The sequence below is a fragment of the Silene latifolia genome, chromosome Y (assembly GCF_048544455.1).
Source record: "Silene latifolia isolate original U9 population chromosome Y, ASM4854445v1, whole genome shotgun sequence".
Lineage (NCBI taxonomy): Eukaryota > Viridiplantae > Streptophyta > Magnoliopsida > Caryophyllales > Caryophyllaceae > Silene > Silene latifolia.
This window is the reverse complement of record NC_133538.1, coordinates 172943038-173015126: the sequence shown is the minus strand read 5'-3', so window position 1 is coordinate 173015126 and position 72089 is coordinate 172943038. Positions and strand designations below refer to the sequence as shown.

Genomic DNA, 72089 nt, shown 5'->3' with positions numbered 1-72089 from the left:
ATTCGGCTCTATTATTCGATTGATTATTCTCAGCTCCATTCAGATTGATTCGATTCGGCTCGGCTCCATTGATTCGATTCGGCTCGGCTCAACTCCATTGATTGATTCGGCTCGATTCAGTTCAACTCAGCTTCATTCAGTTCAGCTCAGTTCGGTTCAACTCTAAAGAGCCAGAAAGAACAGGGCCTTAGACGAGAATCCGAACTTGTAATGAAAAGATTATAAAAACATCATAATTCATGCATTCATGCGTATCACGTCTTTCCTTAAAACTCCGGTTTAACATAAAATGGATTATTTTATGATTGTGATTAGTTAGCTAAAATGAGCATGAAATTAATTAATTTGATATAGTTGAGTAAGGCCCTGTTCTTTCTGGCTTTTTTTTAGAGTGAATCAATCGAATGGAGCTGAACTGAATGAAACTGAGCTGAAATGAATCGAATGGAGAGAATGATGAATCGAACTCGAATGAATGGAGCTGAGCAATGAACTAAGCGATTGAGTGAATTGAACTGAAATAATATTAATACTAAAAATAATAATAATAATAATAATAATAATAATAATAATAATAATAATATTATTATTAATATTATTTATAAATAATATAAAAAGACAAACTAAAGCATATTACATGGCAAAATTTATTACTATACAAATCCTAGGTTGTGACACCCTCATTTATTGCGGAAAAGTAAACACATAATTCTAGATAAAAACTGCATGGATATGTTTGTAATAGGTTCATTTGGGTAAAAACCTGTAATTTTTAAAACCTGAACCTGTTATAAAAATATCCAAATGGGAAGGTGTTAAACATGCAAGGTCTAAATAAATCTCATAAATAAAACATCGCTAAAGTCGCGAAACAAAGTTATACAACCCAAATATGAAAAAGGGAGACATATGTCCCTAAAAAAAGTATATGACATAAAAAGTGTTTAAGGGTCACAATAAAATAAAGCCAATCTAGGTCCCAAGGTTACTTTGCTCGCTAGCTCGTCCATGTACCCCATATATGCATCACCTACCTGTCAATCGCATTTTATACAAATACGAAAGCCACAGTCAGTGGGGAGTAACTCCGAGTTCTCCCAGCCACGAAATGTCATGATTAATATAACATGTAAACATAAGAATATGAATATGAATAACACATAACCTTAGCATATAGATGCTAGACAATCATGCTTATCATGTGAACAACAATATAACAACACTGTGGACAAGGCCCTCGGGAACTGCGTCCGCGGGATCCACACTAGGCATAATCGACTCGAGGTTCTTTCGAATCGAATTAAGATAGATTAGAGTCGCCACCAAGTTTTTTGGGAACTTGGAACCGTTCAAGTCAACTTTACACCTTTCATCGAAAAGCATAAAGCCAATCGACTACGAGTGATTAAAGATAAAGACTTGTACCCTATATCACTCGATTAGAATGACTCTCGTAATCCAATGGTATTTAGACGGATCCACAAACCATAGATCTTGAGTAAGGGGTGAGGGTACGTGTTAGGAAGCCCATAAGGACACCTAACCCCGCCCGTCAATAACGGCCTCTACTAAGTCAAGTGTCGGATTTCAAACAAGGTCATAGCTACTACGATATATGAAATGCAAACATCGTTTTAACCCTAACATGTGAAGTTTCTATGTCGATTTAGATGCAACTAAACTAACTTTGTCAAAGTTGTAATTTAGCATGTGGGTTGATTGATCTAAGCAACATATAAACGAAAGCAAACAAGGCTTAGGGGGAATGGGGGAGCCGTTGGGATCTACCTATTATAAACCAGGCATTTCATGCCGACGCAACAATAAATTAAAGATACAACTCGATCTAAATACAATTGCTACATACAGAACCGTACACGACACATTACACGGCCAATCGGCCTAGGAAACCACGCACAAGAGGGGTGGCCCACGGCTTACATGACTCACGGCCTTGGGTTACTCCTCGTGATGTGTGCTTTCACTTAATCTCATCGAATTAGACATAGGGCTACGCACCACAGCATGCATTAGCATAAACCGGTCCATGTTGCTTTAAACAACATGCGATTTACTACGCTCTTACATGCATTGGGACACAACCATCTAACCAAACAAAACTAAGGTTTTTGAAAGAGGTTTTGACTCGATAAAGGGAAACTAACTTGAAAATTACAACTCGATGAACAAACGATAAATTACAAGTTATAAAGCGATAAAGAACAAGCGATTCATAAAACGGACGAAACTAAAAGGACCAAAAGACACGGCCAAATCACGACCAAACCAAACACGGCTACCCTAGGTCCTAGGTCAGGTTCATTAGTTAGATCAAATAATTGCGAAACGAACTCGAAACAAATTAGAAAACAAGTTGAAAACGACGTTGATCGGTTGAGATGATGTCGCGCAAATGGGCATTCTACACGGCCTAAAAGGGGTCAAGTTAGGTCAAATTCGCTAATTAATTTAACTCATCGAGTGGCAATAAGAAGGTTCTAATCACGCACTCTCATACTAGCGAGAAATTATGTGAAAGAGAGATGCATTCGATTGAATTACAGAATTGTTAGTTGATTTTAAAGCTTATGTCGAAGCCACCTATCGTGTCTAATTAGGTTATTAAATTGATCTAATGTCATCTAAATAAGTTATATGTTAACAATCAGAAGTCATACTAACATGCAACGGGTCCTAAGGTGGGTCGAATTGGCCGAGACAAACAAAGGGTCAAAAACGAGGAGCGAAGTTAGAAATTCGTTTTATTTATGCCCTACCTTGAACACGAGGATATGTAAATGAGACGGGGGTGTACGACTGACTGATGTAGCGGTTTCTTTTCCCATCTCAAGTCAACGTGGGTGTTCATGGTGGTACTTTAACTCATACTCGGACTAAACTAGTTTCATAGTTAATTTACGATAAATAAAAAGCGATAAACAAACAAAACAAACTATAAGAAAAACAAACATAAAAACGAAATAAAAAAGGAGAAAGAGGAGGATTTGATGCACCCTCAACCTACATGTATCGTTGACACCGTCTTGGGTCGTAATCGATGGTAGATTTTATCTCGAGAGGCCGTCGTCGACGAAGAAACATAGCAAACACGCGTTTTTATCGAATCTGGACAGCAACTTTCAAACAGCGATTTCTCCCTCGTTTCACGATGAAAATTCGATTTAAAAGATGTTTTGAAAACTAGAAAGAGAGGAGAATAGAGATCTTAAAGCAATCCCTGCTCGTTTTGAGTTATTGGGCACGAAAAACGAGCACAACAGAACTGGACAGACAGGAATAAACCGCGAAAACAGAGTGTATAACACTCTGTATTTCGAGGGATTTCGTGTACTCTCAAGGGCAATTTGGCTCATAAATCTTTGTCTAATGTGTAGATGGATGTTATATGGTTAATTTGGAACAAGAAACTCGAATTTTGATGGAGGTTTGAAGGAGGAACGAATTGTTTTTCGAAGAGGACACACAAACTGTTTCAGTTTGGATGTCGGTTTTGTGGAAGGTTTTTGAGAGGCAATTAGGGTTTGTTTCTGAGGTTTAAAGCTTGTGAGTGAAGGTAGGATGTATGTAGAACTTAGAGGAATGAATGTATGGTGAAGGGTGGGTATTTATAAGGAGTTAAAGTAGGGTAAAAGAGAGGAGAGGCAGACGGGCTCGGCTGAACATGGCTGTTGTCCAGCAGCTTTTGGGGGGGTTTTCTAGGGTTCGTATGGGGGGTTTTCTTGGTGTTTAAGGTAAGGTAATATGGGTAGGATATTAGGGTATGGGTTAGGGTTAATGGGTACGGGTTTTGGTGGTGTTTGGAGCGGGTTTTGGGCTCGGGATTGAGCTGCAAAACAGGGGGGCTGCTTTGTGTATGCGGGCTGGTTGGGGTGATTTGGGGCATGATTTGGGCCGTGGTTATGGGGTTCGAACTGGGGTTGGATGGGTAGTGGTCTAGGTTGGTTAGTGTACTCGATATTCGTGCCAACTCGTAAAGAAAACGGGCTCAAAAACCGAGCTAAAATCGAGCTCAAAAACGTGTGTTTAAAAACGAGTTTTCGATTTTTAAATCGATTTTTCAAATCGATTAACACATTAAAATAAATGACTTTTCAAATCAAATATACTCATAAAATGATTTTTCAAATCAATTATTTATTTTATTTTCAATAAAATAAACTTGAAAAAATAAATTCTAAAAAAGCTTTAATTTAAATATCATTTAAATTAATAAAATGAAATCACTAAAAAAACATTAATTTAAATATCATTTAAATTAATAAAATACTTCATCGACGACGCCCATTCTACATCGTAAAACGAGCTCCAAATAATGACAATGACAACTAAAGAAATACATGTGTCCTATCATCATCGGGTGTTTGTCGGGTTCTCTACAAATTCCAATATCGACGGATACGGGTATCTACAGAGCCCCCACTTTGACTGAGGCTTGGACAAGGCGAAAGTCAAAGTATACCCCAGGTCCCTCTCGACCTGAGGATTATTCGGGTCGTTTATAGTCCATTAGACTTGCGTATATAAGCTCGCCAGCCATAAGAAGAGATCATACCTGAAACTTCGCTGGGGACTGACTCTTGCTTCTGTTGCGTCGAACTGTCATCATTGGTCGTCGACCCATAGATTGCATATATGGTGGATTGAGCCTTATCCTTAGGCGCCTATGTATCCGTTTCTGACGGAATCAAACCCGCGTCGTAGTTAAGAATCACGACACATGCCCAAAGTTTATCATCTGCTAGCATTTGTCCAAAATTCATCATCTGTTGACACTTGCCCAAAACTTATCATCTGCTGGCACTTGTCCGAATGGGACAGGACTTTCCAAGGAGGTTGTCGCCGCTTTCATCATTTGCTTTCAGCTACGGAATTCTTCCATTTCATACTCTTGTATTGAATTGAATTCTGAGTGGATGTCATCCTTTTCATCTTGATAATGGTCTCTGAAGCCAACGGCTTCAGAGCCCCCAGTTTGCAATGGCTCTAAAGTCGGAGACTTTAGAGCCCCCAGTTGAAGCATATCCTACTATATTTGAAACATAGAAAATGTACTACCAATAATCATCACATAAGCACATTTGGATCATCGATCTTGAAATTGGATTATTTGAAATACTGGGTCATCGACCCGAGAATTGAATTTGAAAATTTTGAATAATTGGGCCATCGACCCGAAGTTTAAATTTGACATCACTTGGTATGTTGGGCCATCGACCCTTCAAAAATTGCATTGGAAAATTTTTAATGATTGGGCCATCGACCCGCAAAGATTCCACTACTTGGATCATCTATCCATAATTCGCAAAAAGTTTTTGAAATTTTGAAATTTTGAAATTTTTTTTTTTGAAATCGAACCTTGATGGGTGAGCATGAAATACGACACAGACACTCTGTATGACTCGTAAACAACATGGGCGTAGCCCGCTACCGTAAAACAAAAAAAGAAAATAAAACCCTAAGTGTGCACGGGCTTTAATTCAAATATGGACTCGTTGGGGGTAGAAATGTAAATTGGCCATTCTGGCGCACCAAAATGGCAAATGGGAATCACAAGGTCGTCGACTTGGGATGTAGATATCGTATGTCATGGGCGTGCTCCCCAGCAGAGTCGCCAAACTGTGGACAAGGCCCTCGGGAACTGCGTCCGCGGGATCCACACTAGGCATAATCGACTCGAGGTTCTTTCGAATCGAATTAAGACATATTAGGAAATGAAATTGCAACCTTTTATTGGAATGGCAAAAGCTTAACAGACTCGAAAGAACGATTCCTAGGACACACCCTAGGTCATCGAAGAACAAACGACTCAACTACAAGAAAAGAAAGTCCTAGACTCGACTCGACTAAGATAAGAAAACAGATCCCGACTCATAATTTTCAAATCTGGTCTTGAGCTTTCCCTTGTTCAGCTGTCAGCTTAGATGCTCGGTTCTAGTCCTTGATCCCTTTGATGGTCTGCCTCCATCCTGAGGTAGTCCTCTGAGGATCTACGCCAGTGATGAAGGTTGGTGAATCGAATTGTCCTTTATTAACTTCGTTAACGAGAGGAGTACATTCTAGAGCAAGACTCCCGACTTGAATTTCATTCTTCGGGTTTGTCAAGAATTCAAAGCAATCCAAAAATATTTTCCCGATAAACACCCCTTTCAAGTGACATGGGCGGATAAGATGGGAATAATCGACATTGTCTTCGACAGAAACAAAGTTGGCGTGATCGCCAAATGGATTGGTGATGTTATTGGGTTTAACAGTTGGGATTGGGAGTGTTCCATTCTCAATCATGTCTTGAATTTCGTGCTTTAGTCTATAACACCTTTCAGTATCATGGCCTTTCCCTTGATGAAAGGCACAATAGGCATTTGGTTTATACCATTTACCTTGTTGATCAGCGGGAGGGTCCGGAGTTGGACCAATAGGCTTCAGCTTTCCTTGGGCTATGAGCCTTTGGAGAGCGTATGTATAAGTGCATCCGATATCGGTGAATGCCCTAGGTGTTTGGCGCTGCGACTTCTTCGATTGCCCTTCTAAGAGATTGATGCCTTCCTCTAAATGGGTCGTTGCTGGGGCCTTGCCCTTAGAAGATGAGGCCCCTTGGTACCCTTTCGGCCTTTCAGCCTCTGCCCTTATGACATCATCTTCTACCTTTATCCCGATTCTTATCAATTCTTTGAAAGAGCCAAAATTCAGTATTTGAGCATTGCGGTAAATAGGTCGTAGATTCTTTACGAACTTATCTACCATTTCAACTTCATCAGGCTTCTTGGCTAATTTCACGCTTTTAGCGCGCCATCTTGCAAGGAATTCAGTAAAGCCTTCTTTTTCCTTCTGTGTCATTACTTCCAAAGTCCTTATGTTGGTTTGAATCTCGACATTGTCAGCATAGTGCTTACAGAACTCCACCGTAATATCTTGAAAGTGGGGAAGTTCTTAAGGTCAAGATTATAGAACCACGCCTTCGGGTGTTCATCCAGAGATTGGGCAAAAATTTCGAGAGCATGTCGGCAGGTACTCCCTTCAATGCTAAGTACCCTTTATAGGCCTTAACATGGTGGGTGGATCTTGGTGCCCTTGAACTTTCGGATGTCGGTGAGTACCATGTTCGTGGGCAACTTATCCCGAATCTGGGGCATAGGCCCTAGCATTCTCATAGTGAATGTTCTTCCCCTGGGAGAGTTTCAAACGGTCTTTGATGAACTTGAACCGTTTCTCCGGATCGATCGAGGTGGGGTAGGTGGGGGAATCTTCACCCGGCTTAGATTCGATTGCATCCATTCGGGTCATCATGAGGTTCACGGCCTCGGTGAGCTTGTTGATAGCATCTTCCATTGCTTGACGTCGGGTTTTTGGCGGCCTTTCTACAAGAAAACCCCCGTCTTGAGTCAATATTTAAAGTAAGAGCCCCCGCACACTTAAGGACACGACCCCAACTTGACTCAAACAAAGACTCGACTTGAGACTGACTAACCAAAGGTTCGACTCACGGTTAGATTTAGACCTTGGTTCATTTTAGACTCGGCAAAACGACATGACTCAAACTGTCATATCACGATTCTAAACCGGACTCGGTGTGACTAAACCCGTGATTGGACCAACATAGTCCTTAGGTTCGGGTGAAACGTCCTAAAGGGCCTAGCTTGGACGTGTCTGTGGACTATCCTAGACCAAATGGTCGACCAACATGACTCAAAGCCCAAGAGGTGAGCTTGGGTGACCCAACAGGGTCATGTTCTAGACTCTTAGAACGAAACACACCCGGCCTAACACGGCCATGACCCGGACACGACTTGACGCATTTCATGCTTGGTTGAGGTTCGAGAGGCACTTTGGATTGATTTTGAAAAACGAAAGATTGATTCGAAAATGAGATTTGAAATGGGCAGCATGCCGGCTATAAAAGCTCATTTTGGGCCGAAAATTCAAGTCCTATTTGGGCAGCATTCCGCGTTTTTAAAACCATGCTATTTTGAAAGTAAGTTGTTCAAAAGTTCGATTTAAAAAAGGACATGGAAAATTTCGAAAAGACTCGGGAAAACAATTTGCACATTGTCATTCTCATGTTATAAGGATGTATGCTCCTAGACATCTCTAAGTCTCGGCAAGTCTTCTACAAGAAGGTCTATGCCCTCCATCCTTTTGCGGTCTTATAGAGCAAGGTGTCTTAAGGTAGAGTACCTAGAAGATCGTCCCCACCATCAAGAACCACGCGAGGTGAAGTGGAAGCGAGTAATGTGCAGCTTCCTAGCATAGTGGGACGTCGCCCCCCACGCATCACAAAGAAACGCTGGGACGGCCCGGGAAAATCCTTAAGGGTTTATGCATGAATCGTAGCACTATGAGTAATGTTTTACTTTCCAACACTTTCTTTTCAAGTTTCACCTCGGAGGAAAAGACCCTAGAAACAAAGTGTAACTAGTCCTCTTTTCCCCAGCAGAGTCGCCAAACTGTGGACAAGGCCCTCGGGAAATGCGTCCGCGGGATCCACACTAGGCATAATCGACTCGAGGTTCTTTCAAATTGAATTAAGACAGATTAGAGTCGCCACCAAGTTTTTTGGGAACTTGGAACCGTTCAAGTCAACTTTACACCTTTCATCGAAAAGCATAAAGCCAATCGACTACGAGTGATTAAAGATAAAGACTTGTACCCTATATCACTCGATTAGAATGACTCTCGTAATCCAATGGTATTTAGACGGATCCACAAACCATAGATCTTGAGTAAGGGGTGAGGGTACGTGTTAGGAAGCCCATAAGGACACCTAACCCCGCCCGTCAATAACGGCCTCTACTAAGTCAAGTGTCGGATTTCAAACAAGGTCATAGCTACTACGATATATGAAATGCAAACATCGTTTTAACCCTAACATGTGAAGTTTCTATGTCGATTTAGATGCAACTAAACTAACTTTGTCAAAGTTGTAATTTAGCATGTGGGTTGATTGATCTAAGCAACATATAAACGAAAGCAAACAAGGCTTAGGGGAATGGGGAGCCGTTGGGATCTACCTATTACAAACCAGGCATTTCATGCCGACGCAACAATAAATTAAAGATACAACTCGATCTAAATACAATTGCTACATACATAACCGTACACGACACATTACACGGCCAATCGGCCTAGGAAATCTAACGCACAAGAGGGGTGGCCCACGGCTTACATGACTCACGGCCTTGGGTCACTCCTCGTGATGTGTGATTTCACTTAATCTCATCGAATTAGACATAGGGCTACGCACCAAAGCATGCATTAGCATAAACCGGGCCATGTTGCTTTAAACAACATGCGATTTACTACGCTCTTACATGCATTGGGACACAACCATCTAACCAAACAAAACTAAGGTTTTTGAAAGAGGTTTTGACTCGATAAAGGGAAACTAACTTGAAAATTACAACTCGATGAACAAACGATAAATTACAAGTTATAAAGCGATAAAGAACAAGCGATTCATAAAACGGACGAAACTAAAAGGACCAAAAGACACGGCCAAATCACGGCCAAACCAAACACGGCTACCCTAGGTCCTAGGTCAGGTTCATTAGTTAGATCAAATGATTGCGAAACGAACTCGAAACAAATTAGAAAACAAGTTGAAAACGACGTTGATCGGTTGAGATGATGTCGCGCAAAGGGGCATTCTACACGGCCTAAAAGGGGTCAAGTTAGGTCAAATTCACTAATTAATTTAACTCATAGAGTGGCAATAAGAAGGTTCTAATCACGCACTCTCATACTAGCGAGAAATTATGTGAAAGAGAGATGCATTCGATTGAATTACAGAATTGTTAGTTGATTTTAAAGCTTATGTCGAAGCCACCTATCGTGTCTAATTAGGTTATTAAATTGATCTAATGTCATCTAAATAAGTTATATGTTAACAATCAGAAGTCATAATAACATGCAAAGGGTCCTAAGGTGGGTCGAATTGGCCGAGACAAACAAAGGGTCAAAAACGAGGAGCGAAGTTAGAAATTCGTTTTATTTATGCCCTACCTTGAACACGAGGATATGTAAATGAGACGGGGGTGTACGACCGACTGATGTAGCGGTTTCTTTTCCCATCTCAAGTCAACGCGGGTGTTCATGGTGGTACTTTAACTCATACTCGGACTAAACTAGTTTCATAGTTAATTTACGATAAATAAAAAGCGATAAACAAACAAAACAAACTATAAGAAAAACAAACATAAAAACGAAATAAAAAAGGAGAAAGAGGAGGATTTGATGCACCCTCAACCTACATGTATCGTTGACACCGTCTTGGGTCATAATCGATGGTAGATTTTATCTCGAGAGGCCGTCGTCGACGAAGAAACAAAGCAAACACGCGTTTTTATCGAATCTGGACAGCAACTTTCAAACAGCGATTTCTCCCTCGTTTCACGATGAAAATTCGATTTAAAAAATGTTTTGAAAACTAGAAAGAGAGGAGAACAGAGATATTAAAGAAAACCCTGCTCGTTTTGAGTTATTGGGCACGAAAAATGAGCACAAACAGAACTGGACAGACAGGAATAAACCGCGAAAACAGAGTGTATAACACTCTGTATTTCGAGGGATTTCGTGTACTCTCAAGGGCAATTTGGCTCGTAAATCTTTGTCTAATGTGTATAATGGATGTTATATGGTTAATTTGGAACAAGAAACTCGAATTTTGATGGAGGTTTGAAGGAAGAACGAATTGTTTTTCGAAGAGGACACACAAACTGTTTCAGTTTGGATGTCGGTATTGTGGAAGGTTTTTGAGAGGCAATTAGGGTTTGTTTCTGAGGTTTAAAGCTTGTGAGTGAAGGTAGGATGTATGGAGAACTTAGAGGAATGAATGTATGGTGAAGGGTGGGTATTTATAAGGAGTTAAAGTAGGGTAAAAGAGAGGAGAGGCAGACGGGCTCGGCTGAACATGGCTGCTGTCCAGCAGCTTTTGGGGGGGTTTTCTAGGGTTCGTATGGGGGGTTTTCTTGGTGTTTAAGGTAAGGTAATATGGGTAGGATATTAGGGTATGGGTTAGGGTTAATGGGTACGGGTTTTGGTGGTGTTTGGAGCGGGTTTTGGGCTCGGGATTGAGCTGCAAAACAATGGGGCTGCTTTGTGTATGCGGGCTGGTTGGGGGTGATTTGGGACATGATTTGGGCCGTGGTTATGGGGTTCGAACTGGGGTTGGATGGGTAGTGGTCTAGGTTGGTTAGTGTACTCGATATTCATGCCAACTCGTAAAGAAAACGGGCTCAAAAACCGAGCTAAAATCGAGCTCAAAAACGTGTGTTTAAAAACGAGTTTTCGATTTTTAAATCGATTTTTCAAATCGATTAACACATTAAAATAAATGACTTTTCAAATCAAATATACTCATAAAATGATTTTTCAAATCAATTATTTATTTTATTTTCAATAAAATAAACTTGAAAAAATAAATTCTAAAAAAGCTTTAATTTAAATATCATTTAAATTAATAAAATGAAATCACTAAAAAAACATTAATTTAAATATCATTTAAATTAATAAAATACTTCATCGACGACGCCCATTCTACATCGTAAAACGAGCTCCAAATAATGACAATGACAACTAAAGAAATACATGTGTCCTATCATCATCGGGTGTTTGTCGGGTTCTCTACAAATTCCAATATCGACGGATACGGGTATCTACAAACACATAGTCCTAGCATGTGAATACTAGACCGACTCATACTACACTATCATGTGAATCACATAACATCCAGGAATCCAAACTCTATCAACCATAGCCGGCTTGCATCTCACCTTCTATGATTCATAGAATTATCAAACAAGAAAGGACAATATATCTAGAGACAGGCATAAGTTCCTAGTACAGTCAATAGTCACTCTGTAACTCGAGTCTATACCACGAGGTAAGGTAAACACCCTAGCCCTAAACCTGCGCAGACCTAGCGACATGCGGAAAATACCGCATCCAAGACCCATGATCACACACATGAGTACCCCTAAGGAGTCCACCAAAGGGTTGGCTAGTACTTAAGCTGACCACATACTTCTACGAGTACGTCATGAGGTCATGCCCTAACTTGGATATAAACCCACCAAGCTAAGACACTAAGGCTATTAAGCCGCAAACATACACTCGTCAAAGACTATAATGACCTATCTATGATGAAGGCCGAAATACTCACCTAGGACCTAGTCCCAGCTTGAATACTTTAGCCCACACCACACAAGACAAGTAGGACACCCAATTAATCAAAAAAAAAGGGGCAAAGAGTCCAAACTTGCACACACAAATGATCATACACACCCTAGCATATGAAAGGCTTCGCAAGAGCATATATTTAGTCGACAATCCAACAATATCTCCAATATCAATAATAATTCAAATTCCAGCTAACCACTAGTACCATAATCCATGAGAACAAGCTAAAATGGCAAAGAGGCAACAAGACTCAAGCATAAGGCATCCAAAGCATCCAACAACCAACATGTGAAATGATAATTACAAATATCAAGGAATCAACATAAAACATCCAATGACAACCAATATCACCTCAAAGACAAACCCTCGACCCAAGTCCCGCGACGGGTCATTGGTCAAATCGAGGTCGATAGGTTGAAACCTAGTTTGACCAAACTCATTTGGTCAAACTGGCCCACTTCAGTCTTGGCCCATTTTGGCCCAATTCATCATAATATCATTCTCATGCTAAATCCCAATTCTTGTCATGTGACTACTATTGACATAATTATAAACATCCAACTTATAAAATGATTATCTCAACAATATTCTATCATAATGAAATTGCCCATTTTGGTCTAACTCAACCAATTATCATAATATCATTCTCATGCTAAACTCCAATTCCTAACATGTGAACGCTATCAAACTAAAGACTTTATTTTAATTTACAAAATGGCTAATTCAACATAATTTTAGCATAATAAAACTAATCCCATGCTCAAAGTACTACCATGCTTAAATACATACTCCAAAGAACTCAAAACATTAAGCATTAAACCCCAAAACCCGACCCCAAAGTCACGGACCAACCCCGGGCCTGCCGTGGGCTGTTTCGGGCCTGTAAAGAGCACCTGTCACGTTTTTTTTTTTTTTTTCCCAAAACTCATTCTAACAATGCTACAACACTTATCAAGCATCATTCAACAATACTTAATCCATCTCAAGCCTTAAACATATGAAAATCAACATGAATACCAAACATTAACATCAACCATAAACATGATAAACCACAATAACAACAAACAACAACTAACAAACAACTAAAGCTACTAACAACTACTTATGTGACATTAATTCGTCGAGTAACTCGGAATAGTTACCTTAAGCTAGCAAAGAGACAAGTAATAACTTGAGAAAACTTCTAAAACCCAAAATTACTCTTCATCTTCAACAACATATGAGTCACTTAACTCATCTTCAAATTCTTCACCTATAAGAATAACAAAAACACAATTATTAAGCTTAAATTCGAAACCCTAAAAAAAAGTGTCTTAAACAAAAATTGGGGGAAATGAAAATAAAGCTTACTAGTAGATGAGGATTGAAGAGAGGATTCCAAATATATAATTTTTATGAGATTTGGTAGAGAAATGAATGATTTATAGTGGATTTAGGGATTGTAAGGAGGATTTTTAGTGGGTTTTTGGTGTTTGAGAGAAGGATGAGATAGATTGAGTTATGGAAGAAATGAAAATTGGAAGAGGGGACAAATGGAGAGTAGGTGGCCAGCCAAAGGCATGGGGAGATGGGTCATTTGTTTACGTTTTGGTTCGTTTCGATGGAAATTAGAAATATTCGTCGAACGCGATTTCCGAGAAAATTAAAGTTCTTAAACACGATTTTACTAAAAGATTAAGTACTCATATGCCCAATATCCAAACTCGTTTACCCAACGACTGTAAGAAATGGGAAAATCCCAATTTTACGACTTTTATCCGAAATCTATTTTATCAAAGGAAAAGGTTTAAATATAGTTTAAATCACTTTTAAACATTTCTAAACTATCAAAAATGATTACATTTATTCAAAATAAAATAAGGTTATATTTTATCAAATAAATTTTATTTCAAATAAATTAATATTAAATTAAAATAGATTAAAATATTACTATTAAAATATAATAAAGGTCTTCAAATTTACGGGGTGTTACAATCATCCCTCCTTTTAAGAAGTTTCGTCCCCGAAACTTAGATGAAGGAACATTGTATATATGTAGGTCTATCTCTTTAAAATCAAGTAAACAAAATCTTCAAAATATGAACGTATGAAATATAAGTGTCTTTTCAATGGAACGGAATATCCTCGTTACCGCCCAAGAACATCAACATTCCAAATCAAAGACATAAAAATATATATTTTTACACCAACAAATGAGAAAACCAATTATCGGACGTCTCCAATAACGAGCTTTACCACTCATTGACGTTAAAACCAGTGGAAAACATTAAAACATTTCCAAAAATCTTTAGTTCGAAACTCTATAAAAAGGATAATAACTCCACTAGCTATGACCAAACTCTAACTACGACTTTTAAAAAACTAAGCAAGGACTACTAACGCGGAGGGTATTTAAGAGAAGGAGAGGAACACTCGAAAGGATAGCTAAAACTCACAAGAATTATATAAAGGAAAGAGGATTACCTCACGAGAAAAGTTCGGGATATTTAGCTAACATAGAGGATTATTCAGGCTCCCAAGTTTCTTCTTCGACATTTCCACAACGCCAAAGTATACGAACTAGGGGCACCACTTTGTTTCTAAGTTGCTTGTTTGCCCTTTCGAGGATTCGGATCGGCCTTTCTTCCAAAGCCAAGTTGGGTTCCAAATCTGGGATTTCTTCTTGAATAACATGGCTCGGATCACTAATTACTTCCTCAACTGAGATACATGGAAGACATTATGAACCTTGCTCAAATTCGGGGGCAACTCCAAACGGTAAGCAACGGGGCCAATCTTCTCAAGCACACGGAAAGGTCCAATGTATTTGGGACTTAGCTTTCCTTTCACACCAAACCGTTTCACCCCTTTCATAGGTGATACCTTAAGGAACACTCGATCATCAACCTCAAAGGTAAGTGGTCGACGACGGACATCGGCATAAGATTTGGCGTCGGTCTTGAGCGGTTTTTCATACGCTCTCGAATGATCTCGAACTCGATTGATGGTCTCAGTCACCAAATCGGGTCCCAACACATGAGCATCTTGGACTTGATCCCAACAAACAGGACTACGACACTTCCTACCGTACAAAGCTTCATAAGGTGACATCTTGATAGAAGTATGATAGCTATTGTTGTAGGAGAATTCAACAAGAGGTAAGCACTTCTCCCAAGAAGTGTGGAAGTCTAAAGCACAAGCACGGAGGAGGTCCTCTAAAGTCTGGATAGTCCTTTCGGTCTGTCCATCCGTAGCGGCATGAAAAGCGGTACTCATCGCAGCTTACTACCCATGGCTTCTTGCAGCGACCCGAAACGGAACGAGAATCTCGGGTCACGATCTGAAACTATATGCTTAGGCACTCCATGGTAACGTACTATCTCCTTCACGTAGGCACCAGCTAGGACATCTAAGTTCCATGTCTCCTTGATAGGTATAAATATAGCACACTTGGTCAATCGATCTACAACTACCCAAACAGCATCTTTTCCGCTAGCATTTTTAGGTAAAGCTATCACAAAATCCATGGAAATGGACTCCCCCTTCCAAAGGGGAACATCCAAAGGTTATAGCAAACCTCCGGGTTTCTGATGCTCAATCTTCACTTTCTGACAGGTAAGACACTTGCTAACATACTCTAGGACATCAATCTTCATCCTAGGCCACCCAGTAATCGTAATCTCAAGTCTTTATACATCTTGTCACCACCAGGATGAATAGAGTAAGGAGAAAGGTGAGCTTCATCAAGGATCTTCTTCCTCAACTCGGCTACTCTCGGAACATACATCCTACCTTGGTAACGAAGGTATCCATCACTATCCACCACACAATCCTTAGCTTGCCCAAGTTGGATTTTTGCTTGAATGGACCTGAAAGTAGCATCCTCAGGTAGGCAAGTACGGATCTCACGGTAAAAGTCGGGTTCTGCACTCAAGGCACTAAGATAGTCAAAGCCCTTCCCAACAAGGCTTATCCCTAACTTTTGAAATTCCGTGGTAAGTTCATCAGGTAACACACGGATAGTGCTCAAAGAGTGACTAGTCTTCCTACTCAAAGCATCGTCCACCACAATTGCTTTCCCTTCATGATAAATCAACACGGCATCATAATCATTCACCAACTCTAGCCATCTTCTTTGCCTCATATTCAATTCTTTCTGGGTAAAGATACACCTCAAACTCTTATGATCGGTATAAATGCGGCAATGAACTCCAATAAGGTAATGCCTCCATGTCTTCAAGACATGTACCACGGCGGCTAATTCAAGATCATGAGCAAGATAAAGCGAGGAAAGGAGGTATGAACGGTAACGCTTATGGTCAAAGAAGAAAGGAAATTAGACAACAAGGAAACGCCAGGTACTCAAATCTCACACAACAACATCAACCTAAGCGGTTCCGAAAACTTCTTAGCAACAAAACTTATAACCACATCACTCCCAAGGATTTCCTCAAAACGCTCATGTTACTTCATCCTAATCTATTCCCTGAAACAGGGTACTCCACTATAAGTGTGATTTCACCACTCCAAATCCTCAAACATCCACAAACAACTTCCACAAGATCAAGCTCAAAGTTCCAACAAAGCTATACTCATATCCAACTAGTGTCAACCATGGATTTCTCAAAATGATAAAATCTTCAATCAAGGGTCCTAATTCCAATCTCTAAATTCCCACATTCTAACACCATAAATTAAAACTATGTCCTTCAACTTAACAATTGGCGTCAACCATACCATTATCCTTTCTAGTTACTAAAACAAGTGCTAAGATTTCCCAACAATGTAGCTTAGTCTCACTCTCATTTCATACCTCAAGTAGTAATTAAGATCACTCACTTAGACCAACTAATAATCCCAAAATTAGTATTTCTCATATGGTAACATATACCATATAAAACCCTCATATCCAAAGTGATTACGAAAGCCAATCGTAAATTCAACTTACTTACTCTCTCAATCTTACACCTTCGATTCCACCCCTCAATTCCACCTAAGTCTTTCCAACATCACAACCTCTTAAAACCAGGGTTATGGGTTAACCACAAACAATCTCCTCAAAAGTCGAATTTTCCAACTAAGATCAACATTCCTCAAAAGAAAGAGTACTATCAAAAAGGCGTTAAGGTAGGATAAGCAAGGAACAAAGGACAAGTTAGGAGTACAAGAGTAGATTTCAAAGTAAGACAGAAGAGAGTTTAGAAGGAGGATAAGCACCAAGAGATAAAGAATAAGGCGAGATACACAAAGAATAAGAAACATCTTCGAGGAAGTAGGAGCATTCTTCAAAGGTTGAACAAATCTTCAATCCTCAGCAATAGGCACCAAATCTTGATCTTCATGTAGGTAAGCTCACGGTCATTGATCCAAGGACACAACACTCATTAAATGACAATCAACAAACATGTTAGAACCTAACAAAGAGCAATCAAAAAGAGACTACAACATAAGGTCCTAAGTCTACCCATCTCTCAAGTTTATTATTTTAAGGTCAAGTTATTTATATTGGGGGTGCACAAACGTGCGTCGGGAGCAAATATGCTCTGATACCAACTGTGACACCCTCATTTATTGCGGAAAAGTAAACACATAATTCTAGATAAAAACTGCATGGATATGTTTGTAATAGGTTCATTTGGGTAAAAACCTGTAATTTTTAAAACCCGAACTCGTTATAAAAATATCCAAATGGGAAGGTGTCAAACATGCAAGGTCTAAATAAATCTCATAAATAAAACATCGCTAAAGTCGCGAAAAAAAGTTATACAACCCAAATATGAAAAAGGGAGACATATGTCCCTAAAAAAAGTATATGACATAAAAAGTGTTTAAGGGTCACAATAAAATAAAGCCAATCTAGGTCCCAAGGTTACTTTGCTCGCTAGCTCGTCCATGTACCCCATATATGCATCACCTACCTGTCAATCGCATTTTATACAAATACGAAAGCCACGATCAGTGGGGAGTAACTCGAGTTCTCCGACCCACGAAATGTCATGATTAATATAACATGTAAACATAAGAATATGAATATGAATAACACATAACCTTAGCATATAGATGCTAGACAATCATGCTTATCATGTGAACAACAATATAACAACACATAGTCCTAGCATGTGAATACTAGACCGACTCATACTACACTATCATGTGAATCACATAACATCCAGGAATCCAAACTCTATCAACCATAGCATGCTTGCATCTCACCTTCTATGATTCATAGAATCATCAAACAAGAAAGGACAATATATCTAGAGACGGGCATAAGTTCCTAGTACAATCAATAGTCACTCAGAACTCGAGTCTATACCACGAGGTAAGGTAAACACCCTAGTCCTAAACCTGCGGACCTAGCGACATGCGGAAAATACCGCATCCAAGACCCATGATCACACACATGAGTACCCCTAAGGAGTCCACCAAAGGGTTGGCTAGTACTTAAGCTGACCACATACTTCTACGAGTACGTCATGAGGTCATGCCCTAACTTGGATATAAACCCACCAAGCTAAGACACAAAGGCTATTAAGCCGCAAACATACACTCGTCAAAGACTATAATGGCCTATCTATGATGAAGGCCGAAATACTCACCTAGGACCTAGTCCCAGCTTGAATACTTTAGCCCACACCACACAAGACAAGTAGGACACCCAATTAATCAAAAAAAAGGGGCAAAGAGTCCAAACTTGCACACACAAATGATCATACACACCCTAGCATATGAAAGGCTTCGCAAGAGCATATTTAGCTGACAATCCAACAATATCTCCAATATCAATAATAATCCAAATTCCAGCTAACCACTAGTACCATAATCCATGAGAACAAGCTAAAATGGCAAAGAGGCAACAAGACTCAAGCATAAGGCATCCAAAGCATCCAACAACCAACATGTGAAATGATAATTACAAATATCAAGGAATCAACATAAAACATCCAATGACAACCAATATCACCTCAAAGACAAACCCTCGACCCAAGTCCCGCGACGGGTCATTGGTCAAATCGTGGTCGATAGGGTTTAAACCTAGTTTGAGCAAACTCATTTGGTCAAACTGCCTGACTCGTAGTCTTGGCCCATTTTGGCCCAATTCATCATAATATCATTCTCATGCTAAATCCCAATTCTTGTCATGTGACTACTATTGACATAATTATAAACATCCAACTTATAAAATGATTATCTCAACAATATTCTATCATAATGAAATTGCCCATTTTGGTCTAACTCAACCAATTATTATAATATCATTCTCATGCTAAATTCCAATTCCTAACATGTGAACGCTATCAAACTAAAGACTTTATTTTAATTTACAAAATGGCTAATTCAACATAATTTTAGGATAATAAAACTAATCCCATGCTCAAAGTACTACCATGCTTAAATACATACTCCAAAGAACTCAAAACATTAAGCATTAAACCCCAAAACCCGACCCCAAAGTCACAGACCAACCCCGGGCCTGCCGTGGGCTGTTTCGGGCCTGTGAAGAGCACCTGTCACGTTTTTTTTTTTTTTTTTTCCAAAACCCATTCTAACAATGCTACAACACTTATCAAGCATCATTCAACAATACTTAATCCATCTCAAGCCTTAAACATATGAAAATCAACATGAATACCAAACATTAACATCAACCATAAACATGATAAACCATAATAACAACAAACAACAACTAACAAACAACTAAAGCTACTAACAACTACTTATGTGACATTAATTCGTCGAGTAACTCGGAATAGTTACCTTAAGCTAGCAAAGAGACAAGTAATAACTTGAGAAAACTTCTAAAACCCAAAATTACTCTTCATCTTCAACAACATATGAGTCACCTAACTCATCTTCAAATTCTTCACCTATAAGAACAACAAAAACACAATTATTAAGCTTAAATTCGAAACCCAAAAAAAAGTGTCTTAAACAAAAATTGGGGGAAATGAAAATAAAGCTTACTAGTAAATAAGGATTGAAGAGAGGATTCCAAATATATAATTTTTATGAGATTTGGTGGAGAAATGAATGATTTATAGTGGATTTAGGGATTGTAAGGAGGATTTTTAGTGGGTTTTGGTGTTTGACAGAAGGAGGAGATAGATTGAGTTATGGAGGAAATGAAAATTGGAAGAGGGGACAAATGGAGGGTAGGTGGCCAGCCAAAGGCATGGGGAGATGGGTCAGTTGTTTACGTTTTGGTTCGTTTCGACGGAAATTAGAAATATTCGTCGAACGCGATTTCCGAGAAAATTAAAGTTCTCAAACACGATTTTACTAAAAGATTAAGTACTCATATGCCCAATATCCAAACTCGTTTACCCAACGACCGTAAGAAATGGGAAAATCCCAATTTTACGACTTTTATCCGAAATCTATTTTATCAAAGGAAAAGTTTTAAATATAGTTTAAATCACTTTTAAACATTTCTAAACTATCAAAAATGATTACATTTCTTCAAAATAAAATAAGGTTATATTTTATCAAATAAATTTTATTTCAAATAAATTAATATTAAATTAAAATAGATTAAAATATTACTCTTAAAATATAATAAAGGTCTTCAAATTTACGGGGTGTTACATAGGTGGCATCACTAGAAATAGGTTAACATAGGCCCTGTTCTTTCTTGCTTTTTAGAGTCGAATCAACTGAAATAATCAAATGGAGTCGAATCGAATCGAATCGAGCTGAATTGAATGAATGAAGTTTGATGAATCGAATCGAATGAATCGAATCGAGTGAATCGAACTAAATGGAGTGAATGAGTGAATCGAATGAATGGAGTTGAGCTAAACTAAACTAAGCTGATTGGAGCTGAATTGAACTGAAATAATATTAATATTAATATTAATACTAAATAATAATAATAATAATAATAATAATAATAATAATAATAATCAACAAATATGGAGAGAGAAAGTTCTCCCTTCTCTCTAATTTTTTAGGGTTCTTCCTGGCAAATGGCAAGGAAGAAATTACCTAAAAAATCTCATAAATCTCATAATAAAATTCGAAAACCTAGAGCAAAAATACGATTATCGTTTAGCAATTGTCCTGACCTAAATTTAGATATGGATATACCAGAATCATCGGCTTCTGTGAATTTGGATGGTCCTCAATCTGAAGATTCGCGAGCTACGAAGACACTAGGGGAAATTGTTGGTATCCTTGTTCTTAATTTGGAGACTATAGTGGAAGACGCCCAAACTGAATCTGACGAGGAAGAAGAGATTGCTGCTGAGGATGAAGGGTGGACGAAGGTCTCCGGTAAGTCTCGTGCTTCGTCTTCTACTCCTCGTACTACTGAGTCAAGTGTGTTACAACTAACTCCTGAGGATGTTCAACCTGAGATTAACTATTGGTCTACTGCAGTAGTATGTTATGTGCTAGGGGGAAATCCTCCTTGGGAACTTCTGTCTGGGTTTGTTAGTCGTTTATGGGGGAAATACAAATTTGATAAAATCTCTTTTCTTCCTAATGGCGCCTTTTTAGTTCACTTCCCTACTCTAGAGTGCCAAAATTTGGTGCTTAAACAAGGATTTCCAATGTTTGATAATAAGCCTCTTATTATCAAAGCTTGGTCTGAGGATTGTAGTTTGGCTAAGGAGAAGGTTAACAAGGTTCCTATCTGGAGTAAGCTGTGTGGACTTCCTCTAAAATTCTGGGGTTCTTCTAGTCTGGAGAAAATTTCATCTTTGATTGGAAAGTTCGTGAGATGTGATGAGCTGACTATGGATAAAACTAGACTAGGATGTGCCAGAGTTATGGTGGAAGTGGATGTGGGACAATCATTCCCTGAAAAAATTTATTTTAAGGATGAGAAAGGCAAAGATATTTGTGTGCTTGTTGAATATGATTGGAAACCAGATTTGTGTACCTTGTGTAAGGGCATTGGCCATATCACTGGGGCTTGCAAAAAGAAAATTGAGACTAAATCTAAGCCTCAATTGAGACAGGAATGGAGACCTGTGCAGAGGGGTCAAACTATTGTGCCTACTGCAGCTGCTCATGTTGCTGTGCCTAGGGCTCAATCTGTGACTAAACCAATGGGTGATCCTGTATCTGGTGTCAGGATTTCTAGGCCAGGTTCACCTATTCTATCCCCTGTCACAGTTATCTCAAGTATGATAAGACAGAAATACCAATCACCTCCTTCTGTTGGTGAGCCTGGTTCACCTACATATGCTGAAGTGCTCATTAGTCCTAAGAAGCACGTGAATGGGGGACCGGAGAATCCACCAGGAGACAATTTAAATGGATAACATAGGTAGTTGGAACGTGATGGGTATGAATAAAAGTAGCAAGCAAGCTGAAATAAAACATTTTCTTTTTCAGAATAAAGTAGGTCTTTATGGGTTAGTTGAGACTAAAGTTAAAGATCTGGACTGTACTGGTATATTATCTGTCTTTGGTCTCCATTGGAGAGGGGTGAATAACAATCAGTATCATCCTGGGGGCAGAGTCTGGCTTGTTTGGGTTGATCAGGTATTTGATGTGCAAGTTCTGACTATGTCTGATCAACATATTACGGCTAAAGTCACTGAGATTGCTTCTTCTGATGTGTTTCTTTTCACTGTGGTGTATGGGTCTAATGATGATAAAGAAAGGTTGAACTAGATATGCTGATGTGGAAAATGCAGTGGAGGTGGCTAAGATAAAACTTTCTGATCTGCAAACTCTGATGCACAAGGATCCTTCCAATCTTGCTGTGTTGGAGGAGGAATCTGCAGCTGCAGTGGAATATAGAACCCTGAGCAAAGCACATTGTAGTTTTCTCAGTCAGAAGGCAAAGATTGGATGGCTGTGTGAAGGAGATGAGAATACTAAGTATTTTCATAACCAAATTAAGGCCAAACAAATGCATAATAAAATTCTTCAAATTAAGGATAAAAATGGTCAGCACCATACAAATCCTCTTAGCATAGAGAAAGCCTTTCTGGATTATTATGTGGAGTTGCTGGGGGACAATAAAGATACTTCGGATGTCCATGTGCCTACTGTCAGAATTGGGAGTTTAATTTCTGATCAGCATAGGAGTATTCTGTTGAAGCCAGTCTCATCTCAGGAAGTAAAGGATTGTATCTTTAGCATTCCTTCCACTAAATCCCCGGGACCAGATGGGTTCTCTAGTCAATTTTATAGAGATTCATGGGACATTATTGGGAAGGATATTACTGGAGCTGTTCTGGATTTCTTTGCTACTGGTAATTTGCCGAGACAGGTTAATTCTACTTCCTCACTCTAATCCCTAAAGTTAAAAAGCCTGGGAGTGTGCTTGAATACAGACCCATTGCTTGTTGCAATGTATTGTATAAGTGCATTACTAAAATTATTTGCTCTAGGTTGAGTGAGGTTCTACTTGACATTGTGCATAGTAGTTAAGGAGGGTTTATTAAGGGAAGGAATATAGTGGACAATGTTTTGATTTGTCAAGACTTGGTAAGGATGTACAATAGGAAGGTTACTTCTCCTAGAACTCTTATCAAAATTGACCTTAGAAAAGCCTATGATAATGTGAAATGGAAATTTATTCATCAAATGCTACATGAAATTCCCTCCCAAATTCATTCATCTTGTCATGATTTGTATCACTTCTCCTACTTATTCCCTTAATGTCAATGGGAACACCTTTGGTTTTTTTCCTAGCAAGAGAGGACTGAGGCAAGGGGATCCTATGTCCCCCTTGATATTTACTCTGTGTATGGATTATCTCTCGAGGATTCTTGTTACTGTTGGCCAGCAAGAGGGGTTTAGGTTCCATCCTATGTGTGGACACATCAGACTCAATCATCTGCTTTTTGCAGATGATCTATTATTATTTTGCAAGGGCAATGCAGTGTCTATTATGTGGCTCTTGAGAGGGTTCTTTACTTTTTCTGCTACTTCTTGGCTTGCTCTGAATAATGATAAGACTGACATCTATTTTAATGGAGTCAGTAAGGATATTATGGTAGACATTGTCAAAGTTTTTGGTTTTAGAATAGGTACTCTGCCTTTTAAGTATTTAGGTGTCCCAATTTCTTCAAAGAAACTCTCTAAATTTGAGGGACATAAGCTGATTGAGAGGATTGTCCAAAGAATTAGAAGCTTGGGGGCAAGGAAATTGTCTTATGCTGGCAGGCTTGTGCTAGTTAAGACAGTGCTATCTACCTTACATTCTTATTGGGCTTCCATGTTTTTAATACCTTCTGGCATCATGGATAAGGTGGACTCTATTTGTAGGAACTTCTTATGCGGAGGAAGGGATTCATACTTAAAAACTCCTAATATAAATTGGAATACCTGTTGTAAACCTAAAGATGAAGGGGGATTGGGTCTTAAGAATGCTAAGGTGTGGAACAAAGCTCTTATTGGAAAATATACAAGTTGGCTTGCCTAAAAAAAAATCACTTGTGGGTTAAATGGGTTAATCATGTGTATATGAAAGGGTGTGATTGGAAAGATTATACATCTCCTCCTGATTGTAGTTGGTCCTGGAGGAAAATTATTCAAGTGAAGGATATTTTTAAGATAGGCTATTCTAACAACCAATGGATTGCCAAGCCGTCTGGATATTCAGTAGCTGATGGATATAACTGGCTAAGAGACACTTCTACTCGGGTTCCTTGGAGGCATTTGTCTTTGGAATAACTGAATGTGCCAAGAACTTCCTTTATTTTTGGGCCTCTCAAAGATGGTAAACTTCTTACTCTTAACAGATTGCATAAGATGGGGATTGTTCAGTCTACTGTGTGTTTTATTTGTGGTTCTGAGACAGAGAGTCATGAACATCTTTTCTATAAATGTGAATATAGTAAAAGATGTATGCGGTGATGCAAATGTGAAACTCCACATCCAGTTTCATGGAGAGCATATGGTGAAATGGTACTCTTTGAGTCGATCTAGAAGTGGTTTACAAAGAGTGGTTACTGGTGCTTGTTTTGTTGGACTGATTTATGGTATTTGGCATGTAAAAAATTGTGCTAGACTGCAGCAGCAGGTGCAACTTCCAAGTATGTTGGTGAATCAAGTTTGGAAGGAAGTCAAAGACAGATGGTTACATAGGAACAAACGTCCTCTCAGGAATTATGATCAACTTTGGCTTGATTCGATTGCTTAAAGTTTTGATAGATAGAAGATAGTAGTTTGCTTGGCTTGTATACTCATAAACTTTGTGATTCCTTTGATATTATATATATACTTACCTTTCACCAAAATAATAATAATAATAATAATAATAATAATAATAATAATAATAATAATAATAATAATAATAATAATAATAATAATAATAACTATTATTATTATAGTTATTATAGTTATTAATATTAATATTAATAATATTATTATTATTATTGTTATTGTAACTATTATTATTATAATAATAATAATAATAATAATAATAATAATAATAATAAGAAGAAGAAGAAGAACATTAATAATAATAATAATAATAAAATAATAATAATAATAATAATAATAATAATAATAAATAAAAATAAAAATAAAAATAAAAATAAAAATAATAATAGTAATTATACTAATTTGAGTGATTAACTAGGTAGCCACCATAAACCACGGTTCACCATCAATCTAATTAGGTGAAATAATGGAGCACCAATTTGCTAGATTGATGTTTAATCTCTAGCCGTTTATCATCCTAATTTGACTGATTAGGTAGCCACCACGAACCACCAACAACCCTAATTTAATTAATTAGATAAATAAAAATCGACAGACCCTAATTTCATCTTTAACAAATAAATAAAATTTGGTTGATTATTTAAAATTCAACAAATAATATTAATAATTGATAACAAGTAAATTAATTTATTATTTGATAAATTAGAATCCATCTTGTAAGTTTTAAGTCATTTGAGCAATTAAATTAAGTTTTAGGGGAAAATATTGATTTAAGAGTTCGCTTGGTTCAGTTTTAGGTGAAAAGGGTACAAAATAGAGCGTTGTGAAAAAGTGTATGTGAAAGAGTAAAATTTGTATATGAAAAATTAATTAGGTATTAATAATAGTAATATTAAAATTAACAATGTTATTAATAATATTATTATTAATTAATATTCATATTCACATTAATAATAATAATAATAATAGTATTAATTATATTAATATGAATATTATTGATTTTAATAACCATAATATTCATAATAATAACAATAATGAGGATGATTAATTAAATAAATTAATGATGATGATGATGATGATAATAATAATAGTAATAATAATAATAATAATAATAATAATAATAATAATAATAAATATATAATATTAATAATTTTAATAAAAACTATGAAGTTTAAGATTCGCAAAATTGAAATCGGCTAAATTTAGTGGAGCTGAACTAAAGTGAGCTGAACTGAACTGAATGGAGCTGAGCTAAATTGAACTGAACTGAATAGAGGTAAGCTAAATTGAACTAAACTGAACTGAACTAAACTGAATAAAGCTGAGCTGAACTGAAATAGGCTGAAAATAAGCCACAAAGAACAGGCCTAAGTCGAGCGTATGCCTCTTTCTCACTTACTAATCATCCAGAGATCTTGTACTTACATCACAATCATCTGCAATCTCCCCTCATTTTTGCGCATTATTGATTTCCCGCAAATATGATTTCTTCGAGCAAGCTCAAATCCGTTGATTTCTATCGGTTAGATCCTTCATTCCTCTCTTCTCTTTTCAATTTCATCAATTTATTCGCAGATTTCAGTTTGTTTTTGAATGATTATGTTTATCGATGATAATTCATTGTTTTTGTTGTTGTTTTTGGATTCAATGGTAAGTAATTAGTGTAATTAGATTGCCGCATGTTCATGATTGTTGTTAATTTATGTGCGTTTTATGATTTCTGATGATAATTGTTATAATGTGAGTACTTGATCGATTTTTTAGTTTGATTTTTAGCTTGAGGTTGACATACTTGAGTTTAGGCCGAAAAAAATGATGAAAAATCCTTGAGATTTGCTGAAGGTTGATTGAATTGAAGTTCTTTTTTTGGTTGGCTGTTGTCGTCAATGTAGGATGTACACTGATTGTATAAGAATTTGTTGCTTGTGTTTTGGTTAATATAGTGATTTTTGTTGGGTGAATGTCGGCATCCGTAGTGAGGAGTGGAGGCTCAAGCCTGATTAAGGAGCTGTCTATTGCAGTTTGGAATATTATTCTAGATTTCTAGGCATAGTAGTTTCGAGCAAATATAGTGCTATCGAAACTGTGTTTTAACCTTTAAACACTCAATAATTCATATACATTGTTGATGTTTCTTGTAAGGAGATTTGATTGTTAAAGAATTAGAAGGGATGCATTGCTTGTAATTACCAGGATAGATAAAGTCGAATTAAGCTTAATCGCAATTGGGATTACTAGAGGTCTTTTCGGAGTTGATTGTTCAAGTGTGTGATTCTGAAATTTTTAGTTACTGAGTAATAAAGCAAAAGGGGTCTGGAAGATTTCATATTAGCAGAAAGTTTGTCTTAACTAACTGCGATCCCCTTGTTATCTTAGTGAAATGTCTGTATTTTGCTTCAGGATTTCAGTAGTTTGCTATTTGGACAAGCTTAACCCCTAACCCTCTGCATGCCTGTTTTTCAATTTTGGAATATGAATCTGATGTTAATGTCTATAGATTAGAAATTAGACTCCTCTGCCAAATGAAATCTTCTTAGAAAAAAAATGTCATCTGGGAAATAGAGTCTCTGCTTGGTTGCGTTTTAGTAGTTTACTAGCTTGCCATAATCTTATAGAATGAAGCACTTATAGATTACAGTACATCAAGTTTGTGAAAGATTCAATATGTCAATTCTAGACATAAATAAAGAAAATTTAAAACTTTGCTTAGCAGTTGTTATACAATCTGTTTGTGGGTTTGGTTCGAATGGTTTACCATGACAAAAAAAAAAAAAAAGCAATAACAGTTAAATTATAATCCCGAAATAATTTGGGGTTGGCTGGCATGAATCGCCATAAGTAGTTATAGTAACATAATTCGTTATCTAATTGATCTTCTCCCTATCTGCATGCAGTAAAATTCCCAGAGATTTAACAGAAGCATCATTATCAGGTGCAGGCTTGTCCATCATAGCTGCATTGGCCATGGTCTTTTTATTTGGAATGGTAGGTAGCTCGTGCCTAATTTTTAGGTTTTCAGCTATTTATTCAATATGAAACTAATTTGCTCATTATCACTAATCGTAAAGAATATATATATATATATATATATATATATATATATATATATATATATATATATATATATATATATATATATATATATATATATATATATATATATATATATATATATAGATAGAGAGAGAGAGAGAGAGAGAGAGAGAGAGAGAGAGAGAGAGAGAGAGAGAGAGAGAGAGAGAGAGAGAGAGAGAGAGAGAGAGAGAGAGAGAGAGAGAGAGAGAGAGAGAGAGAGAGAGAGAGAGAGAGAGTTTCTTAGATAGAGAGAGTTGAGAGAGAGAGAGAGTTTTGAGAAGAGAGAGAGAGAGAGAGAGAGAGAGAGAGAGAGAGAGAGGTTTCTTATGGTGAGTTGTGAGTTTGCGTTTTGAAATCTCAGCTACTAGATTATATTAGAGATGAATGGCCAAAATCTAATCTTACCTATCATATATAACCACTATCATTTATTTATTTTCTCTTTCTGCTAGTGTTACTCTTTTTTTTTTTTTTTTCTTACTTTCATTTTTTTTCTCTCTTTTTATTTAGCTCGTGTTATTATGCTGTTATTGTAACACCGGCCCAAACCGGGTCGGGAGCGGTTACTTATGATAGCTCACCAGGCTGTGTACATGGCCGACAGATCAACACGGGTCCTTTATAGCGCATTTTGTCCTCACTCATGCGCATCCTGGAAACCTTCCCAAGAGGTCACCCATCCTAAGACTACTCTGAGTCAAGCACGCTTAACTTTGGAGATCTTTCGCATGGATGACCATAAAAGAAAGTGCACTTTGTTAATATGAGTAGTACTTCCAATCTCTTTAAACACTAGTCATTTAAGCCTATCACTGGACCTCTTCAATTACCGTGGGGTGTTACAGTCACCCCCACTTGAAGAACGCAACGAGGACGTTGCGCCAGAATCCTCCCCCGCTAGGTGTGTGATCACAATGGAGCGTATAACCACTGCCTCCAATCACCACACGGTCGCAGGGTTGCTCTGATACCACTTGTAACACCCCGGCCCAAACCGGGTCGGGAGCGGTTACTTATGATAGCTCACCAGGCTGTGTACATGGCTCACAGATCAACACGGGTCTTTTATAGCGCATTTTGTCCTCACTCATGCGCATCCTGAAAACCTTCCCAGGAGGTCACCCATCCTAAGACTACTCTGAGTCAAGCACGCTTAACTTTGGAGATCTTTCGCATGGATGACCATAAAAGAAAGTGCACTTTGATTATATGAGTAGTACTTCCAATCCCTTTAAGCACTAATTATTTAAGCCTATCACTGGACCTTTTCAATTACCGTGGGGTGTTACAGTTATTATACTTTTTTTTACGACTTTGATTTTTTTTTCTCTTTATGTTTTTCTCTAATTTTTTCATTATGTTACATTTTTTTCTTTTTCTTTTTTGTACCAAATTTTTTTTTACTTTAATTTTTTTTACTCTAATTTTTTTTACCTCGTGTTATTATGCTGTTATTGTGTTTTTTTACTTTGATTTTTTTTACGACTTTGATTTTTTTTTTTCTCTTTTATTTTATCACGTGTTATTGTGATGTTATTGTTACTCCGCTGTTATTGTGATGTTATTCTGCTGTCACTTTGATTTTTTTTACGACTTTGATTTTTTTTTACCACGTGTTATTGTGATGTTATTGTTATTCCGCTGTTATTGTGATGTTATTCTGCTATCACTTTGATTTTTTTTACGACTATGATTTTTTTTCCTTTTTAACCACGTGTTGGTTGTGCTGTTATTCTACTGTTATTCTGTTGTTATTGTGATGTTATTTCGGTGTCACTTTGATTTTTTTTACTACTTTGATTTTTTCTCTTTTTTTTATCGCATGTTATTGTGCTGTTATTCTGGTGTTATTTTGATGTTATTTCGGTGTCACTTTGATTTTTTTACTATTGATTTTTTTTACTTTTTTCTACCGCATGTTATTGTGCTGTTATTCTGATGTTATTATTATTCTGGTGTTATTGTGATGTTATTCCGGTGTCACTTAGATTTTTTTTTTTTACTTTGATTTTTTCACTCTTTTTTGTTTACCACATGTTATTGTGTTGTTATTCTGGTGTTATTGTTATTCAGGTGTTATTGTGATGTTATTCCGGTGATACTTTGATTTTTTTTACTACTTTAATTTTTTTCCTCTTTTTTTGTTGGTGTTACTGTACTGTTATTTTGGTGTTATTGTAGTGTTATTCTTGTATTATTGTGGTGTTACTCTGACGTTATTGTAGTGTTACTTTGACGTTATTGTAGTGTTACTCTGGCGTTATTCTAGTGTTATTCCATTATTAGTTTATTACTCTACATTTCTCATTGTTATTATGTGTGACTCATATGTTATCCGTGAAGTAATTTGGATCTTAACATTGATGTTGGAAGCTTCTACTCGTTTTAAACGTATCATTTATCAACAAAAGATCGTGTACAATATATTTCTGTACATAAATCCTAAAATACCAATATCTAAGATGGAGCTTTGAAACTATAAAATGAGATTACGTTTACCATTTCTCCTCTTAATTTTACTACATTGTTCAATGTACCAAATTGTTTGTCACTAGCGATCCACATGTACCCGAATCCGAGTCAGGGCCAAAATATCATTTTCTCCCAAAAAAAATAATGAAATGAGCATGAATGTTGACCCTGACTTTGTCAAAACAGATGTCCAACTCCTTCATCCTCCTTCACTCAACTCGACCATCAACAATGAGCAATTCCCTTTTCCATCGTCGCCTATCACAAGCAGGCAATACTCTCCATCATCAACACGTATCAATCAATATGCACCAGCCGCTATTGAGCCACCATGGTTCGAGCCGAACAGCAACCCAACACCACCTCGGAACTGAGTCCACCATTTCCATCATCAAATTCAATCACATTCACCCTCCAATCAAATTATGATCCGTCAATCACCACAGATGCAACAATTCATCACTCGTTATTCGATCATCAGATGCAATAGATTCTACACAGTCTCTCAATAGCGTCCTTAAATCCGCAGCTTGACCAGGTGTTTGCCCGACCCTTCCGCGGTGGTGATATCGCAGCGCCGGAGTCAGGTGGACGGTGGTGATATCGCAGCGCCGGAGTCAGGTGGACGGTGGTGTCGTGGTGGTTGACGGTGAGTGGTCGCGGTTGAAAGAGAGAGATGGAGGTTGCCGGTTGGCCCATGATTTTTTTTTGTTTTGATTCTAACTAATATTGTTGGGCTTATTCCATTGTATACGCTGAAGGTGATGGAGATGGTCGAACGACAATGGTGATGGAGAAAGGAGCGACCATAGGAATAAGATTGGAGGACACAGATGACGTTGAATGATTGATGTGTAGATTTAATTTTGGGCTTTTTTCTGTTATGGAGAGAGGAGCGAGGGTTTTCATTTTTTAAGTCAATTAATCTTAGCCGCTGACACTCTATCTAATGGTCCAGATTTTCCAAACTCACAACTCACCGTAAGAACCAAACTCACGAGATCCCGCCTCTCTTTCTCTCTCTCTCTCTCTCTCTCTATATATATATATATATATATATAGAATTAGGATCACATGAGTCCACCCTATCTTTTTGAGTCCGTGAGTCCATGATACAATATCACACGTTATACTATACTACACAATATCACAGCTTACAGTTTCACACGTTATACTAAACAATATCACAACTGAAAAAAAAAAGTTTTTGAAAAAAAAAATCGTGATATTGTTTTGTAATACAATATCACACGTTATACTAAACAATATCACAGCATACATTAAATTTTTTTTTTTTTAAAAAAAAAGAAAAAAAAAAAACTTTTTCGAAAAAAAAAAATCGTGATATTATTTTGTAATACAATATCACACGTTATACTAAACAATATCACAGTTAAAAAAAAAATAATAATAAAAAAATAAAAAAAAAAAAAAAAATTGAAAAATTAAATTTCGAAAAAAAAAATCGAAAAAAAAAATTGAAAAAAAAATTCGTGATATTGTTTTGTATAGTGCGTGATATTGTTTTATGGACTCATGGACTCAAATATATAGGTGGACTCACCGGATCTTGTATATATATATATATATATATAGAGAGAGAGAGAGAGAGAGAGAGAGAGAGAGAGAGAGAGAGAGAGAGAGAGAGAAGAGATCAACTAAGACCAATATTTATATTGAGTCCATAAGTTCTATTATGAGCCATTGGATAGAGGGAGATGGAGGGATGAGATCAACCCCAAAAAAGTGTGTTTATAAGCTAATCTCACCATCTCTCTCCTCCTTCACTAATCCACTCTAATTAATCACTAATTTACTATATATTTGTTTTCCACTCATCCATTTCTCTTTCATCTTACACATTTCATTTCTCTCTTCTCTCAAACTCTAAAAAAAAAACCCAAATAAATAAAAAACCCAAAAAATCCAAATAAATCAAAAAACTCAAATAAATCATTCATTCCTCTCTTCCTCATTCACCACCACCCACCACCACCCCACCCGACACCAAATAACCACCCACCACCCCCGCCGCCCCACCCCCCGCCGACTTTTTTTTTTTTTTTTTTTTTTTTTTTTTTTTTTTTTTTTTTTTTTTTTTTTTTTTTTTTCCGTTTTGTGTTAATTTGTATGTTTTGAGTTGTTTTTTCCATTCATCATTTTTTTTGTCTTTTATTTTATTTTAGTTGTCTTTTATTTTGTTAGTTCTCATTTTTTATTCATTTTCTTAAATCTCTTCTTGTTATACGTTTTTTAAATCTCGTTTTTTTTAAGATTTCGTGTTTTAAATCTCGTTTTTCTTTGTGAGATACTTTTTTTTCATCTAAGACAAAAATGGCCTAAAGTTATACAAAAATGAACCAAAGTTATACAAAAATAGACAAAAGTTATACAAAAAAAGACTAAAGTTATACAAAAATTGGACTAAAGTTATACAAAAAATTGGACTAAAGTTATACAAAAATGAACCAAAGTTATAAAAAAATGAACCAAAGTTATACAAATATGAACTAAAGTTATACAAAAATGGACTAAAGTTATACAAATATGGATTAAAGTTATACAAATATGGGCTAAAGTTATACAAATAAGGACTAAAGTTATACGAAAATGAACCAAAGTTATACAAAAATGAACCAAAGTTATACAAAAATAAACCAAAGTTATACAAAAATGAACCAAAGTTATACAGAAATGCACCAAAGTTATACAAATATGAGCTAAAGTTATACAAATAAGGACTAAAGTTATACAAAAATGGACCATTTATACAAAAAATTGGACTAAAGTTATACAAAAATGAACCAAAGTTAGACAAAAATGAACCAAAGTTAGACAAAAATGAACCAAAGTTATACAAAAATGGACCAAAGTTATACAAATATGGATTAAAGTTATACAAATATGGACTAACTTTAGTCCATTTTTGTATAACTTTGGTTCATTTTTGTATAACTTTAGTCCAATTTTTGTATAACTTTAGTCCATTTTTTGTATAACTTTGGTGCATTTTTGTATAACTCTGGTCTATTTTTGTATAACTTTGGTTCATTTTTGTATAACTTTGGTTCATTTTTGTATAACTTTAGTCCAATTTTTTTGTATAACTTTGGTTCATTTTTTGTATAACTTTGGTTCATTTTTGTATAACTTTAGTCCATTGTTGTATGACTTTAGTACAATCTTTGTATAACTTTAGTCTTTTTTCGAACGGATGTTGGGTCAACATATTATGCTATATCATTAACTCAGGATCTTTGACTAATTCCTATCTGCATGACCAAAAAGTAGGAGACAGTGTATCCCAAATTTGGGTTGTTTACTCTAATTAATGATACATGTAGGACCATTATTCAAAGGCAAAAAAAAAAAAAAAAAATGAAAAAAAGAACGAAAAAAAGAGAAAAAGAAGAGCAGGAGGGAGAATAACACCCACAGAAAAATAATACCACCACACCACCTTCTTCCTTTTTCCTTTCTCGCACAACCACCGCCACCCCCACCATAACCACCATGACTGACCCACTCACCTCACCTTTCTCCCCAAACCGCAACAACCACCACCACCACGAGCAACAACAACGGCCGACGAGCAATGGAGGAAAGGCGGGATTTTCAAATTTCGAATTTTGAAACTACGCGGGCGCTTTTTTGTTTAGATCTGAAGAAAAAAAGGACGAAGTTGGCAGAGGGTTGTTGCGGTGTTGTTGTTGGCAGGTGTGGGCGGGTGTGGTGGTGGTAAGGAGGGTTGTTGTTGTTGTTGTTGTTGTTGTTGTTGTTGTTGTTGTTGTTGTTGTTGTTGTTGTTGTCGTGGAGTTGTTGCTGTGGTAGAGGGAGGAGGGAGTCGTGGAGTTGTTGTTGTTGTCGTGGTGTTGTTGTTGCTGGTTGTTGACGTTGTTGTTGTTGGTTCGCTGGTGGTGGCGGTTCAATGGAGGGAGACGAAGGATCTGGTGGTGTTGGGTGGTGTTGGTTCTCGGTGGTGGTGGTGGTTCTGTTGAGGTGGAGGTGGCGGCATGGTGGTGTACGGCGGCCGAGAAGGAAGGAGGGAAAGGGATGCAGTGACGGGAGTGTCGGGATGAGGGTGGTTTTTTTATTTGTTGGGAATTTTAGGGAAAATGGGTTTTTTGTTTTGGGTTTTTTTGTTGGGAATTTCAGAGAAAATGGTATTTAGTGAGAGGGTGGAAGGGTGAGATAATGAGAGGAGAGATTAGGAGAGGGTAAAGTTTAAGGAGTTGGAATGATTAAGGGAGGTAATTAGAGGAGATTAATTTGTGACCTTTCATTTAGATGCAATCTCATCCCTCCATTCCTTCCATCCAAGGGTTCTTATAAGGACTTAGGGCCTTATATGGTATCAAGGCCTTATAAGAACCCTTCTCTCTCTCTCTCTATATATATATATATATATATATATATATATATATATATATATATATATATAGATTTAGGATCCGGTGAGAACGAACACTCGGTGAGAACAATCACTAACCATTTGATTAACATTAATCTAATGGTCCTTGTTTAATAAAAAAAATCCCCACATCACTGAACAGACTCACCACTCATCCTATCTCACACTCACAACCATCGTCATCCTGACTTCCGATGACACCACCGTCGGCAACTCCAACGAACTATCTACGTCACCGGTGATACCTTTTCCCCTCGCGACCATCGCACCCCACATGAGTGTCTCCTTCAACCAACGGCAACAACTACACGCACCTTCTTGAGTTCAGCAATAACCCATTTCCTTTTTTTACTCTCACTGTTCTTCCCTTCGCCGGACATCGATTAATATCTGACGAACTCCTATGGTGACTCTCGCACACCATTATCAGTGATAACTCAGGCATATCCATGAACTCCTCATTTTCGATGGTTTTACATCTATTTTGACGTATCTACACAAATATTTGATGTATCTAACCACTATTTTAATGTATCTTATAATAGATACACAAAATTACAGTCTAGGTACATCAAAACTGATTTGAGATACATCAATTTAGGAACCATATACATTAATCGACCCATTGGGAACCGAGCTCGATCGAACGAGTCAGGTAAGAAATCTACTCATTTCCACATCTGATGGGTTGCTGCCACCGACCACATAGGGATGGTGGTAATTGTTGGTTATTTGTTGTTAAAGGGGATGGTGGTTGGAGGAGGTGGAACTCAAAATCAGAGGAAGGATCATTAGATCTCGGCTTCAGGAAATCTGAATTTTGTGGAATTGTGACGGAGTTGTTCCAGAATAATGAATGATCACCGTCGTTCTTGGTGTTGGTCATCGGCGCCAATAATCGGAGGAAGAAGAATCCAAATCTACGGTTAGAAAATCGCGAAATTTGGGGCAGTGATGCTCACTGGCCCGGCCGGAGTTGCGCCGACATCATGGAAGTTATTTGGTAATTCTCCGGTGTTCTTTGGTGGTAGCCATTGGCGCGATGGCGGTGATGGGTGGTAATGTGGAAGATAAGGGAGGTGACATTGAAATGTTTTGGTCTTGTGTTAGTTTCAAAGTGAGAGAGTGTATTGTGTTATTAATTACGGGGTATTTTATATTTTGGTTAGTCGTTCTCACCGAGTGTTCGTTCTCAGGATCCCACTCTGTATATGTATATATATATATATATATATATATATATATATATATATATATATATATATATATAGAGAGAGAGAGAGAGAGAGAGAGAGAGAGAGAGAGAGAGAGTCCATGTATATGTATTGAGTCCATAAGTTCTATTAAGGGCCATTGGATGGTGAAAATGGATGGCCAAGATCAACCCCAAAAAAGTGTGTTTAATAGCTAATCTCACCATCTCTCTCCTCTTTTACTAATCCACCCTAATTAATCACTAATTTACTATATATTTGTTTTCCACTCATCCATTTCTCTCTTACTACACATTTCACTTCTCTCTTCTCTCAAACTCTAAAAAAAAAAACCCAAAAAATCCAAATAAATAAAAAACCCAAAAATCCAAATAAATAAAAAAAACCCAAAACACCCAAAAAAAATCAAAAACCAAAAAAATCAAAAATCCAAACAAATAAAAAACTTCTCTTCCTCTACACCACCACCCCACCCGACACCACCCACTGCCACGACCCGCCGTCTCACAACCACCGCCGCCGCAGCGTTTTTTTTTTTTTTTTTTTTTTTTTTTTTTTTTTTTTCGTTTTGGTGTTATTTTTTATGTTTTGAGTTGTTTTTTTCATTCGTTATTTTTGTTGTCTTTTATTTTGTTTATTCTTGTCTTTTTATCTATTTTCTCAATTCTCGCTTTTTTTTACATTTTTTTTCTTAAGATTTTGGGTAAAATAAATCTCATATAATAAGTTAATTTTAATCTTTTGAAAAAATAACTTTATTATCTCGTTTTGTGGTGGTAGTTTGGTGGACTAAAGTTATACAAAAAATGGACTAAAGTTATAGAAAAATAGACTAAAGTTATACAAATATGGACTAAAGTTATACAAATATGGACTAAATATGGACTAAAATTATACAAAAATGGACTAAAGTTATACAAATATGGACTAAAGTTATACAAAAATGGACTAAAGTTATACAAATATGGACTAAACGTATAACTCCACTCAGTAAATGTATAACTTATACTCAGTAAATGTATAAATGTATAACTCTAGTAACGATATAAGTAACTTCTACTCAATGAATGTATAACTCCAGTAGGAATGTGTGTAATTTCAATGAAAGTATAACTTTTGTTTTTTCATTTCTCTTTGTTGACAAATAAAAAAAATATAAGTATAACAAAAAAAAATAACAAATAAAAACCAACACTATAAATTTGAATTTACATAAGTATTGTTTGTATAACTTTAGTCAATTTTTGTATAACTTTAGTCCATATTTGTATAACTTTAGTCAATTTTTGTATAACTTTAATTCATTTTTGTATAATTGTAGTCCTTATTTGTATAACTTTAGTCCATTTTTGTGTAATTTTAATCCATTTTTGTATAATTTTAGTCCTTATTTGTCCAACAACACCGACACACAAATACCAAAGAAATACAAGTAATTAGAAATTTTTTGTCCAAAATCGTATAACTTTAGTCCAAAATCGTATAACTTCACCGACAAATTTGTGTAAGTTTAGTCCAAATTTGTATAACTTTAGTCCAAAATTGTATAACTTTAGGAATATAAATTCAGATTTGAAACCAACACAATAAGAAGATGAGATTAAAGTCCATAATAGTCCAAAATATGGAACTTAAAAAAAAAAGATAAATAAAAAAACCGAAATACTGAAAACTAAATCTGAAAGTTTTGTAACACTGAAAATTGCAAAAAAAAAAAAAATATTGCAAAAAAAAAAACCCATCTAAACTTTAGTCCAAAACAAAATTTAAAATAAAAATAAAAACGAAAAAAAACAAAGATCTAACAAAAAAGAATTAAATAGCAACCAAAATTGTACATAATGCGATTGTAGTTGCACATATTGTCAACAAAAATTAACAATTTAAAAAAAAAAAGTAAATATAAAAAAATAGATCTAAAATTCAACCCTTAAAATATTAAATCTCTTAACTTTAATTTTTCAAGGGTGTAACTTTAGTACTAAATAGTATAACTTTAGTGGTAAATAATGTAACTTTAATGTTTAAAGAGTATAACTTTAATCGTAAATGGTATAACTTTAATCGTAAAGAGTACAACTTTAGTCGGAAATAGTACAACTTTAATTCCAACAAAGTTCTAAAACAAAAAAAATTATCAAATTAACATATAGCAAGACTAAAATCTAAAATAAAGTTACACTAATTCATATTTTTATATAAAAATATATAGCAAGACTAAAATCAAAAATCGACGACAACAACTATATTAAATCTACGACAACTACACATAATGAGAGAATATAAAATAAGACGATATTTAACATAAGAGATATGAAAAAAATATACTAGATCTAAAAATATGATATTTTAAAAAAGAAAAAAAAATGTAAAAAACCGGTTCTGAAAATAATAACAACGAAATAACAATAACAATAACAACACCAATTAAAAATTACAAATTAAAAAAAAAAAAAAATTGAAATACACGGCTAACAGGAACGATTACAAGACCACACACCCAAATCGAAATCAGCTAAAAACAAAAGAAACAAAACAAATTAACAAGCAAAAAAACAAATCGAAAACTGGTTTTGTGGCTGTGTTGTTGTATTCGTGGAGTTCTTGCGGTGGTGGAGGGAGGAGGAAGGCGGGTGGTAGAGAGGAGGGTGGTCGTGGAGAGGAGGGTGACGAGGGGAAGGTGCAGGCGGGTTTGATGGTGGCGAGGGGAAGGCCGGTTGTGGATGCAGGTGTTGGTAGGTCCAGTGGTGACGACGTGAAGGGTGGTTCGTGGCAGGTGATGGCGGTTGTGGAGTGGTTCGTGGTGGTGGAAGGGTGGTGGTGTCGATGAAGTTGTTGTGTTTGGTTTTTTGTTTGGTTTTTTTTGTTTGTTTTTTTGTTTTAGTTTATTTTGGTTTGGTTTTTTTTTTTAGAGAATGAGAGAGAATGGGATGAGAGAAGTGAGGGAGAATGAATAATGAGGAAGTGAGTAGGGAGATTAGAATGGGCAAGGAGTTATACAGGATTAGGAAGAGTTATACAGGCCGGTTGAGAATGAATATTTCGGTTGACAGGGCCTAATCTCGGTCTTTGTGTCATAAATGCAGCTGATACCGCCTCAAAATGCTTTTACAATACCTTCAAACCAGGGTTACCTAATTCGCTAACATAGGGTGTGTATTGCGAAATAATACGCGCGTATCAATTCGCAATACGTTTTCGAATTAATTCGCACTAATTCACGAATTATATATAAAAACTAGCGAATTCTAAAAGTTTAATTCATGTATTAATTCGCACTAATTCGCGAATTATATATAAAAATTAGTGAATTTTACAAGTTCAATTCGTGTATTAAAAACTAAAAATTCAATATAATATAATCAACTTTAAAGATCATCCAAGGGAAAGGAGAAGATGTATCAGTAGACTAGCAACTTTAGCAACTTAATCTTATTTTGGTGTTTTGACTGGTTTTATCACTTTGTGTTTACTTAAGAAACCAGAAAAATATGATCAGTAGACTTATTTTGGTGGTTCCGTCACTTTGCAATGCTGAATTGCTGATCTTTATGCAATGAACCTTTTTTTTTTTTTTTTTTTTTTTTTTTTTTTATTATCATCAACTAAATGAAGCGTATTAGTAATTATGAATTCGCGAATTGCTTTTTTTGTAATACTTTGCGTATTCAATTCCCTATTTTGAGCGAATTGCGAATTCGAAGTATGTGTATTATGAATTCGGCAACCCTGCTTCAAACCTCTATAATTCGGTCACGAAGCACAGTCACAACCTAAATTTGATGCCCTATTGATTGTCTGTTGGATGCTAAGATTCAGATGTATGTACCTGGTGATTGTGGTTGAATACTTGTGTCAATTACTTAGTTATCGAACACTGCTATGAATCAAATAGTCGGGCATCAGAGCCGTCATTAATTTGTTTTTGATGTAAATGCAAGTTGTATATCAATAATAGTCAATTACATGCATCACCACTACAACGGCATCCCTATTACATAGGATAGCCTATTGAAATTTGAAACCGCTACACTCAAACCAGATCAAGCCAAAACTTGATCAAAAATATAAAACCAACTGTATAAACCATCCATCAGCCAAGGTCTTCTGCACCTGCATCAACATATTACCAATGGGAGGTTTAACTTCATCTTGTACCATCTTGATAATCTGCATAGGAGCTAACACCATGTCTCGAACCTTCATTTCTTTCTAGTGCACTGTGCACCATATATGATAAATTAAAGCCACAACACAAGCACAAATGATCTTTCTCCTCAACAAAGAGTGCCTCCTGCTCCGAATCATTTAATAGATAACATCAGTGGTAGGGAATTGGACATCCAGCCACACAACTAACTGGTCAAGGCACTATGTACTGAATGTACAATCAAGGAAGAGATGGGCACAAACACATAATAGGCAAACACTATCAGAGCATATACCCATGATTTTCAGTGTATCCCTAATTTGAAGAACGTTAAATCCGTTCCATGTAAAAAATCTCCAAGGAACCTTGACTCCATGAATATAAACCTTCTTTGGCTCAAGATCCTCAAGTTAAAGCAAACTTCCATTGTCCTGAAACTCATATCGAAGCTGAAGAAGCCTGTGTAAAATATTCTTTCATGGTGGACTGTAACTGCACGCCACTTTGTTCTCAACTTTTCTCTTCCCGATTCACCTTTCTTTGTTCAACAAGGCGTTATCCTGTGAAAAACTATCAACGATGTAATATTATAGACATTATGAAAATTCGGTTATGTTGTCCATTTGTCGAATTTATTTTCCCAGCCATCAAAAGGTTTTTAGAATTGTGGTTGTGGCTTCAGGCGTGGACTGACTGATTTTAATTGCTCTCTTTGTAGGAGCTAAGTAGTTACTTATCGTTGACCACCTCTACGTCTGTAATAGTTGATAAGAGCCCTGATGGAGAGTTCTTACGTATTGATTTCAATATGAGGTATTGAAATACTTAACACTAATTTTCTCAACATGTTTATTCTACTTTTGTGTTGTGCACTTGTGCCTGTCTCTTTACCCTTGTATTATAGTTTCACTTATTTATTTATATCCCATCTTCTGTTTTTATCTTCTACTGCTACTGTTGAGGTCCTTCTCTGTACATTGACTTCGAAACGTGGCACGTAATACATATTAGGGTACCCTACATATTACCCAAAAATGATAGGCAAGAAATTTTGTAATCTTATTATTGGTTTATGAAATTTCCTCTTTACCACCTACTTACTAAATGCTGGTTTGATTAACTATGGGCACTCAAAATTCCCATGAAGGTTTAATTCATTTGGTTTAGATATTTATGTGAATTGCTTAAAGTGTTTGGTTGATGATGGAAGTTGAAATCCCCATGGGAATTCCACTCACATAGGGGTCGAGTGATTTTCTACATCATAGAGGAATATTATAAATCCACAGGAAGTTAATTCATTTGGTTTAGATATTTATGTGAATTGCTTAAAGTGTTTGGTTGATGAAGGAAGTTGAAATCCCCATGGGAATTCCACTCACATAGGGGTCGAGTGATTTTCTACATCATAGAGGAATATTATAAAATATAAATCCACAGGAAGTTAATTCATTTGGTTTAGATATTTATGTGAATAAAGTGTTTGGTTGATGAAGGAAGTTGAAATCCCCATGGGAATTCCACTCACATAGGGGTCGAGTGATTTTCTACATCATAGAGGAATATTATAAATCCACAAGAAGTTTGACTTCTCATCCTCTTGACAACCAACAAATTTTGCCATATTTTGCGAGAGAGAGAACCTGCTACATATTTTGCCATTCTTAGCCAATCTAGAGAGAGATGGTCATATTCTATATTACTGCATTATGCTCACAGCTCAGCGGGTTCCTGCTACATAATGGCAAAATATGTAGCAGGAACCCGCTAAACAGTAACCAGTAGCTGTGAGCATTAATGCAGTAATATAGAATATGACCATTTACGAGATTACTAAAAAGTGTCTTCATAATCAGTAGATTGGCTAAGAATGGCAAAATATGTAGCAGGTACTCTCTCTCTCTCTACCAATCTACTGATTATGAAGACACTTTTTGGTAATCTCATAAATGGTCATATTCTATATTACTGCATTAATGCTCACAGCTACTGGTTACTGTTTAACGGGTTTTCATATCTGATAGGTTTATCAAATTTGACTTCTATTGCAACTCATTGTCTTCGTCCCATATTAGCATTTTGAATCTTTTTTATTCTTTAACATGTTTACCTGTTAACATTTCTGCTAATTATTTATGTAGCTTTCCAGCCCTTTCTTGTGAATTTGCTTCTGTGGATGTGAGCGATGCCTTGGGAACGGTAATTGCTATCTTCCTATTGTTCAGTACTTCCATGTTACTTTTTTTGTTTTTGTTTTCCTATGCAGTTTTATGAATCAATTGGTCTCCCTTGTGACGGGTTACCATTTGTGGCGGATATTTTGTGAGATAAAATGGTAACAAAATGGGTTAGTGGAGAAAGGGGACCACATGAATAGTGTTGCAGAGAGAGAAAAAGTGGGTACTTTGTGAGATAAAATGGTATCCGTCACTCAAGAGTGACGGATATGTGCCGTCACAAACAAGAATTTGTGTTTATGAATATACCAAGGACTTTTTTCCCCATTTCATTTTAAAAGAATTCTGTCTTGACTTTTTGTTTTCTCTTTTTATGACGTTTGTTAATTGTCCAGTTGTTAGAGATAGATCACAATCTAAATCTGTTTCTGTTTGGAAATTGGACATAAGATATCCAGTCTAAGTGATCAATGTGCCATGTATTCAGCCATAAAGTGAATCAGATTTCCTTTAAATTCGTTTCTTTTGTTTCAACTTAACATGAGTTGAGTGTCTCTGTCATTGACTTGCAAAGGAGAAATATTTTGTAGATTCTCCGGGGCTATGCTCAGTTTGCTAGGTTGTCTGTCATTCATAGGTTTCTCAACTTTGATGATGAATGTAGTTTGTAAACCACTAGCTGGTCTATGTATACATCATGACCAGTATAATAGTGATAACAGGTTGGAGTATCGTTATTTTCTTGCCGACGCATCTTCTGCTATTTGGTAGAATTTGTACTGCTAAATAGTATAATATATTGGATTATATAGTTGAAATTTTGTTTCTATAGTTGTGTAATACCGAAATTATATTCTACTGGTCGGATATTCCTTCCTTTATTTACCTTGAGAGTGAAGTTATACAATTGCTACATCAGTACGCCTCATGTACATTCTGCTGTTATTGAGCATAAGTTTGCCTGGTTAATACCTTCTGTCTAATACAATCCAGATAAATGTCTAAAAGTTGTGTATTAATTTCCAGAACAGGTTGAATATAACAAAGACAATCCGCAAGTTCTCAATAGACTCTAATATGAGACCAACTGGTCCCGAGTACCTATCTGGAGCAACCACAAATCTTGTTAAGCATGATGATGGTGGTGAGGAAGACTACGGTGAAGGTTCCCTTGCTCTTAATGGGCAAAATTTTGAGAGAGTTTCACATGAGTAAGTTCCTTCACATTCTTGACCTTATGATTATTGATTAATATTCTTAATGTTGTTACATTATCTCGTGCTAGATGAGATATATATTATGGATATGTGCTTACAATGTTGCTTGGATACCTAACTAATTGACAATATGGCTTTGCTTTTTCACTTTTTCAGGCATGATATTTTGGTGGTCAACTTTTATGCTCCGTGGTGTTTCTGGAGCAACAGACTGGTAAGTTTATCTGGAAACTCGTCCAAGTTCGGCTATTTTTTTGGTTTTGTGAAGGGAAATGCTATTCCTAAGTGTGTGCCTTATCGACAATGTTTAGTTAATAGTTTATATACTTTATACATGCATCACAAAGGGTCTTGTCCCTGAAAATCCTCTACCATTGAGGGCAGGACAGTCCAATATCATGACATGACTATGCTAACTATCATAATCCAAAAAAATGGGGTTGTTTCGATTAAAATGATATTTGTAGATCATGCATATTTCGCAAAGGGATTCCATTATGTGGTGATACTGTCCCCGTGCTTGGTGAGTTTTTTCTTCATACATCCATGACATAATGTGCTCTATGTCCGCGAGTCTCTTGTGGCATTGAAGGCTAGACAATTCTATATCTTGCCTTGCTCATTACCATAATTCAAGGGATAAGGGCTGTCTTGATTAACGATACTTGGTAAAATGTCGCATATGCAATGTGAAGGGAAGTGGTTTTCTCCAGAATAGCGCCAGTAGCAAATCCCATCATAAGGGTCTCTATTTCATATAAAAATAAACTCCCCGGACACATTCAGGAGCAAAGCGATAGCTAAAATGCCTAAGGGCACCTAAGGCACACCTCATAAGTGAAACACACCCAAGGGAAGCTAGCTAGCCAAGCTAAGCACACTACTATGGTGTTCTGACATTTTTTCGTCTAATGCTTTTCTATACCCTTCCCATTGTCCTATTTACCCTAACTTTTACTTTTGTAGATTTTAGCCTTTCTTAAAAATTCCCAAAAGGGTCATTGCACAAAAGTTTATTTTGAAGTTTGAACTATACAAGTTTGTTAACAAAAAAACAGGGGATCTTGTGTACAAGGTTGTATCTTTTGCGACTTCTTTATATACTCACGGAATTTGTAAGGAGAGATCTTGCAAATTGCAATCGCTCTAGGGTGTGTGTGAGTTCGTGGATACTGCTTCGGATTCTTGAATAGAATTCGGATACGCAGGAGCCAAGGGAAGAATATATGTGGATAATGGTGTTTGAGTTTGTGTTGTGTTTCTTTGGGTTTCCTTCTTACCTTTTCAATTTCACTTTTTCTCGCACCTTTTTTTCGTTTCCTTCTCATTTTTCTCTTGGCTCCTCTTTTATTGCTTCTTGCTCGTATTTCTTACTTGTTGTACCTTTTTTCATCTCTATTTTGCTGTCTCTCCTCTTTCATTCTTTTGTTTTCCACCTCCTAGCTCTTTACGATTACTCATGGTACCTGACCTCAATTTATATATCCAGAGACTTTTCTGTTGTATTATTACAGTTGCTGCAAAGATGTTGATATTATCCAATATATTACAGTTTCTGGTTGGGACCGGCACATTTGATTAAGAATTGCACACCACCCTATATTTGATGCAATTATGTATTTGCTTAGAGAGTTATGTCAGTATTAAGTCACTCAAACTGATTGATGAGTGTACATGTTGAACAAATTTGCACCACTTATGTCAGATAAAGTTGATTGGATATTCTTCGGCTATTTAGAAGGTTGGAAATGCACTCAGCCTTTAGATCATTGCACCTATTGACCTTAGCTTAAAAAGGCGCGCCTTGGATGAGATACTAGCCATAACGCCTCGGTGCGTTCTGTGTGCGCCTTTTTGAAAAGGCTCACTAGTACACACTTTTCCTATCTTTTTCAGCTAAACGTTTAATTATGCCCTTTCTTTTTCCCAATATTCCCAACTTTTACTCCTTTACATGTTTGCCAACTTGAGAACTCCTAAAGAAGGTATTGTTGCCCAAATTTATTTGGAACATACAAATTTGTTACTAAAAATACGGCGTCTCCCGTCCAAAAGGCACGTGTATTTGCCTCGCCCTCTGCGCCTTATCGCTTCTGCACTTAGCGCCTCGATGCGCCTTGCACCTCTTTAAATTAAGCTTTTTACACTTCTAAAACTAAAGAACTCGTCTTTGCATTAGCTGCTGATCTTCAAAGCATTAACTCACTTTAAGTACTAAAGCCTTGCTTGTGCTGTTTGAATGATTTTAATAGATGAAAAGGCTATGTTATTTGTAACATCTTACATACATTAAGCATGGTTTCCTGACTTTTCTCAAATTTTAGAATCAGTAAGTGAATAGAGAACGTGGAGTTTTGTTAAGTGAGCCTATCTCTCACGCAATTCCCAGCACTATAATGGCATTCAGATGCAGGATTAAGTTTCTATTCTCATAGTGAAGCAGAAGTTCTGCAACTTCTGCAGTTCTGCCGTTTCAATTTTCTATCACTAATCCAGGGTTACATATTGATTTGGATATGAAGTATTCAATTTGGGACACTTGAGTATCTGTTAGGTATTAAGCAAACGCCATGATACAAATACGCACAAATCAAATTGTGATTTGTTTGGGGTTGAGCGAACTGGGAAACTCAGCATTGAACTGTTGTATTCAATGTCCAAGAACCAAGAAGTATGGAGTAATTGCTATAACTTCGCTGGTGTGTTTGATTGTTAAGAAGATAACACACTCTGCAAGTCTTATGGCCTGTATACTTGTTTAACTGGTTTATTGGTCTAAACTATCCTATATCCAAGAACAATTTTAACTTCTTGGGTTTGATTCTATGTTCAGAAACCATCATGGGAGAAAGCAGCTGCTATCATTAAGGAGAGGTATGCTGCTGTCATCTTGTGTTGCATTTTCATTATTTGCATAACATTGATCTGCTGCTGAGGGTGTTCTTCAAAAAAATTATAATGGTCATTTGTCGTTCCTGTTTCAGACACGATCCCGAAGCAGATGGACGTATTCTTTTGGGTAAAGTTGATTGCACTGAACAAGTTGATTTATGCAGAAGGTATGTTTCTTAGAGTAGCCTGTTGCATTTTGGATAACTCTAAGTTAATATCAGTTTGTTCTTTGAAGGATTAATTTCTTGTGTACTTCCAGGAATCACATACAGGGCTACCCATCTATTAGAGTTTTCAGGAAAGGAACTGATTTGAAGTAAGTTGCTTGTACATTTCTTATCAGTGCTTTAATTGTGACAAACAACAAAGTCATGAATTAAATTGCTTTTGGATTCCCATCTTCTTTGCTACTGTGGAGCAGTCTGGATACTTGACAATTAGAACATTAGAAGTATTGAAGCCAATAAGAAGTAATTATAAGCGAGGAAATACATATAAGATAATACTAAATCGCTATTAGATAGTAGTATACTGTTCTGTTTGGCCTCTTGGTAACTTTGTCCTTTCTCATATTTCAACCTAACATAACAATTCCCTTCCCCCACCCCCACCAAATACAAATTCTCCCTTTTCAACATAACCTACAATCCTACATATCCATGCATCTATAGTAAGCACTTCATGTACTTTGAGTGAATATGTTATCTGCATCAGTTTAGGCTCTTATTTTCTTTTCTATTTGGCTATTCAACCAGAGATGACCATGGGCACCATGAACATGAATCTTATTATGGGGATCGTGACACCGAAAGTCTTGTTAAGGTAACAAGCTTTTTGTAAACATACTGGAAGTTTTTCACATTCTGCTTAATATATATATAAGTACCTCAATATCATTCTCACTGTGTGAGTTCCTGGGATCTTCTCCGGTTTATAGTTTTTGGAATCGCTGCTCACATCAATTCCATTGGAGAACCAACATCCAGCTCTCGAGGATAAGTCTGATAATAAGACTCAGACCATAAAGAGACCAGCACCACCTTCAGGTGGCTGTAGAATTGAAGGATTTGTCCGTGTTAAGAAGGCAAGTGAAACTGACCTACTCACTTCAAGTTTCATCTGCTCAGCAGTTCTGCATATGGTGTTTTTGCAACATGAATTATAAAAGCGTACCATGTTAATTTTGACAATATTTTCTACCTTGTTTTAGTTTGTTAGGATCGTTATTCTGACATATATAGCTATATATTTTGTCAAGCTACATTTCCTCTGTTATATGTCGAGATGTTAAGCTGTTATTTCCTCTGTACCTTACAGGTGCCAGGCAACCTTGTTGTTTCTGCTCGTTCTGGATCACATTCATTTGATGCATCTAAGATGAATGTGTCACATTTCATCACTGAACTATCATTCGGAATGAGACTTTCACCTAGGATGTTGAGTGATCTGAAGAGGATCGAACCTTATCTTGGTGCCAGTCATGAAAGATTGAGTGGTCAATCTTATATTACCCAAGATCAGGATTCAGATGCAAATGTTACAGTGAGTTTTTAGCAGACTATTTTTGTTTATTAACCTCTTTGTTTTAAGAAAATTATGTTCCTTTCGTTTTTAAAATCATTGATAGCGACCAAAGTTCATTTTCCTGCAACATGACATGAATCTTCTGGAGTCTTGCATTATGGCTTTACAAGTTTAAGGAGTTCAACATCATTGCTTCAGTCTATGGATCCGACCTTACTCATGTCAGTCACGTGTTGAAATAAAAAGAGGCCATTTTTGAATGACTAGCTAAACTTGGGTTGTGATTTGGGAATGGTGTCAACTATCGCTACTTCACGACTATAGAAGCACAAAGTATTTTTAAAACATAAATATGTTCATCAGAAATGAAAATAGGTTTAAGGAGTCCAAATGCGCAAAATTGAGCACAATTGAACTACTGTATTATGGTTGTGGTGTTTATATCCATAGTGGATTAGCCCTCCTTGACAAAAAAGGCTTTTTGGATACACATGTAGGGAGTGGAGGAAAAGGGAGGGGTAGTGGAACAATTCATTTCCCTCTCTTCCAATTCAATTTACGATACAAACAAGGGAAATTATCTCGCTTCTTTTCCCTCCAAATCCCTCCTCAAACAATGGGGAACTGAAGGAAGACTCGAGTTTGCTTGACTGAGGCTGGATGATATCCTAAAGTTAGATAAACATTGAGCTCCTGGAATTGATGATTCAGAAAGTGAAATTACAAATTTACAGTGTTTTTTGTATGACTCCATCTGATTATTACAGAGTCTGATTTATTCTTGTTTTGCTGTAGTGTAGAGGGTAGACTAAATTTGGAGCTGAATATCCACACTTATTGTCGGTTGAATGATTGCTTCCTGTTTCCCTTTGTAGCTCTTTCAATCGCATATCTAATCCATTTAACATAATGCAGATTGAGCATTATCTACAAGTTGTGAAAACAGAAGTCAGAACATCAAGTGGCCACACATTGGTCGAGGAGCATGAATATACTGCGCATAGTAGCTTGGTTCACAGTCCTGACATCCCGGTTGCAAAATTTCACTTTGAGCTCTCTCCTATGCAGGTCTTACAAATAGTTTATCTTTAACATTCCAATAAACGTGGCAAAATGACCTAACACAGATGTTGCGACCTGAATTGACCTGACACGTTCTAAAATCTAAATAGACAACTTGAATATGACCCAAACCCCTAAATTGACCTGATCCAGTTTGAATTTGATTGCCTTGAACTGACCTTTTACCCCTTAATGTCATAATAATAAAACACCCATAATGACCAAGGTCGAACCGAATGCAAAGGTTGCAAACATTCACAAAAGGATCCGTAGCTAAACTGACTCAACTTGTACGCGGTCTGAATGACCCATTTGTCAAGTCTACATCCAACGCAATGCATGTGGTACGTATATGTATATGTCATGCATCTGTCATCTCTAACTCTCTAACGCCTACCTTTTGTTGCCAGGTGCTGGTAATGGAAAATCCCCGGTCATTCTCGCACTTCATTACGAATGTTTGTGCCATTATTGGAGGTGTTTTCACGGTTTGTTCTCTCAATCCTTTTCTTTTTCTTTTTTCTTTTTTGCATTGGATGCTCTTCAACTCTTCATGTTGCAATTTTCCTTCAACAGTTGATTTAGTTTTAAAAAAAATTAATTCTTAAAATTAAAATAACTATCGTTTTGGGTCGGAATCAAAAGTATCTGTCAAAATGGTGTCCACGTAGGATTGGGAAATCCAACCCTAAGACATGGGACAGTCAATGACATGTTTACTACTTAACTGTGAGTCTGAAATGGAAGGAAAAAATCATTTTGATGTAAACACGTCATTACCAATGGCATGTCTATAAAGTAGACATGCTGTTAGTAATGGCGTGTCTTTCAACAGCCATATATGCCCAGCAAACCCAGTAATTTCTATCCTTCAGACCATCAAATCAATCACCATTCTCGCACTACCACCTGTTCCACGCTTCCACCTCAAGACCCACTAGACCCGAGGTTGCCATCGATTCATCTCCCATCATAATGAACCACCGTGAGCAAATCATCATCTAGCCTCAGATCAACAATTCACCATCACCATCGAAGCTGCTTCTCCTCTGCCCAACTTGTGATCCAACCACCATCGACACCACCTCTATTCGTTCAGTCCATCCCCTTCTTCCAATGATAACCACCATGGCCCCGCCCATAAATCACCCACTTCTAGCATACCGTGCCTCACTTCACACCACGGCGAGCAGCACTCTGCCATTTCTGCCGCACCACCAGACCCTACATCAATCACCCATTGACAACCATAAATCATCCCTATCACCCTTTTCGAACCATCACCAATCAATAGAGTTCACAACTATTCTGGATCCTATATTTGTAATTGGTTATGATATTCTTGGAGGCGATCATGATTTCATTTCGCTGGATGCATGTTTGTTGTAATGGAGTTGCAAAATATTTTTGTTTGGTCCTTCGATGCAGTTCTCGATGCAATTTCCATCTTGGGTCATTCGGAAACAGCCTCTTTGTGTTGCTAACACAAGGGTAAGGCTGCGTACATCCGACCCCCCCTTACCCCGCAATTTGTGGGAGCCATTGAGGCACTGGGGTAATGTCGTTGTTGTCGTCGTCAGATAATTATTTTTTAATTTGATTTTGAGCCTCCTCGACGACCTGCTCTTGCCTCTCCTCTTGACATTTTATTTCGGATTGATGAAAGACACGCCATTATTAATGGCGTGTTTACGCTGGGATAAATTTTTATTTTTTATTTTTTATTTTTTTTAGAGTTACAATAAACATGCCCTTATTAATGGCGTGTCTATTATTTGTTCTATGTTTGGATTTTTTCAATTCTACGTGGACACCATTTTGAAAACAAGTTCCATTCCAACTGAAACTATATTTTTTTTAATTATTGTTAAAAACATTATTCAGAAAATGATCTCAACTATTCTACTATTGCATGTTACTCCAGGTAGCCGGGATATTGGACTCAATTCTGCACAATACTATGCGGATGGTGAAAAAAGTTGAGTTGGGGAAGAATTTTTGACACAGCTGAGGCATGTTTTTTTTTTTCTTTTTTTCTTTTTCTGAGGAGTTTACAGCGGTAGTGATATAGTGTTGGAGGTGCACGACTTTCCACATGCCCGTGATGTTGGAAGTGAGCTGTAGAGATGACTGTACAAGTATGCCGGCAATGGTAAAAGAAGTGAATGAAACATTAGATCTCCTTTTCCCCACCTTATTAGAGATTCATTATACAGACCTCTCAAGCAAGTAGAACGATCTTTTTGAACTTATGATCAATGTAATTTATGAAATGGTTGGAATGTCTTGTCATAAATTGGTTAGAATCCATCTTTTTTTTACCTTGTCATATGCGAAATCTTTCGAACCACAAAAATAATGTTGCAACATTCATGTTCATCAAATTTCCCTTCTCGGTATCATTGGCGGTGACAATGACAAATAATAATGCATGAAGTCTACTAAAGCGCAGCGAAATGGTTTTCTGGTAGTCCATCCATTTCTAATGCTGTTTAAGACGGTCTTGCTTAAGAGTTGGTGTTTCTTCTAATCACAAATTATCATTTTAGACGGCCTATTCCATTTGAAGGCTTTAGACGAGTTTTTTTTTTTTTTTTTTTTTTTTTAAGTGAAAACCGAGTATTCATAAAGCCCGATAAAGTCAAAATTAAGGGCAGATGCCGAAATCAAATAAATCACCTGGTTGGTAATTAGGGAGGGGTATAGTGACAACGGGCTATAGTGACAACAGATAATTGGACCCCACAACTCCAAATCACAAGTAGTGTAGTAGTTTATCCATGATTCTGCCGCTAAAATCCAAGATTCCAATGTAGGACTGTCAGCTATCTTAATGCTGCAAAAGATCGTCCACACTCTACCCATTATTTCAACAATTAGTCTCTCTTGTGACGGATGCTATCCGTCACAAGGTAAAGACGGAGTGAATAGATACCGGATTAGATAATATGGATGCTAGTGGGCCATTTTTGCTATTATTATATTGTAAACATGATTTGACAAAAGAGATTAAAAAAATAAAAATGGGGAACTCCCGTGCATGAGTCAGGCGACTTCTCAATCATCAAATCCTCACTTTTCTTCTTTTCATTATATTTTTCAAATCACCACCCTCTCTACCTTATCACATTATCTCTCAAAACCCAAAATAATTAAAATCTCTACCATCTTCATCCTCACATCATCATCATCTTCATCGTTTAGAGCTTGAGCTTCATCAAGCTGATGGCAAAATAAACAGTGGCAAAATAGAAAACACCGAAAAAAATATGGAAGGTATTATGTTTAACATGTTGATTTTATGGTGGTATTTGTTGTTTAGTAATTTATTTTAAAATATTGTTGGGTTTTTTTGGTTTAGCAATTAATTTGTTAAAAATGGTCATTTATTTCATTAAGATTCGTTTTTTTGTCTAGTTATTTTGGAAGATTATCAAAATGTTTGTTTTGTTAACATAAACACCAAAGAATAAACATGGTATGAATCTTTTGTGTTTTGATTTATTGGATTTTTGTTGGATTTATGTTAAAAAGTTTGAATTTTTTGTGTTTTGATTTGTGTTTTAATGTGCAGATCTAAGTTATTAGGTCAAAAAAATGAGGATTCTATCCAAATCATAGAGGTTTAAAGTTGTAATTTAGATGAGGAATTTGCTTTAATTTGTCATCATTGCCCATATTGTGTTTTTTATTTTTATTTTATTTTGCAGTTGAGTTGGTTAATTATCTATGCAATGGTAATATTGTACACTGAGATGATATCATTTTATTTATGTTTGTTTGATTTATCTCAAAGCCTCTTATAATGATTACGTATGTGAATAAAAATGGTGACATATGGGGTTGTGTTAAGAATGTTACCATCTTAATTGAGAGATGTAATTATTATACGAGCTGTTTGATTTTACCTAAAAGCCTTTAAAATAAAAACATATACGAGTAAAATTGGTGACTTAGGGGTTTTTGTAGCAATGTTATCAGCTTAGATTGAAATGTAACCGTTAAATAATATGTTTGTTTGGATTTGAATGAATGTTATAATGATACATCTAAGAATAAATATGGTGGCATATGCCTTTGTGTTAAAAACGTAACCACTTTAGTCTCGAAATGTAATCATGTTTTGAATGTAGCAATATTATTTAGAATGTGAAAATGAATGTTATAATTATAACATCTATGAATAAACATGGTGACATTTGATTTGTGTTAAAAATGTTACCACCTTAGTATTGAAATGTAACCCTGTTTGAAATGTTATCATATTAGCTATAATGTGTGGATGGATATTATGATGATAACATCTATGAATAACACGGTGACATAAGAAAATGTTAGCACCTTACTGAGAAATGTAACATAAAATAACGAGCACAAATACGTCTATAAAACTAACTTAGACTAATGTTAACATAAAATAAAATGCAGTATTACCATTTTAGCGTACAGTATTACCATTTTAACCTAAGTTGCAAATTTGGTTGCTCTTGTCATAGGTACTAATCTTTCAGGGTATTTACTTGAAATAAAAGTTGCAAAATGTTGCCACTATAACATTCTTTCAAATTTTGCATAACATCTTTTAGAGTAGTCACATTTCTCACTTAATTGTTGACATTTTTAAGACCAATTAAGGACTATTATTATGGTACATTTGAGTGAATCTTGTAATGATAACATATTTGCATAAACATTGTCACATATTTGTTTGTGTTCAAGATGTTATCACCTGAATATGCATATAAAGGAGAATGTGTCACAATAATACCATCTTAATGTGTAACAACATAAGCTAACATGGTTACAATGTGACATATTGTCTTATGTCACCACGTTCATACATAAATGTTGCCACTGTTAACATTCTTTCAAATCTTGCATAACATCTTTTAGAGTGGTCACATTTATCACTTACTTGTTGTCATTTTTACGAACAATTAAGCAATGTTATTATGTTTACATTTCAGCCTAAGATGCTATCATTTTTTTTTAACATATATGATATCCTCTTCCATATATGTTCCCATCGGAGTTCATAAATGCTCCTATTTTAAGACACTTCAAATGTGATCATTTTAACATATGTTTTAATGCTAATACTGGTCAAATGCTAACAGTTTATCCAGCAACGAGACATCGTCTATGTCAGTGGCACATTCAACAAAACGCTATATTTCACTTTGGGAAATTAAAGGATGATCGGTCGTTCCAAAATTATTCAACAAATGGCTCAACGTATATTTGTAAACATTGCGACATATGTACTAGTTTTGAATATGTGACCATTTTTCCTGAGAAATAGTCCGGTGTTAGATTCTTTTGAAGATTATAAAAATGTTTGTTTTGGTAACATACATGAGTAAACATGATGACATATATGTTATTGTTGCAAATGTGACAACCTTAGTTGAAGAATGTACGATTGTTATGTTTTAAGATTATTCTTAACATGTTAACATAATAGACTAAATATGGTGATATATATATATGTACCTATGTTTGAGGAATGTACCAATGTCATATTTTTTTGGTGTTCAAAATTATTCTTAACATGTTAACATAATAGACTAAACATGGTGACATATATGTGATTCTTGAAAATGTGAACTCCTTATCTAAGATATGTACATATGTTTGAGTGTTTTGACCTGAACTTAACTTGATAACATTGATGCTTGATAACATAGTGACGTATGTTAATATATTTAAAATGTTACCACTTTGGTCGGAAATGTAACTACTTTACACTAATAATGTGACCATATCGGTTTACATATGTCACAACATTCATGTGGACACTGTTCAGAAGAAAAAGATCCACATTTCATCATAAGGTGATTACAAAACATAGAGTGTTTCACATCCCTAACATCATGAGAGACTAAAAAGTGTGACCTAAAAGAACACATCATTAATCAAACCACCAAGTACTAAGTCTTTATTATTACAAATTAAACCGACGGTTACATCAACGGGTCACGCCTCTTATTCATTTCTTCTTGGGAGGCTTTGGAGGACCGGCAACAGTGCTAACACTATTATAAACAGGACCTCCTTCAAGCTTCGTCCAATAGTTGACTTTGTCTTCTCACTTGTAGCGGCTCTGGTTGCACATGAATCTCTGCAAGATGAGTAAGAAAATGTTAGACCTATGCAAAAATTTCAGATTAAGGTTATGCTATACAAAAACAGTCATGTCACCATATATACCATAATTGTTACCATTTTTAATGTTGTCACATAAAATCAACAACATCCTACGATAGCTACATTTACGAATAAAATGATCACATTTTCACTACTAACCAATATGTCACCATGTGTTAATCATAGATGTAACCATATTAAGCTAAGCTGATTACACTACTATAATGTTCAACATACTCAAACATATGTACATATCATGGCTAACATGGTCACATTTTAACACTAAAATATACATTAAAAGAGCCGTTCAAATAAAACATATGCCAGCACATTCTAACTAATATGATAATATTTAAAACATGGTTACATTTCGTGACTACGGTGGTAACACTTTGCTATGTCTCCATGTTTATTCACAGATGTTACCATCATAACATTCTTTCACACATTTTAAGTAATACTACAACGTTTCAAGCAGGGTTAGATTTCAAGTCAAAAGTGGTAATATTTACATATGTCACCAAGTTTATTCATATATGTTATCAGCATAACCTTCATTCACACATTCTAAGTAATATGAATGTTATCATTAAAACACTCATTTACACATTCCAACTAATATGACAACTTTTCCAATATGATTACATTTCAATATTAAGGTAATGACATTTTTAATACAAACCATACGTCAACATGTTTATTGTTAGATGTTATTAAAGAAACATATTGTGTAATTGTTACATTTCAGTTTAAGGTGATAACGTTGCTATAGAAATTCACATGTCACCATTTTTACTCATATGTTTTCATTTTAAGAAGTTTTGAGGTAAAATCAAACAACTCGTATAATAGTTACATTTCTCAAGTTAGATGCTAACGTTTACTTATGTCATCATTTTTATTCATAGACGTTATCATCATAATATTCATTTACACATTCTAGCTAATATGATAACATTTCAAACGTGATTACATTTCAAAACTAAGGGGGTAACATTTTTAAAACAAATCAGATGTCACCATGTTTATTCATAGATGTTATCATTATAACATTCTAACTAATATTGCTACATTTAAAACATGATTACATTTCAGACTAAAGTGGTTACATTTTTAACACAAGCCATATGTCACCATATTTATTCTTAGATGTTATCATTATAAAATTCATTCAAATCCAAACAGACATATTGTTTAATGGTTACATTTCAATCTAAGGTGATAACATTGCTACAAAAAATCCCCCAAGTCACCATTTTTACTCGTATATGTTTTCATTTTAAAGGCTTTAAGGTAAAATCAAACAGCTCGTACAATAATTACATCTATCAACTAAGGTGGTAACATTCTTAACACAACCTCATATGTCACCATGTTTATTCATATATGTAATCATTATAAGAGACTTTGAGGTAAATCCAAACAAAAATAAATAAAATGGTAGCATCTCAGAGTACAATATTACCATTGCATAGAGAATTAAACCAACTCAGCTGCAAAAAAAAAAAAAAAAAAAAAACACAATCTGGGCAATAGTGGCAAATTAAAGCAAATTCCTCATCTAAATTAGAACTCTAAACCTCTATGATTTGGATAGAATCCTCATTTTTTTGACATAATAACTCAGATCTGCACATTAAAACACAAAAAATTCAATTTTTTTTAATATAAATCAAACAAAAATCCAATAAATCAAAACACAAAAGATTCATACCATGTTTATTCTTTGGTTTTTATGTTAACAAAACAAACATTTTGATAATCTTCCAAAATAATTAGACAAAAAAACGAATCTTAATAAAACAAATGTGACCATTTTTTACAAATTAATTGTTAAACAAAAAAACCCCAACAATATTTTACAATAAATAACTAAACAAAAAATATCACCATAAAATCAACATGTTAAACACAATACCTTCCATATTTTTTTCGGGGTTATCCTTTTTGTAGGATAAAAATTGTACAAAGGAGATCTAATATGGAGATGAAGATTGTAGACGGAGGAACAGGATGGACATGTGGAGAGATGATTTTTTTTTCATTTTGTAATAAGATTGTGATGAATTGATGATGAGTATATTAGGGTTTTTAGAGAGAATGAAGAGAGACATAAATTAAGGGCTCTTTTTTCCCAGTTTGTAATAAGATCATCATGATGATGATTACGATTGATAGGGAAGATGGAGATGATTTTGCAGATCTTGAGGATGAATATTAGGGTTTTTAGAGAGAATGAAGAGAAAGGGTATGAAAAATCTCAAATTGTAATGTTATCGTCTGTTTGCATAGGGAAGGAGGAATTTTTTATCATTGTTTATTTTGCATTGTCAAATCAGTCTTCTTACTTATTATTTTATTTTCTAGCAAAGTGGGTCAACTTTACCCATATTCTCATAATGTGGTATCAACCCGACCCGTCTTCAGCTTGTTACGGATAGCTTCCGTCACAAATGAGAATTTGTGTTATTTCAAATCGTCGAAAATATTTAATGAACTTTTCTTTTTTTGTCCTTTCATAATTTTTCACTCAACTTTCTCTCTAATCTATTTCTACATGCAATTAACAAAGAAATTTAGAAAAACAAAAAAAGATTTTCATCATTCCGACAACATAATCAAATCGTAACGACCAATTAACGTAATAAATAAAGCGATTGAATCTATGAGTTGCCGCTTTGAATGACTATCACGGGAATGATCCAAGATTTTCATCATTCCGACAACATAATCCTCGTCGTACCGTACAGTCTCGCGGTACGAAGAGGCGGAGGGTAGAGACAGAGGCGGACAACGCTTTTGTCTGTGACTAGGACGCTAGGCGGGTCAGGCTCCGCGGGGGCTGAAGTTGCGGGCGGCTCTGGCGTGGGCCGAGGGCTGGGACGGTAGCCAGCTGTTACTGAGGCTTGACACTTACACCTCCTACCGTGCTCATGAGGGCCTGCCGGCCTGGTATGTTTGTTTGCTGAATTTCGCTACTTTTGCTATTTTGAGCCTGAATAGGAGTTCTGACCTTGTCTGATTTTAATCTCAGGTGGTTGCTGGTATGAGGACATTCTCGGGCTTCTCGATTTATATGGGGTTCTACGACTTCTTGCGAGCGAGATCGAGCGGGCTAATAGAGAGGTCGACAATGGGCCCGTTTGTGGCCGCATGGCGCGAGATTCACGAGTGTTCGATTCGATCGAACTTGTGTCTGATTCGCACGGTGATTGATCGTTACTGGGACACGACGTCGTCGTTTCACATGCAGTTTGGGGAGATCAACATCATCTTAGAGGCTTTTGCCATGGTGTCGGGTCTTCCCCTTCGTGAGACGCCAGTCGAGTTTCCGGAGACACCTGAGAGGGTGTTTTCTGCTGTGATCACGGGGTTGATCGGCGACGCTTTGCCTCCACCATCTGACGTGACTCCATTTCTGATGGCGAATTCCTTCGTAAGGGATCACTTTAGGTCGAGGGTGGCTGGGGAGGTTCCAGCGTCGTTAGAGATCCCTGAGGCGAAGGCTCGAGCTGATGCGTAGGAGGCGCGGTTGTAATTGTGGTACTTCTTGGGTACCACGTACTTTGGCGATACGGGCGAACGCTTGTCGACCAAAGTACTTCCCTTACTAGCTGAATTGGATGCCGTGGGTCAGTACGAATGGGTGACGCCTGCTCTGGCTCGGTTCACTTGCACGTTGCAGTTTGTCCAGAGACGATGGATAAGGGGAGTGAGCCTGCTTTGGTTGGACTCGGTCTTGTTTTTAAGGTATGGGGGCTTTTGCTTTTTGTTTTTTTTTTTGTTTTCCGCAGGTTTTTTGTGGATTTTTGTGTGTGTTTGCGGATCATTACTTTGAGAATTAGTTTTTTTTTTGTTTTGCGGGCTTGGTTGTACTCTTACCTGCCCACATTGCGCCAAAGAAGGTGAACGAGGTGCCGAGGGCTTACCCGGCTGCGAGAGGTTTGATGGTGGCTCGGAAGAAGTCCAACAGGTCGAACTACTTGGAGTGCAGGCATCAGGTGAACGCCTTTCGGCTGGGTGACGTAAGTCTTCTCCCCTTTTTCTTTTGTTTTGTGAGAAAAAGGTAGAAATAGGGTGACTAGGTAGTTATAAAGCCCCCAGTTAGCCGATCACTTTGGTTATGACCTTAGTTTGTTGCGAGGCCTTGGACGGACTACACGAGGTGACAGCCTCCATTGGAGAGCGTTTGCGGCCTCGCAGTTCTTGTCGCTTGTACCTCGAGCTGGCGATCGACCTAGTGTGGTACCTTGGGAAGTGTCTGGCTCGCCAGTGCTTTAGTGAGACCTTCTTGGTACCCATCAACCCGCCTAAAGTGTTGTTCTAGAAGTCGACCCCTGACGAGGCTTTGGAGCACCTTCACGGTCGCGGGGGATGAGGAGTTTCTGTTGCAGGAGGTGTCGTACGAGACTTCCGTTTGCCGAGACTTGCTTGGTACCCGATTGAGGTATGTTACTACCTCATGCCCAGTTTTTGCTTTTGTGGAGGGTTTGCTATTGTTCTTGCTGATGTGACTTCCCGTGTAGGGTGTTGACCACCTTATGAAGGCTCAGCCCCCAACTTTCATAGCGCATACCACCTACTTGGGGACATGTGGTGAGGAGTTGCAGTTGCGTCTGCCGGAGCCGGCTACTCTTGTCGTGACTGACGTCGGCCTTGAGTGGAGGCTGACAGTTTTGAGGGTGAGTTATCGGTTTGAACTTTCGTTTGCTCGGGTTTTGTTTTGCGTCATATTTTTGTTAAGGGCTGCTTTTTTTGTGTGTAGGTGTTGACCGGTAGTCATCAGGCTTTGTGGCAGATAACTAACCGTTGGAGGACATTTGCTAGTGACCTTGCTTCGAGGGAGACCCGGCTTGTCGAGGTATTCCTCTTTTGTTGGTTGTTTTGTATTTTGATTGTTTTTTTTGCTGTTTTTCAAGGTTTTGAGGCTAACGACCCATGTTTTGTTTTGTAGAGCACTGCGGATCCGGCAGAGTTTGCCCGGGTTCATGCTGATTTGGACAGAGGGAGGGAGGCGGTTCAGGGGCAGGAGCTCGGGATCATCAGTCGTGACCAGGAGCTGCGGCGTCGTGAGGACGAGCTGCGACACTGAGACGCCGAGATCGCTTCGCTCAGGGCTCAGTTAACTGCGGTGGAAGGTCCTCGTGCTACGGCGGAGCCGGGGATCGTGATGGAGCAGGAGACGCTAGAGAGCTCTCCAGAGAGGACACCTGAGTACGAGATGATGTATGCTTTGTATACGTCTCATGATGAGGGCGAGGCTGGTCCACTAGGGTAGGGCTGAGCAAAATTATACGATACGATTTTATTATACGTATCCGATATGCTATACGAATTTAATTATACGGATTTCCGGATATCCGATACGGTTTTTTAAAAACCGTATCGGATAAGGGTTGGCAAAATATGAAACCAGATATATGGTATCCGATACGGTTACCTTTTTCTAGAATAAAATATTAAAATATATACATAAATCACAAAATAACCAATATGTTGGTGATTAAACCTTATTAGTATTAAACTTTATAAGTTATTTACTCTTATAACTTTTTAAAACACTTTTAAGTTACTAAAAAAACCAACAATCACACATAGAAAAGAAAAAAAATATATTAAATTACATAAGTGAGGCTGAAAACCGAATACCGGATATACGATTTTCGGATATACGAAGAACCGGATATACGATTTCCGTATATACGAAAAAACCATATAGGATAAGGATACTAAAAAAGTTTATTTAAAAAACTGGATATTCGATACGGTTTCCAAAACCGTATAGGATATCCGGTTTTGCTCACCCCTACACTTGGGGGTGTCAAGTAGCTTGTAGTTGTTTTCTTTGTCTTTCGAACTTTGGCTTGTATTTTTTGGACTTTGGTTGATTTGTATATATGTGTGAGCATATTTGGCGTAAGGCGATTTTGTATATGTATTTTTGTTATTAGCTTTTGTGTTAGCTCTTTTTGTGTTGTGTTTTGGGGGAACGCGGTCGACGGATGACTTTCTGCTTGCTTTGACATTCATACATGCAATGTTAGTGTAGAAAACAAGCGACAGGTAGCATATAGCACATAAAAACAGACGAAATGTTGTCGACATTAAGAACTTGTCATGACTCGAAAAAAACGGCCAAAATTGTTTTTGAAACTGCTTTTGCAGACTCGAAATTCCGTAACAGAATGTCATGTTTGGAATCTCCGAAAGTAACAACCCGGCCCAGTACCGTCATAACACAACCCTAATAAGATGGGATTTATACCTTTGGGCCCATTATTTGTTCTCGCTTAAGACCAAAAGCAAAAGGCGTTGTTACTAAAGGGTGGGTGTAATCCATTATAAACATATCACAAGCCTCTTATTTTCCCTATGTGGGACAACTTTATCTCATAACCTCATGGGGTGTTACAAACTCCCCCAATTAAAGAACACAATGTCCTCGTTGTGCCTTAAAGCTGACCGCAGCCAAGCCCAGAATCCTCCCCGCTAGGTGGGTGACCCGGGTACTCCTGAACACAGGCTCACCACACGGTCGCAGGGTTTCTCTAATACCATTTATAACAACCCGGCCCACTACCGTCGTAACACAACCCCAATAAGATGGGATTTGCACCTTTGGGCCCATTATTTGTCCTCCCTTAAGCCCAACAACACAAGGCCTTGTTACTATAGGGTGGGTGGAATCCATTATAAACATATCACACGCCTCTTATTTTTCCGATGTGGGACAACTTTATCTCATAACCTCATGGGGTGTTACAGAAAGTTAAAATGAAATTTTGCGGGAATTGTTTTGAAATTGCGAGGAATTAACTCGAGTTTGCGGGAATTAAATTAAATTTGCAGGGATTTTGCAAAAGTCAAATTGAATTGGCAATTGGTTCGAATTTGCAAAAAAATTGATTTGAAATCTATTTTCAGTTCAAACCGTATTTTGGAAATAAATTTCAGGAGAAAGTGGCTGAAAAAGTGTTGGAAAATTGAATTTTTGAATTTTGTAAAATCGATTGGCGGAGGCGGCTTGCAAAATGCGAAAATTAATGAGGGAATGTGTGAGTAATTCGCAAAAATAGTGCGAAAAATTTTCGACTCTTGGACTTGGAGTTGACTTGGAAACGATCCGTTGCAGATCGGAGCGGTTAGCCCTTTCCCCCTAAGAAAAAGGAAAAGAAATCTATATGCTTGTTGGCGGGTCTTGGAAACCGTGTCAGATTTCGTAAAAAGCAAACTCATTGAAATGTGAGGGTGTGAAAACACAAAAAATTCTGGGTAGGCCATAAGAGGCCGAGTTTATTGGCAAGGGGATAAAGTGTGCCAGGAGAAAACACATTTAAAAAAGGACAAGTCAAGGTGCGACTTCATAGGGGCAGCCCAAAGAGGCGGGAGCCATTCTGCGAGGGAATGAGGCCTTCTCTTTTTTTTCGAAAAAACGTGCTGCTGTTTTCTGCATATATATCGACTTGTGCTTGCTTGAAACATCAACCAGAAACACAAAAATTCTACGAAAACTTCCCTTCTTCTTCCACAAGATTATGGATACTTTTGAAGGTAGGTTGTGTCATTGGTGCCGGAATTTGTCTCCAAGAATTCTCCAAGTTTGGCTTATGGAGAAGCTACGGTTGCTTGAGCCTCTGGTGGATGCTAGTGTTTACTCTTTCCGTCACTTGACCATGTGGAAGAAGTTGTATGCGGATACCTTTGCTTGTACAAAGGTTTATTGGACCTCGAGCTTCATTGAGGGAGGCGACCCTCTTGTCCGTTGGGTCGTGCCGTGGTGGCACTTGCGGTGGTTTTCGGGCTTACCCGTTTCGGTCGAATCTCCTTGCTCGTTGATGGTCGTCGGCTTGAATATTATCTCCTTCATCTATCTGGACCGAGTCATGAGGCAAATGGGTTGTCAACAAAAGATTTTCGCTCAAGACACGTTGGTTCAAGAGAGCTTATTTCGGACCTCCGAGCTAGTGAAGAAGTTTGAGAGGTGGTGGGCCGGTCGGCCAAAGTGGGAGGTGCCTAGTCCCGCACCTACTTCCTGGGTGACTCCATCTTATGTCAAGTGGTCGAGAGCTTCTACTTTGAAGGAAAGGTCAAAGTTCCGCAAAGATGAGGTCAATGACCTGAAGTATCTAGAAGCGGCCAAGGCGAACCGTACCTTCTTCGATGACTTTGATGATGATGTGAGCCCGAGTGTAATGAGGCCGCCAAAGAAGAGGAGCTTGGGTCCTAAGGAAGCTTTAGGCCGTGTGTGGGCTCGGCTTGGGCCGGGTAGTGGGCCGTATGGGAGCCCGGATGCGGTGGTTGTTGCGGATCCGTTGAGGGTCCGTTTTGAGGAAGAGATCTGAGATAGGCGTGCTAGCAAGAAGGGTAAAGGGAAGATGCATCCCGATGGCAAAGGCAAGGGTAGGATGGAAGAGTGAAGATCTCCGCCTTATTATTATTTTGTTGTATTAGGGTGTGTTTGTGTTTGTACTATTATTATGTTGTATTAGTTTATATGTTCTTTTGTTATTTGTGTAAGTGTTGGTGTATGTGTCATATTTTATTATGTGAAGAGTGTCCTAGTCGATACTCTAGCTTAGCAAGTGACGAACTTGCTTATCTTCTACGATGCTAAGTATGTGTAATCCCACTTATTATCAATTAAATAAGAGGATTGTTTATGCTGGAAATGTTGTGAACATTTGCTATTGCTTTTCCATGCATTTTGTCAAGTAATTCGGTTTGAATTATCCTAAACTTTGCACATGTGAAGGAGGCTTATTATTAAAAAAAAGGAGAAAGGCCTTTTGTTTTTTTGTAGTGTTTTTTTAAGAGAAAAAGGTATGAGTTCGTGGTTTCGGTTTTGTTTTTGAAATATGTATGTGTGGACCAAGCCACCCGCACTGCGCAGCATCTCGAGCATTGGAATCGAGGCGGCGACACTTCTCCCATGGAACCCTGGCGAAAGCCAAAGCACGTCATGGGCCGTTACCAATTTCTGAGGCATTGGAACCGGTAAAAGGTTTGAACAAGCCTGCATTTGTGGAGTCGCCACCAATTTTTATGGAAAATTGGAACTGTTCGAATACTTCATGTCATGTCATCACACAAATTAGTGACATGAACACTAAGAAATTCGTTACCCTTAGAATCTATGTCTAGAATGACTCTCGCGATGCCAATGAACATGGATGCTCACAGATATCTGAGTAAGGGGTGAGGGTACGTATTAAGAAGCTCTTTATTTGAACACCTAATCCCGCCCGCCTCGATAGCGGCCGCTACTAATGATCAGAGAAGTTATTTATATTCGATATGTTGTCAATTGTATGCATGCAATGCAACATCCAACGTTTTTAAACCTAACATGTGAATATATACTATATCGGTGAACAAGCAATTTAGCAATTTATTGGCCAATGTAGGAAGTTAGATTAATTACATGTGAATATACATACAAAATGAATAAAATAAGAATACAAGACGAATGTACATCATATAAATGCCGAAGACAGGGTTTGAAATAAATAAATGAAATAAGGAAATTAAAAAAGGAAATTGAAAAAAAAGGAAATAAAAAAATAGGAAATAAAGAGAATTGGAAATAAAAGAAATAGGAAATAAAAGGATAAGGAAATTAATAAATTAAGTAAATTAAAATAGGTTAGAAGGTGATAGTAAGGCATAATAGTCGATTAGAGAACCCTAAACATACTACGTCAAAGAGAGAAGGAGTTCAGAAGCAGAAGCCAGCCTAGAACAGGCGCAGCCATAGGTGCGACCTCTGGAAGAGGCGCATAACTCACTGCGTCAGTTTTGGGATGGGTTATGACTGTGAAAGTCAGAGTCGGTTGGTTGTTACGGTTGATTTATTATAAAAATTGATTGTATTTAGAGTAAAGGTCGAAAAGATAAAATATAAGAATTTGATAAATTAGAATGACTCAAAACCCGACTCAAAACCAATTAATGTTGATGATTAATGATTATTAAGCAGATTTTGAATGAATGTTGAACTAACAAAATTTGAATCATAAATTAATGTACAAGAATTAAATTAATTTACAAAAGTCGAATTTAAAAGACTCAATATTAATTATCAAGCCTCCTAAGCTCGGATTTGATGATAAAAGATGAGGTAAACCAGTTGATTATTAGCGATTTAAACCGACTCGTAAAATGAAGGTTAAAAAAATAAATTGAAGAGTAAAATAATTTGATGAAAACTAATTAAAAGATGTAGGTTAATTAAAAAAGGAAAGAAAAGAAAAGAATTGAGAAAGAAAGAAGAAGAAGAAAAGAACAAACCCGAGGAGAAGAAGAAACAGAGCAGCTGTAACACCCCCATTTATTTAAGAGCCTTTACTATACATTCCTAGATAAATGAAAGTGTTACCATCTCCGTTGCCCGAGGTAGTGAATACAAAGGTAAACGAAACCACAGTACTTTAAATAAATATAACGTTTAAATGGCCTTATTACGTAATCCAAAATAAATAACTGTAATTAATTAAAATACAACTGCAGCGGAAACTAAATAAAACGAATAATAAATAATGTTTGTTCATTCTAAGTGATCTAGACAGCTAAGTAAATGTCATAGCCTCTCGCCCTTCAGCTCCCCTTCTAAGCCAGCTCAATTACCTGAAATCAATCTGCTCCCCAATTATTGGTTCATCACAGGTGTTTAACGAATACACGGTCAACCCAACGGTTGAGTAGGAATATCTAAACAACAAGAATAATATAAGAATAAGACAAATCAAATATGCAAATGCTCAATCCCTTTCACAAATCCAACATTCACACATCCTTCGAGACACACATATATCAATACTCCAAGACACCTATATAAACAATAACAAACTCCGAGACACCCTTTGTATAAACCGCCACCCCTGGTCCGGTTTATACAACAATAACAAACTCCGAGACACCCTTTTATATACCGCCACCCCTGGTTCGGTTATTCAATTATCACCGGCCACCCCTGGTTCGGGTTTTCGAACAACAATAATACAGATAAGCAATATGGATAATAATAATTAAACGGATAAAAAATAACAATAACCATCCAACAACCAACATCCAATTCCAATCATAATTCAAATGATAAATTACACCAATACACCTTCAAGTTGAGTAGATAACCTAGCTCAGCAGCAATAATCCAATAAAGCAGTTCAAGAATATAATCAAAAGTACTCCACTTCAAATCCGTCACCTAAATACAATATTTATAATTTAATTATTAATTATTCAATTAATTATTATAATTTAATCAATTATAATTTAATTATATTAATTATTTACCGTGTAAGATATTACGCAAAACCCGTCTTTATAATTAATTAAACCCAATTACCCATGCAACCCGTAAAAACACCAACCATAAACCCCATATACACGGTTTCTAAACCGTGTTCAACACCCCTCCTAAACCCACCTATAACCGACACCACCGACACCACTCAACCCTTCTACCACCAGCCTGTACCACGATGCACCCCGACAACCTCCAACCACTAGCTAAACCGCTCTTAACAAGCCACACAAACTCACCCTAACTACCCCCCTTAAACCTGACACCATCAACAACACAACAAACACACACCACTCATAACCACCCCACGACAACCAGTGACCACCACCGTGGTCTCCCTTGACCCACAGTGGTCCCACCACCTGCCACAACAACCTAGGACAGTCCACGGTCTACCTAAAGCAACCCACGACTCGTTTTACAACACAAACACCTCACAACCATCATTACCCGACAACCACCGTACCAACCACCACCTGTAACCACCCCGACACCACCACTAGAACTGGCCACTGCCGACATGACCAGCCACCCAGGTCCCACATGAAACCGACATCAAAACAGGGATTAAATTTCGTCTTAAAACCTGCGACAACCACACGTTTAGACGCCAATTCCGCCACCCACGGTGGTCAACGATGGTCACGTTTGGTCCTACTAGAATCACGACGGTCAAAGGTAGCTACTAAGGTTAACGACGATGTTCATGGTGGTCTATACGGTCCATATATGATAAATTAATTGAATAGCGCGATATAAACATAAATTACGACGATCTTACCTTGAGGCGATAATTCTTTGATAAATTCTCCTATTTTTCTCCCTTAGATCTTTCTCCTTTGCCTTAGGTCAATTATTTGTGTTTTTATGTTGTATATGATTATGGGGTAGGTAGATGAGCTATATATATAGATATAGGAAGGAAAGAGGGAGGAAGTTTCCTAATTCCAATTCCCTTATTTATTGTTTTTCCTTTTCTTTTTATTACATATTATTAGTAGTAGTATGCAATTATAATTCCGTCAATACTCTCATAATACACATCCCACACGTGTACCCTACACGGCTCCATCAATTCCCGTCTTCAATCATTATTTAATTATTTTATTTCCGTCTTACCACTTAATTATTCAATTAATTAAATTATTAAATATTATTTAAAACTCATTTTAATATAATTCTACCGTCTTAAATATGGGCTATTACAGTCTTCCATCCTTAAAAAGAACTTTGTCCTCGAAATTCACCAAAACATCCAAACAACTGAAGTAGTAACTCAAATTAATTCAAATTAAATTCCTCATAAGGTACTTTTATTATCAAACTATCATAAAAATGTCATAAAATACAAGATGTTACATCCTATCCCCCTAGAAAAAGGGTTACGTCCCCGTAACCAACTAACTTAAACAAAAAGACTAGGATACTTGTCTCGCATTGCAGCTTCAGCTTCCCATATAGCTTATTCCACCTTATGATTAGACCATAAAACCTTCACCAAGGCTGTCTCACCATTACGAGTCTTCCTCACTTTTCTATCCAAGTTCTCCTTAGGCTCCTCAACATAAGACAATTGCTTATCAATCTCAATATGCTCAGGCTCTAGTACATGAGTAGGATTACTGACATACTTCCTTAAATGTGAAACATGAAATACATTATGGACTCTATCCAAAGCTGGAGGTAGTGCTAAACGCTAAGTTACCTCTCCACTCTGTCTAAGATCTCATATGGCCCAATATACTTCTGACTCAGCTTACCTTTCTTCCCAAATCTCATCACTCCTCTCATTGGAGACACTTTCAACAACACTTTATCTTCCATAGCAAATTCTATATCACTTCTCTTCAAATCTGCATAGCTTTTCTGTCTATCCTGCACCGCACGCATCTTCTAACGAATAATGTGCACTTGCTCCACACACATCTTCTGACGAATAATATGCACTTGCTCCACCATTTCCTGTATCATCTCAGGTCCCAACACAAGTGCATCAGCTCTGTCATCCAAACACACTGGACTCCTGCACTTCCTTCCACACAATGCCTCAAAAGGTGCCATGCCAATACTAGCATGATAACTGCTATTATAAAAAACCTCGATCAAATCCAACCTCTCCTCCCATAATCCACCAAACTCCATCACACAAGCTCTCAGCATATCCTCCAAAGTTTGAATAGTTCTCTCTGTCTGCTCATCTGTAGCTGGATGAAATGTTGTACTCATCTTCAACTGAGTCCCCATAAAAGATTGTAATTCCTACCAGTACTTAGCTATGAACCTCGAATCACGATCAGAAACAATATCCTTTGGCACACCATGAAGCTTCACCATATTCTTGACATAAGCTTTAGCCAACTCAGCTTTACTCCAAGTATCTTTCATAGGAATGAAGTGAGCTGACTTAGTCAATCGATCCACAATAACCCATATCATATTATTCCCTCTCTGAGTTTTAGGCAACCCCACAATGAAATCCATCGAAATGCTCTCTTTACCTTGTTGTCTCTTGTGCTCTCCCTTTACTCTTTGACAAACCAAACATCTTGCAACGAACACAGTAACCTCTTTCTTCATCTTAGGCCACCAGAAGGTCTTCTTCAGATCCTTATATAGCTTATCTCCTCTAGGATAAACAGAATATGAAGTAGAATGAGCTTCAGTTAAAATCTTTCTTTTTAATTCTTCATCATCAGTTACACACCATCTCCCATCAAATCTCAAACTACCATCATCAGCCACAGAGAACCGTTTCCCCACGTCACTCCCCACGGCCTCCCTCACGGTTTCATGCCACCGTGCTATCCGCACATCCCCGACTTGTTTCTCTCTTATCTCAACACTACTCCAGCTCAATGGTCAAATCTCCAATTGTATCTCCCTTCTTAATCATAGAAATGCCCATCTTCTCCACCTCTTCATGCAATCTCACCCTAGACATAGTAGAACACAAAGCATAGACAGATTTCCTACTAAGTGCATCTGCCACCACATTAGCCTTCCTTTCATGATAAATGATCTCTATGTCATAATCTCCAATCAACTCTATCTACCTCCTTTGTCTCATATTTAGCTCCTTCTAAGTATAAATGTATTTCTAGATCTTGTGATCAGAAAATACCTTAAAAGTAGCTCCATAAAGGTAATGGCGCCACAATTTCGAGGCAAAAACCACTACTCCAAATTCCATATTATGAGTTGGATAATTTGCTTCATACTGCTTCTGCTGTCTCGAGGCATAAGCTATTACTTTCCCATTCTGCATAAGCACACATCCCAAACCATTCTTCGAAGCATCTGTATAGACTTCAAAATTGTCACTCCTTTCAGGTAAAGCTAAAATAGGAGTTGTAGTCAGGCGCTCCTTCATGGTTAGGAATGCCGTCTCACAACTCTCATCCCACTAGAACTTATTCTCCTTCTTCATCAAAGTAGTCAAAGGCTTAGCTATTTTTGATAAGTCTTTTACAAACCTCCTATAATAGCCAGCCAACCCCAAAAAGTTTCTAATGTCACCCACATTCTTTGGTCTTTCCCACTTGGAAACCGCCTTAATCTTGATTGGATCCACTAACACTCCCTCCTTAGACACCACATGCCCTAGAAAGGCAACTTTCTCTAACCAAAATCACACTTGCTCAACTTAGCATAAAGATTATTCTCCCTCAAGGTCTGCAATACAATCCTCAAATCCTTCTCATGCTCTTCTTTATTCTTAGAGTACACCAGGATATCATCGATAAAGACAAATACAAACTGATCCAAATAGGGACTAAACACACGATTCATCAAGTCCATAAGACTTCCGGTGCATTAGTTAATCCAAATGGCATAACAACAAATTCGTAGTGTCCGTACCTTATCCCGAATGCAGTCTTTGGAATATCTTCATCCTTAGTTTTCAACTGATGGTATCCCGACCTCAAATCAATCTTAGAAAATATCTCAGCCCCACTCAACTGGTCAAATAAATCATCAATTTGAGGTTAAGGGTAACGATTCTTTATGGTCACATTATTCAACTCTCTGTAATCAATACACAACCTCTTGCTTCCATCTTTCTTCTTAACAAATAATATAGGTGCTCCTCAAGGTGACATACTTGGCCTCACATAGCCCTTATCCAACAACTCCTCCAACTGCTTTTTAAGTTCCTCCAACTCCTTCAGTCCCATCCTATAAGGTGCTTTAGAAATTGGTCCCGCCCCAGGTTTTAAGTCAATGCAAAAATCAATATCCCTCTGAGGTGGTAACCCTGGAATCTCGTCTGGAAACACATCTTAAAAGTCTTGCACAATAGGTATAGATGCCGCCCCTGGCACGTCCTCCCGGGTGTCCCACACATGACATAAAATTAACTAACCTCCCTTCCTCAAACAAGATTTTAAGGTGACTGTTGAGATAAGTTTTATTTTTGGTTTAACTACGAATCCATTGTAAGACACTTTTATTCCCTCAGGTCCACTCAAGCTGACCTTCTTTTGATGATAATCTATAGAGGCATTATATTTACCCAACCAATCCATCCCCAAGATTATCTCAAAACCACCCAAAGGAAATTCAATTAAATTTGTCAAAAAGATAGCTTCCCTAATATTAACCGACACATCTTTATACACACGGTTATAAGGTATGGAATCCCCCGAAGGTATGTCAACTTGATCTTTTATCTCATCAAATACTTCTAATTTTAAAGTCCTAGCATTCTCACTTGAAATAAAAGAGTGGGTAGCTGCCGAATCAAATAAAACAAAGGTTGGCTCAGAATTAACAAGAAAGTTACCCATAGTTCTGCACAGGAGTACGATAGCCTCCACTCTGGTTCCCATTAACAAATCCCTTTCCCTGGCCTCCCACATTAGCTCTACAATCAGCGATCTTATGATCCACACTCCCACACCTGAAATACGTGACACCGCCATTTCCCATTGGCCCAATTCGGCCAAAGCCTCCACGGCCCACACTCCCGTTCTGCCCGTTGTTCGAGAAAAAGGATCGGTATGGATTTATATTCTGCTTCTTATTCCCGGCACTCTCACTTGCAGCCTCAGTCTTTCTCTTCTCACCCTTTTCTTTCCTTTTTTCGTTAAGCATATCTGCAATCCTCTCAGCGTGCCCAACTCTTTGATACACATCATCCATGTTAC

At 37.1% G+C, this 72089-nt stretch overlaps 3 protein-coding genes and 1 long non-coding RNA gene across 5 annotated transcripts; 3 read left to right on the top strand and 1 right to left on the bottom strand.

Moving 5' to 3' along the window:
• Window positions 1–22858: 22858 nt before the first annotated feature.
• On the top strand, window positions 22859–25276 carry LOC141629443 (uncharacterized). Its single transcript, XM_074442445.1, has 3 exons — window positions 22859–23381; window positions 23982–24508; window positions 24935–25276. The coding sequence occupies exons 1-3, from the start codon at window positions 22859–22861 to the stop codon at window positions 25274–25276; spliced, it is 1392 nt and encodes a 463-aa protein (XP_074298546.1).
• A 1391-nt stretch (window positions 25277–26667) lies between these two features.
• LOC141634019 (protein disulfide isomerase-like 5-4) lies at window positions 26668–51892 on the top strand. Of its 2 annotated transcripts, XM_074446347.1 has the most exons (15): window positions 26668–26821; window positions 28194–28284; window positions 41340–41434; window positions 42763–42820; window positions 43825–44009; window positions 44172–44229; window positions 46849–46889; window positions 47000–47074; window positions 47167–47223; window positions 47663–47729; window positions 47845–47991; window positions 48225–48449; window positions 49347–49499; window positions 49904–49981; window positions 51418–51892. In XM_074446347.1, exons 1-15 carry the CDS (start codon window positions 26781–26783, stop codon window positions 51493–51495), a joined length of 1449 nt encoding a protein of 482 aa, XP_074302448.1. In that variant the 5' UTR covers window positions 26668–26780; the 3' UTR covers window positions 51496–51892. The 2 variants fall into 2 exon arrangements, with proteins under 2 accessions (XP_074302448.1, XP_074302449.1); XM_074446348.1 differs by lacking the exons at window positions 26668–26821; window positions 28194–28284 and having other exon boundaries at window positions 41342–41434; window positions 43830–44009.
• A 610-nt stretch (window positions 51893–52502) lies between these two features.
• On the top strand, window positions 52503–54908 carry LOC141626802 (uncharacterized). Its single transcript, XR_012536383.1, has 2 exons — window positions 52503–52769; window positions 54611–54908. It is a non-coding gene; the product is annotated as an uncharacterized LOC141626802 (long non-coding RNA).
• Window positions 54909–68404: 13496 nt separating this feature from the next.
• Window positions 68405–69003, bottom strand: LOC141629442 (uncharacterized). The gene is made up of 3 exons (XM_074442444.1): window positions 68890–69003; window positions 68703–68817; window positions 68405–68619 (listed from the first exon to the last, which is right to left on the bottom strand). Exons 1-3 carry the CDS (start codon window positions 69001–69003, stop codon window positions 68405–68407), a joined length of 444 nt encoding a protein of 147 aa, XP_074298545.1.
• Between the last annotated feature and the right edge of the window lie 3086 nt (window positions 69004–72089).

Bases quoted from the DNA above. Each gene is read 5' to 3' on its own strand.
- LOC141629443 (XM_074442445.1), top strand. From the start codon at position 22,859: ATGCACAAGGATCCTTCCAATCTTGCTGTGTTGGAGGAGGAATCTGCA. The intron at 23,382-23,981 runs GTAATTTGCCGA...TGCTTTTTGCAG, and splicing joins TCTGGATTTCTTTGCTACTG to ATGATCTATTATTATTTTGC. The intron at 24,509-24,934 runs GTGTGGAACAAA...GTTCTGAGACAG, and splicing joins TGGGTCTTAAGAATGCTAAG to AGAGTCATGAACATCTTTTC.
- LOC141634019 (XM_074446347.1), top strand. From the start codon at position 26,781: ATGATTTCTTCGAGCAAGCTCAAATCCGTTGATTTCTATCG. The intron at 28,285-41,339 runs GTAGGTAGCTCG...CTCTCTTTGTAG, and splicing joins TGGTCTTTTTATTTGGAATG to GAGCTAAGTAGTTACTTATC. The intron at 47,075-47,166 runs GTATGTTTCTTA...GTGTACTTCCAG, and splicing joins CAAGTTGATTTATGCAGAAG to GAATCACATACAGGGCTACC.
- LOC141629442 (XM_074442444.1), bottom strand. From the start codon at position 69,003: ATGGCACCTTTTGAGGCATTGTGTGGAAGGAAGTGCAGGAGTCCAGTG. The intron at 68,818-68,889 runs GTGCATATTATT...CGTGCGGTGCAG, and splicing joins TACAGGAAATGGTGGAGCAA to GATAGACAGAAAAGCTATGC. The intron at 68,620-68,702 runs GTAAGCTGAGTC...CACTACCTCCAG, and splicing joins GATGAGATTTGGGAAGAAAG to CTTTGGATAGAGTCCATAAT.